This window comes from Neovison vison, chromosome 1 (assembly GCF_020171115.1).
Source record: "Neovison vison isolate M4711 chromosome 1, ASM_NN_V1, whole genome shotgun sequence".
In the NCBI taxonomy this organism is placed as follows: Eukaryota; Metazoa; Chordata; class Mammalia; order Carnivora; family Mustelidae; genus Neogale; species Neogale vison.
Window position 1 is genome coordinate 266,668,620 of NC_058091.1, and position 72,089 is coordinate 266,740,708.

Genomic DNA, 72,089 nt, shown 5'->3' on the forward strand with positions numbered 1-72,089 from the left:
CACACGGACACCGCACAGACACACGCACGTGTACCCACGATTAAATACGTGTACAGAGGGACTCGTTTGGATATGTACAGAGAGAGAGAGACGGAAATCCCGGCCGGCGTCGGGTCCTCCAGGCTCTCAGCATGCTCGGCCCAGCTCTCCACGCTGTACCTGGCACCCATGCCCCTGCCAGAAAAGCAGCTGCCCCTCTCCCCGCCCCCCTCCCCCCGTTTCCCCCCCGAGCCCGCGTCTCCGGGCGCCGACGCCCCCTCCCCCCCTCCGCCCGCCCTCCCCCCACGATGTTTCCTCCCCCGGGGCCCTAAAACTGCCCGGGCGCCAGGGGCATGTTGGTTTTGAAGCCCGGCTGCCCGTTGGCCACGTCGGTCGCGGCCTCGCAGCCACCGTTGCTGGCGCCGCCGTCGTCCCCGGGGCTCTCGGGTTCGGACAGGAGCTTGAAGGTGAAGAGGGGGCCAGAGTCGTGGCGGCCGCGGCGGCCGGGGGGCTCGGGCGCGGGCAGGCTCAGGAGCGCGCCGGGCGCCTTCCACTCCGGGAAGGCGCACAGCTCGACGGACGGCGGCGCGCCGCGGCCCAGGTAGCCCGGACTCGGCGAGGCCGAGGGCAGGGTCCGCTGGCTGCCGCTCAAGCAGCTGCCGCTGTCGTCCAGCGAGTCCTTGCGCGACTGCGAGCGTTCCAGCGAGCCGCCGCGCGTCCACGGCCGGTAGGTGTAGGCGCAGCCGCCCAGGCGACGGCGACGGCGGCGGCGGCGGCGACCGCGGCACTGGCACCCGAGGATGCGCACGAAGGCGCGCTTGAACTCCTTGCTGGAGCACGGGTAGATGATGGGGTTGAGGCAGCTGTTGAAGTAGCCCAGCCAGAACACCACTTTGAACACGGCGTCGGGGGGCTTCAGGGTGGAGAACAGGGAGCCTGCAGCGGGGAGGGGTGGGGTGGGCACAGGGGCAGAAAGACAGACAGCAGTTCGTGAGTAGTCAGGCCCTCCTCTCCCGGCGCTCCGCCTGAACGCCGCGAACGCGCGGCAATCCCGCCGCCTCGCCTCGCCTTTGCCAGGCCACCTTCTCTGCCCCGCGCGTTCGCCTTTCCATCTCTAAGGGAGCGAATGCGACATTCCTTTTTAGGGCCAATCTCCATAACTTTAGCTTCGCCTCTAAAACCTTTCCTGGGCTAGCTAACCAGCCCCTAGGTTTCCATTTCTCTCGACTTGCCAGGACAGCGTTTACCACTTTCTACGCCAGCGATCATCATCATCACCGGCTTTGGCTTAGTTCTTAGGTGGGAAGCATTGTGCTAGGCGCTTAGCTATATTATTTTATTCTACAAAAAGGCCTGGAGGCAGATGCCGATTTATTTCCATAGTAGATATGAGAGGTATTAAAGACCTAAATGTGAAAGGTAAAACTTTAAAGGCAGAAGAAGACAACGTTCTTCTCTGATCTAGGGACGATCTTTTTGATCTAGCAGTGAAAGAAAAATGACTCAACACCGCAAAAAGATATACTACAAGCAAGGACGGGAGAGGATATTTCCAATTTTTAAGACAGTCAGGGGATCAATATTTAGAATATAAAAGATACTCCTGCAAATCAACAAGAAAAAGAGCATTCCCAGTAGAAATGTGGGCAAAGAAAATGAACAGGAAATTTACAAAACAGGAAACCTCAGGGCTAATAAACATAGGTCAAGATGCTCAAAATATTAGGGGTTCAAATAAATTAAAATGAAAACCACAAAGAGATACAACATATCTGTTCAGCCGGCAAAATCAGGAAGCTGGAGAGTGCTAAGTGTAGGCAGGGTTGTGGGGACAGGGGGAGCCTTCTGCATGGCTAGTGCGGGCATAGACTATGAGGCCCTACTCAATAATCTGGCCCTACTTGATGTCCTTAATTATATATACAGACTTCTTCTTCTTCTTCTTCTTCTTCTTCTTCTTCTTCTTCTACTACTACTACGACTACTACTACTACAACTTCTTCTTTTTTTTTTTTTAAGTTTTTATCCATTTATTTGACAGAGAGAGATCACAAGTAGGCAGAGAGGCAGGCAGAGAGAGGGGGAAGCAGGTTCCCTGCTGAGCAGAGAGCCCAATGTGGGGCTCCATCCCAGGACCCTGAGATCATGACCTGAGCCACCCAGGCGCCCCTATATGCAGACTTCTTGACCCAGCAGTTCTGCTCCAGGGCATAGATCTCAAAGAACTTTCACACAGGTCCCTAAGGTGATATTCACAAGTATACTCAGAGCACTGTTGCCTATGGTGACAGAGAGTTGGACAGAACCTAGGTGTCCCTCATTGGGAATTATGGAAAAGTAGAGTAGTATAGATGCCTAGTACAGTGACTGTGTCCCACTTAGAGCCCTGGACAGCATGTCCATATAGCACTAGGGAAAGAGCTTAAAAAATATCATTCTTTATGAACAAATAGGAAACAGAATGAAGATTTACAGCATAATACTATTTAAGTAACACACCAAACAACCACACACATTTTACAAAAACACTTCAAATAATGTCAAACACAAAATAGTTGCCTAAGGGTGAAGGCAGAGGGAAATGGAAATAAAAGGAAATAAATCAATAAAATAAGAGAGAGGGCTTATAATGAGGTGCTATGATGGAGAAACATGATTAACTCACCCTTCGAATTTCAGAGCCAAAAATATTTTATGGCAATATTTAATTAAAAGCAATTTCCATTTTAAATGCAAGGCAACTAGGATTGGAAAGGGTAGATGACTTGCCCCAGGATACTCAGTATGTTTGTAGTATAGCTGGGATTTAAACTAAATTCTGTTTGAATACAAAATATGTTTTTAAAATGCTATTTACAATACCCTTTGTGGAAAAATGAGAAAAATATAAAAAAAGAAAAAAGAAAAAACACATAACCCTGCAATGCAAAGAAATCAAATTTGGTGCCTATACCTTCAGATCTTTTTTTCTGTTCTATACCTATCTTTAAATGTTTTCATAAATGCAATTATACTTTACAGGACTTTCCTTCTTCCTCCCTCCTCTCCCTCCCTCCCTCCTTCCCCTTCCCTCCTTCCTTCCTTCCTTTTTTTGTAATTTCAAACCATGTTCCTGGGCTCCTGGTGCAGGGCTAAGCCAGGCAAGGGTTCAAACTTAGAACGAGGGCTATCCAGGGTTGTCTGGGTGGCTCAGTGGGTTAAGCGTCTGACTGTTGATTTCAGCTCAGGTTGGGATCTCAGGATCCTGAGATCAAGCCCCATGTTGGGCCCCAGGCTCAGCACAGAGTCCGCTTGAGAGTCCCCTCTCCTCCCTCTACCCTGCCTGCTCTAAATAAACTCTGAAAAAAAAGCAAGCAAGCAAACAAGCAAGCAAGCGGGCTATCCATACCTGGCTGTACTGATTTTTTTTTTTTAAGTTTATTTAAGTAATCTCTACACCCAATGTGGGGCTCAAACTCACAACCCCAAGAAGCATGTGCAGTACAGACTGAGCCTGCCACACAACCTGTTATGCTGATTCTTTTCCCAACTCAGGGGGAAATGTGGGAGTGAGCTAGATTCTTGGTTTGGTTTAAAGGAGGCAGATGAGGGCGACACTTCATGGTCTGATTTGTGACAAGGCCGGCACCATCAGGTTTTCGTCCCACCATCCCAGATACTCCGTTGGATTAAGATGCTATATGGAAGGCATCGGCTGAAATGCACATTTGGCATGTGAACACCTAGTCCCCATGACCGGATGGGTTGTCTCTGTCCGTGGGGATGTTCTTGTTTCTGTTACTGAGTCTGAAGGGCTTAGGTATTGGCCTTGACAAATGCAAACCTGGAGAATACATTTTGGGACAAGTGGAGAGAAGGCGGAAGAGCTAGGAAACCGTGTGCGTTACCTTGGAGGGTAAATGCTGATGAGTGTGTATACAGGCGGGCACATCACCCTAATGAGGACACTTAGGGTCCAGGACTGGGGATGCACAGACAGTCATGCAAAAGTGAGGAGACCAAGAGTAGGAGAACTTCCTGAAAACAAACTCATAGCTCTGCTTGCCAACCCCATTGAAGATGATTGTAGAATCGAAGTGCTTAATGGGGACGCTCCTTAGGGACTGGCTCTTTTAAAGGATACATCAACAACGATAATACTAGCAGCTAATATTCTTCAGAACCACTGTTTATATTGTAGGTGTGCTCTGTACAAGTCTTGTGCTAAACCCTTTATACCATCAGCCCATTTAATTATCACAATAATCGTTTGATGAAAGTACTATCATCAGTCCCATTTTATGGATTGGGACACCAACATACAAGAGTAGTAGCTATTTACATTTTTATACACTCATTCTTTTGCTCATTCATTGATTCCACAAATACTGAGTTCCTGTCAAGTGCCAGGGATGAGGCCAAGCTATGGGGATACAGAGATGACTTGGGATGTGGCCTCTGTCCCAGGGCAGCCCACTGACAAGTGGGGAGGCAGGTGTGTTAAAAGGTCATTGCAACGGAACGTACATGGCATCACGATAGCAGCATAAATGATACTCTGTCCCCCTAGACCCATGTGGAATTTCTTTCTGGTTCTTCTTCATCACTACCATATTCGAAGCCCCTTATCAAGGACAAAGATGGCTGGATCTTTGCCTTTATTTTCCTACAAAGTATTCTTCAAGTACTGTAGCTCTGAGAAATATTCAGCCAAAAGTAAAGGGAGGCTGCTGACTTTTTTCATAGCACTTATTTATAGCCATATTGTGATTTGGGCTCCCCGAGCTACTTGTTCCTCTGAGAAGAAGGTCATTCTCTGCCTTCCATTCTTTGCCTGCCTTTATCACTCTTCTGCCAATGCAGGCAATGCGATCCTATGGCTTGAAGACAGGATATGGGATCACTCAAACCTAGTTTTGAATTCCTTTTTTTGTGTGTGTGTACTGGCTGTTTGATTTTAGAAAAGTTAATTGGCCCTCTCAGACTCCATTTTTGCATCCATAAATTGGGGATAGTATCTGTTCCATAGGGTTATTTTGAACACATAAAAATACCCATGTAAAGTACTTGACGCAGGGATAATAAATCATAAATAGTGGCCATTTTCCAAAAATACTTTATATCCTGGCCCAGTCAGGAGCCTTCTCCAGGAACTCTGCTCTGATGAACCCCTCCCAGCTCATATTGACTTCTATCTTTTGTATTCCTCAGAAGGTATACAATCACATCTTATTCTGTTATTTTACTGTTTGCCTGTTCAAGTTGTAAAGCCATCCCAGGGCTGGCTGAGTCCCCGCTCACCACTCAGACTTGAAATTCCTTCTTGGCAAGAACTACCTCTTCATTTCTTTTCTTTCCCTCTCCAGATTTGTATATTCTTATTACAAAAATAACAGATGGAGGGTTGAGTAGAGGGAGCGCAGAGGATTTTTAGGGCAGTGAAACTACTCTGCATGATGTTATGATGGTGGATACATTTGTCCAAGTCCACAGCACGCAGAACACCGAGAGTGAGCCCTAATCTAAGCTACGGACTTTGGGCGACAATGAGGGGTCAGCAGAGTTCATCCACTGTAACAAATGTACCACACTGGGATGGGCTGGTGATGATGGCAGAGGCTGTGCGTGTGGGGGGGCACTGGGCATATGGGAAATCTCAGTACCTTCCTGTCAATTTGGGTGTGACTCTAAAACTGCTTTAAAAAATAGTCTATTAAAAAAAAAACAACAACTCACTTGGAACCCCTGGCCGACTCAGTGGGTAGAGCATTGTGATTGTTGATCTCAGAGTTGTAAGTTTGAGCCCCACCTTGGGTGTAGAGATTACTTAAAATAAAATCTGAAAAAAAATACAGCAACCACCTCACTCACTTAAAATAGTGGTATGTACTGATTTTAAACAATTACATTACAAAAAAATTCTATATAATATAAATTGAAAATTCTTCTCCATTCAGATAGAGGACCAGAATTCACAGTTTTATTTTTATCCTTTTAGATTTTTTTTTTAATGTGGTGATACATGTATTGCATGCCCACCCTGAGCAAAACCTTGGTGACTTCTGATAGGTAGTCTCTTTCCTTACTAGAATTGGACTCGTTAGGATAGAATCCAAGCTCTCTCACCAGCAGCCAAGTGACCTTGGGCAGGTTTCACAGTGTCCCTAAGCCTTAGTTTTCTCAGCAGTAAAATGGGGCTAATAATGATGGTACCATGCCTCTGGGTTACTTTGAGAATTAAGAAGATAAAACATATAAGGTGCTTATTAGCACTCAGGGTACCAGGAGCCTGCTATCCAATCAACTTTGGATTAAGGCTAATTAACAAGATAATTCTTTTTTTTAAAAGATTGATTTATTTATTTTAGAGAGAGAGAGAGAAAGAGAGCATAAGCAGGAGGGGCAGAGAGAGAGGGAGAGAGAATCTGGTGGAGTCTTAGAGCAAACCTGGACTTCGGGCTCAATCTCATGACCCTGAGATCACGACCTGAGCCGAAACCAAGAGTCAGATGCTTAACTGACTGCTCCACCCAAGCACCCCTACCAAATAATTCTTATTCTTGTCAATCACTGATTGGGCTGGAAGTCTAATTACAGGAAATCTCCAGGTGGGTCCTATGTTTGGTAACTTGATGTATCATTCTGAGTAAGTTCTTACCCTTTCTGGGCCCCACTTTCCCTCCTTCAGTTGACAGATTTGATCCGGGTTCTCCCCAGCTTTAAACTTCAGTTTCCAGGAAGCTGGAGATAGAAGCCCTCCCATCCTGGCTGGGATGCACCCTCTTCTCTAGACCCACCACAGAGGGGCAGTGTGTGTCAAGGCCTGGACCAGCGGCCTCTCGGATTCCAGGCATGTTTCTGCCCCTTCTCTCCATCCCTCCCCACAGCTGCACAGAAGCTTCTGGGCTGAGGGGTCTTGTTTGCTACAGTGGCTGGTCCAGATGTGGCCAAGAAGCCGTAGTTAATTAGGGAAGGTGCTGAGCCTTTTTGGTGTGAAAGAGGATCAGTGACAGGGATCTTTTCTCCTGGGCACCCAAACAGACATCTGGGGGGCCCAAAAGCCAAGAGGAGAGGGAAGCAAATATCAACAGGAAATGCGGGTTCCTGGAAGCCTGCTCTCTCCACTTTAGGTCAGGGCTGCATCAGCCTTTTTGACATGGCCACCAGCTCATGGTGCTCGTCCTTGAGGCTGGCTCCACTTCTCTTGCTCATGAAATGCTGTGAGGCTCCTTGCCCTGTATCTTAGAATCCTGGCTTGACAGGGCTGGGACACCTTCCTTAACTGAAGCTCAGTGAGGTAAGGGTCTTGGAGGTCCCTTAGCTGGTGACTAGCAGAATGACTGCCAGAACATGTTCAAGCATCATTTGATTCCACAAACATGGATTGAGGCAGTGTAGATCAGTGGTTAAGGACCTGTTCAGCTGTCATAGGTAGGAAGATCTGGGTTCAAGTGCAAATGCTGGCTTCCCAGCTGTGTGACCTTGGAGAAGCTACTTGTGTTCAGTGAGGCTCAGTTTCCTGAAGAATGGATATCGTGACAGTTCTTTTCCATGGGGAGGAGATGAAGTTAGGCTTGCTAAGTGCAGACATGTCAAAAGCACCCAATAAGCACAGCTATTCTGACGGCTTCAAATGCAGCCACTGCTGCTGTTAAGGCAGCATTACTGCTGCGAAGATGAGGGATGTGGCAACGAGCACAGGATCTGCTGTGCAGAGCGGGTGTGGGGACTCCTACCCTACTGCTCTGGCCCACACAGGCCCAAGGAGGGGCACCGCGTCGTTCTCAAACATGCTGAAATTGTTCACTTGTTTTACTGGGGGAAGACCCTGTCTCAAGTCTGGGGCTCCTTCAGCACACTTCATGCTTTTCATTAGATCAGCTCACTTTTGGTGTCTAAACTAAAAATATTTTAGGAAGCTTTCTGGCACTATTTTTAAATCAGCACCACTTGTTATAAATAGAATGTCATCGTAGAGAAAAATAAGATGAAAAAAATATGATATTAGTATCTCTGGATTGTTCAGACAGTGGTGGGCCCGAGGCCCTCTTTTTTTTTTCCAAAAGGAAGATTAGCTGGGATTGCGGAGTATTAACTACTTGCTAAACGAAGACAAATTCCACTTTGAGGAGCTCAAGGGACTGAAGGAAAAGTGAATAGGGAAAATTTTTCTCACGGGAGAACCCAGCCTGGGGCACGTGGTAGCTGCTGAGTAAATATTTGCTCAATGATGGACTGATGGACTGAGTGTGTGATTCAGTTTCTTGTGCCATCTCTGTTATTTCGAGCTATGTGAGCACACCGGCTCACATCCAGAGTGAATTTGAGTAGCAGTTTAGAAGCAGCCCCGGGAAACGCTGTGGCTCTACCGGATGCCTCCTGGGGGCCTCCTACTGAGGCCTTTTAAGCAGATCCAGTGGGACAACTAGTCGTTGGAACACTTCTAGTGGGTGGGAAGTGTAGGGGCACCTGGAGGTGGGTGGGGGTATGGAGAGCGCAGCAGAAGGTGCCCTGAGCCCGCCCTCCCACGCCACTTGGGTTTTGCCTGCCTGAGGGCAAGGGCGATTTAGAGGGCTTGGGAAACGTAAGGCTCAAAAGCCAAGGCTGAGCAGGATCAGCTCAGGGAGAAGTATTTTTTGGCTGGATGTGGTCCCAGTGGGTCAACCCTTAAAATGCCACTCAGCCAATCAGAGCAGTGAACACAAGGTCTCAACCCTCTGTGAGCCTCCAGTCTTCAAAAGCACGGGTTGTGTTTGTGGAATAGTAGCTACCATTTGACAAGCTCTTACTCTGTGCCAGTCACTGGGTAAATGCTTAACCTTTGTTTGCTTTCTTTCAACCTCCAGGGTTCCCTGCCAGCCCAGCCTGGCTGTGCTGGGAGCAGCACTAGGGGGGCCATTCCACTCGGTAGTCTACAGCACTTTTAGGTGACTTTGGCCAACCTGCATGTGCCCCCGGGAGGCCATGACCATTGCACTCAGGGGAACAGAAGGTAAGTCCCTGCATGTCACAGAGCCATTGGGTGATGGAGTTAGAATTTGAACGCAGGCCACCTTCAGTCACCACCAATATAGTACACGGGGAGACAAAATGTGCATGTGGATGTGGAGATGTCAACAGTGTTTATCCTTGGGTGGTAGACTCATGGGTGAATTTTCCCTCTGTGTGCTTTTCAATGTTTTCCAAAATTTTCTCCACAAACATGAATTACTTTTGTAATTGGGAAAAAATCCAATAAATATTACTCAAAAAATAAGTAAGCCAAAAGATACTGTGTTTATTGGGTCCTTGTTATATGTCAGCCAACTTTCCTAGACTCTATTTCATTTAATTCTCACAACAACCTATGAGCAAAGTGGGATTATTCCTACATTACAGAAAAGAACTGGAGGTATAAGCAGAGGTGGTACTTGCCCAAGGTCTCCCACAGGTAACAGGAAGAAAGAGGTGTGAAATGAGATCTTTTGTTGTTAAGCCCAGGAACCTCCTCTGTTAGTTCCTGGGGTGGCTGTGGGCACCCTGTCCTTATCCCCTTCCTGCAGGGTAGAAAAGGGGAGCCTTTTTTATTCTTATGTATTCCTACATCTATAGGCCTTCATTAAACTTCGGCTGGAGGAATGACCAACAGGTGGCCTTGGAGATGCCCCAACGCATTGGGACCTAATGCAGCATGTACTGGTCCCCCAGGGGCTGGGTGGCTTGTAACATCCCCCCAGGCACTGACATTCTGAGAGTCTAGGATTATAGATTTGACTTATTTGCCAGCATCTGACAAACTGATGACCTTAGGGGAGCCAGTGGGTGATAAAACCATTCTGATCAGCTTGTAAATTGAGTGGAACTCCTTTTCAACATGGCTCTCCTTAGGAGAATTTATCTACATCTACAGCCAAGCCAAGTCTCCCCAGCTGAAACAGTTTGGCGCAATAAAAACTCACAAATTTGAAATAGTTGCTGATTCTTTCAGCACCAGTTTTATAAAGGAGGTTTCCTTGGATTTGAAAATTCCCTTTGAGGTTTTCCATTTTCATTTGCCACTTAACTCTGGAATGAGGTCATAAAGTTGTCCAACAAATACAATATCTTTGGGGCCAACAGACCCACGCTAAGTTTTCAAGCAAACGAGGTGAACAGGAATAGTCACCCAAGCCACTATTTACAATGACCTAGGAACCAGTTATTAGATACCATGTTTACACACATGTGCTCATGCAATCCTTCCCCAGCCTTGCTGTTACTGTATCTCATTTTACAGATGAAGCAACTGAGGTTTAAGAGATGAATAAAGTCACATGTCTAGTAAGGATTAAAATCCAACTCCGAAGTCAGGGTTCTCACTCATTATTTAAGAATGAGAAAAAGAAGCTTCTATTCATTTCCTTAAGCACCAGACAATTCCTTCCTCAACTGGGAACAATCTCTCTCTTAGCCGAATTGTCAAGGCACTTTATCTGAACCCAGAAATGTGGCATTTATCACTTTCTACTTTGAATTACAGCTGCTGAGGGCTATGCCTCATCTCTTCTGATTAGACTGTGAGCTTCTAGAAAAGAGAGTTCGTGTCTGATTTTTTCTTTCCCTAGGGCCTAGCACAATGCCGGACACGTGATAGGCACTCGGCCAACATGTGTTACAGGAATGATATTAGTAGTATGAATAATGCAGTGGAAATATGTTAGCCCCTGGCTACTCAAAGTGAGGTTCATGGATAAATAGCCCCCATGTCATCTAGGTGCATGTTAGAAATGCAGAACCTCAGTGATCCAGTGAATCAGGATCGTTTTTTTTTTTTTAACCAAGTCTTGAAGTGAAAAGCACTGCTTTAGCTCATGTTACAATTTTATTTTTAAAACTGTTTTCCTGGGTATCTTGGGATTTATGCATGAGCAGCGGCTGGGCTGACAGCCACTTCACCATGAGGTTGACACTCTTGCCCCAAACCCTCCAGCGGCTCCTATAGTTTATAGGATAAAGTTCAAACTGCTGAGACTGGAATTAAGGACCTTCTCAACTTGGCTGCAGTGTACTGAATCTTCACAACACAAGTTGACTTTTCTGGCTCCTTTGCTTTTATTCATGCTGTCCACTGGTCTGAGATGCCTTTCGCTCTCCCCTCCCGCTCTCCATCCTTTTCACACCTGGCTCAGATTCCTTCTACACATGACCACAGCCCACAGTGCATGGCTTCCTCAGACATGCAGAAGCAAGAGGAGGGAATAAGCCATCCATGAAGTCCTGCTAAGATCCCGGTGACCCACGTATCTCACCTAATTTCACCTTCACAACAGGCAGGAGGAGAGGGGGTTCTCTAATTCTCCATTCAGATGTGGAAATTGAATCTCCAAGGGAACGGAACTCACTCCAAGGTCACACAGCCATTAAATAGCAAGGCTGGGATTCTGACCCAAATCTGTCTGGTCCAAAGCTGGGCATTGCCTCTGAACTCTTAGAACACCTCTGGGATGGGGGAAGTCTAGAACTGTTTGCTTGTTATTTGTCATGGTGACTTTAAATCTATTGTATCTGGCCAGTAAGATGGCCAGGATCTAGGAACCAAGAGTTTTATGTCACTCTACTCCAGTGGTTCTTAACCTGCTAATGCTGGTTATGCAGATAACTTAGCACGATCTAATTTGAGGGGCTCACAGGACCCACTGAGTCCCATCCCTGGGGACCCACTGTGCCATCACCAGATTAACAGTTTTTGCTATTCACTGCAGATTCCTATCATAACAATTGCTGGACTTTAGCTGAGAGTCTCTTTCCCTTATTTACAAGATCCTCAAGGCCAGGGTCTGTCTTACTTGTCTTGGTTCCTCTGGCACCTAACACTGTACTTGCCTTATAGTGAATGTGTAAAAACATTTGTTGAGCCGATAACCTTCTCTTCCTGTGCCTAGGACAGCTGTAGATTTGAAGGATGTGCTGAGTAAATGATTGTTGAGTGATTCCTTTGCTTATACCATCCTTCCTTTCTTTTCTTTCTTTCTTTAAGTGATAACCACATGCCAACACCCAGTTCAGTTCCCACCTCCTTCCCGGAAACTTACCCAACTGCTGCAGGCCTCCTCTTTATTTCCTGCCAGAACAGAGTCTGCAGCACATAGATTAATATGGGATGCCAATCTTAAAGGATGAGCCCCTTGTCTCCTTAGGCAGCATCAAAGCTTTTTGAAGAGGGGTCTTTGTCCTACACTTTTAGCACAGCACTGGGTATGCAGTCAGTGCCATCAACCACCCACTGATTAACGGGTTGGCACATTTCATCTCCCAGGAAGGAAGCTACTTCCCGGTGTAGGCCCAGAGTGGAGAGCAGAGGGGACGGACTGGTTTCCACAGCACTGAAAGACCCATCTCTGATACCATCATGAACACTGAACGTGTTCCACGCTTCCATGACCTCACTGGAAATAGCAGTTTCCCTGAAGAACACTTTTAGAAACTGCATATCAGTGGGACCTGTGTGAAAGAAGCTGTAAAACTTTATAAAAGGGCATAAAAGGAGACATGTATAAATGGAGAGCCATAGCTTGCTTTAGTACAGGAAGTCTCTATTCAAGAGAACTTTAGTTCTCTCTAAGTTAATCTGTAAATTCTAGACAATCTCATTGAAATGCCAAGATGAGGGGCACCTGGGAGGCTCAGTTGTTAAGCATCTGCCTTCAGCTCAGGTCATGATCCTAGGGTCCCGAGATTGGGCCCTGCATCGGGGGTTCCTGCCCTGTCGGAAGCCTGCTTCTCCCTCTCCCACTCACCCTGCTTGTGCTCCCTCTCTTGCTGTGTCTGTCTCTGTCAAATAAATAAAAACAACAAAACAAAACAAAAGAAAAACACCAAGAGGTGGGTTTTTTTTTTATTTTTGTTTTTGTTTTTTTGAGGGGGAGAGAGTACTAAATGATCCAGATATAGAAGAATATGGAATGTGGAAGAATAACCACATAGCCAGGTCAGTTGAAATAAATAAAGAATGGTGGTATGGGAAGATGGGGAAACCTACTCCCACAGATATTAAAACGTATCATAAAATCACAGGAAGTAAAAAAGTACCAGAGGTGCCTGTGTGGCTCAGTCAGTTCAGTGTCTGGCTTTGGCTGAGGTCATGATCCCAGGGTCCTGGGATCGAGTCCGAATCCATCCAGCTGTCTGCTCAGCGGGGCGTCAGCTTCTAGCTTTCCCTCTGCCCCTCCCTCTGCTCATGCTCTCTCTCTCTCTCAAATAAAATCTTTAAAAAAAATTACCAGAGCAGGAAGTGAAAGAAAAGGCAGATAAATCAATGAAATTATATAGTTTAGAAAGAGAGCCAAATATCTATGAGAATTTTATATGCCATTTCAGTGTTTATGGGAAAGAAGGGATGATTCCCTATGCAGTTTAGGGACACCAGGCTGGCTAGTTAGAAACAATTAAAACTGGATCCCGAATTTATTTATTTATTTATTTATTTTTAAAAAGATTTTATTTATTTATTTGACAGAGAGAGAGAGAGAGCGCACAAGTAGGCAGAGAGACAGGCAGAGAGAGAGGGGGAAGCAGGCTCCCTGCCGAGCAGAGAGCCTGACTGTGGGGCTCAATCCCAGGACCCCGAGATCATGACCTGAGCTGAAGGCAGAGGCTAAACCCCCTGAGCCACCCAGGTGCTTCCCGACTTTATTTCTTAATTAAAATAAACCCAGAAGCATCAAGATTTTAAGTGTAAGAATTATTAAAATATTAGAAGGTATAAGTGAATATTTTTATAATTTTGAAATAGGAAAGAACTTTTTAAGCACGACAAAAGTTGTAAAGAACTTTACATGACAAAAGCATGTAAAGAAGAACATTGATGAGTTTACTTAGACATTTCAATAAGGTTACAAACTTTGAGGGCGCCTGGATGGCTCAGTGGGTTAAGCCGCTGCCTTCGGCTCAGGTCATGATCTCAGGGTCCTGGGATCGAGTCCTGCATCGGGCTCTCTGCTCAGCAGGGAGCCTGCTTCCTCCTCTCTCTCTCTGCCTGCCTCTCTGCCTACTTGTGATCTCTCTCTGTCAAATAAATAAATAAAATCTTTAAAAAAAAAAGGTTACAAACTTTGAAAACAAAGTTAAAGGAAGAATTGAGAGAAATATTTGTAATTGAAGCAGTAGTTAAAGGAGTAATATTTCCAAGACACAAAGCTCTCTTTCAAATTAATCTCAGAAAAAATAACTCCATAGAAAACAAAGCAAATCACTATGGGTATGCAAATAACAAAAATTAGTACAACAGACAGCAAGTAAATTTGTGAAAACAGTAAAATTCCTTTACAAAATAAATAATGTAAATTAAACAGAAGCAAAATATTTCAAGTCTATTAGTTTAGGATATATTAAAATATTGCTTATGGTCAATTTGGCAAAGGTGTGGGAAAACAGACATTTTTGTATATTCTGGGTGGGAGTGTAGATTTTGGGTGGAAAATTGGCATTATCTAAAAAAACTAAAATGAGCATAGCTTTTGATCTAAGTACTCCATGTCCAGAAATTTAGCTTCGAGAAGAACTCTTAAAAGAGAGGAGAGATAAAAGTACAAGGAACTGCTGTAATGGTCCCTCCAAATAGGAAATTACCTAAATTTCTAACAATAGGGGGTTGTGAAATGAGCCGTGTATCATCCCACGATGAAAAATCGCAGATTATTAAAATGGTGAGCCAAGTCTCCAAGGAGTGCTATCCATGACAGAATTAGCCAGAAAGAAGCAAATTTCAGGAAACAATGCCTTCCATGATCTGATTTTTACAAAGAAACTCTGTGTGAATGTGTGTGAGTGTGTGTGTGTGTGTGTGTGTGTGAGGACTGTGCATTAGCACGTCCACAGAAAAGGCAATCTGGGTGAATATACACCAAATTGTTCTCAGTGGTTATTTCTGAAGGATGGGTTTATGGGAAGACTTTCACTTTATATTTAGAATTATTTGTGCAATGAACCAACATTGCTTTTTGTCATGAAAGAGAGACAGCAAGAGAGAAGTGGAAAGGGAAGGGAGGCAGAGAGGGAGGGGAAGGGAGAGAAATTTTGAGCACAGAGAGGAAGAAAAGGGCCAAAGTACACGGGGAGTAGCTGGCAGATCATTTCCTTTCCGGACTCCCATTTCTTCACATCATGCAACCACGGGGCTCCCAGGCCCCCTCCTTCTCAGATTCTAAGCTTTGTATTCACTTGGTTTCAGAGGTGGAATGAAAATGAGGGGAAAATGTACAGACATGCACCTGCAGCTAGAGCGTCTCTGAGCCCAGAACAAACAGGCCGCACACACTTGCTCCTTCCTTCTAAGGCACACGTGAGCCGGCCGCGTGGCGGAGAGGATCGGTGTGTTTGGATGAAAGGCTCCGTGAGAGAACAGGGACAATGACTAGCCTTGGGGAATCAGATGGTGAAATGGCAAGATTGGGCCACTTAGGCCATTAGACTCCGTTCGAGGCCTTTCATCCCTTCCCTCAGCAGCTGTCTGCCGACTTCCCTGCCTTCCTCTGACTCATCCTTCCGTTCTGTCCTTTGGCTGGTGGTAATCAAAACCGTTCCTTATTTCCAAACTGGTCTACAGGCTCAGGTTGGGCCTGGGACCCACGGACAGCCCCGTGTCTCTTTTCCACTTGCATGGTCTTGTCTGGGACCCACTCTTCCCCGCTCCTCAACCACAAAGAGCATGACTGTGCTTCTCCGCTGTCTCTAGGTGATCCTGTCTTTTTGCCAGAGCCCTCTCCTGCCTTGGTGCATCTCGAGAGCTAGGCACATTGCTGGCCCCACGAATTATACTGTATAATAACACGATTAGCCTTTGTTGCTGAATGCATTCACTCTCCGGATTTTTGCAAAAGGGGACTTTATCTTGCTTCTCAATCTTGGTTCAGAGGCACGCCACAGAATGACCCTGAAATTTCAGCCCCTTTTCAGAACTCGAAGGCTCCTTGCTGCTAGGAAACTTTCCAGGTAGAAGTGCCTGAAGGACAGAGAGCTGACTGGGTTTGCTGAGGCCACGTGGGAATGTTTTCTGGGAATTTCCATGAAGACGGGACCAATGGGTTCAATATTTACGGCTTGGGCTGTTTATATATGTGTAGCCTAGATGTCACCTGGGAGCATTCCTGCCCCTTGAAAGTGCGTTGGGATTATTGTGAGTGTCCCTTTTCCTTAACCTTGTCAAGTCCTCAGAATCATCCCTCAAAGTCTCGGGGGGGCTAACTTCATTCCTGTCTCTCCTGCTTCTTGGGCTCCATTTCTCTTGACAGTGTGTTCTGCTAATTTCCCCTCAAAACATGATCCCACCAGAGGAAAATCACCTGGGCCAAGCATCTGAACCACCCTTTAAAGCCGGGCTCCCTGCTCCTGTCCCTGCCTCTCCTGTCTCAGCTCTTCTCCTCCCAGATTGCTCCAAGAGTTCCAGAATCTTTGCTTTTTCTTTTCTTTCCTTTCGTTCTTAAGGTGAACATTTCTCTTCTCTCTTCTAGTTCTTTTGACATTGGCTTTGTGGAGGGCAGTGGGGGAGGGGACAGTTGGGGATGGTGATTGAGGGAGATGGGTTTAATTTTCCACGCTTAGCACCAATTAAGATATTTCCCAAAGACAGTTCTTTTCTTCAGAGAAAATCTAGATTTTTCAGAAAATACAGTTTTCTCCATCTCTTCCCATGTAAATAAATGCTCCGTTCCGTTCGATGTAAATTTGCAGATCGTTGCCCCTGCTTTTCTCCACTTCATAGCAAGTCTTTCCTGAGCACTTCCTCGGTGCCTGGAAGTGGCTGAGAATTTAATCCAGGAGATTAACATTGACTGGGGAAGCAGGGAGTTTTCAATGATGATTTTATTCAGTCCCCCTAAGCCACGAGGTGCCCATTTTAGGAATGAAAAACTATGGCTTTGAGTGATTTAGGAAATTGCTCAAGATTACAGAGTGATGGAGACAGGATTCAGTTCCAGGCCTGACCCCAGAGCAACTGATCTCTCTGCTACCTCGAGGCCGATTCCCACAGACCAGAGACGTTATTTCCCTGGAACGTTTGGTGTGAGGGCGCCTGGAAGGAAACCAGGAGGTGCTGGTTATGTGTAGGCATGGAGAGAGAGAGGTGTGTGGGCGATGGTTCGGGAAGGAGGTGTTATTTGACTTTGCTACTTTCAGAGAGCTTTTCTGCAAAGAACAATTCTCTCCTCACACGTTTTGAGGAGCCAGAAACTGTAAGGGCAAGGAGTTGCATCCCCTTTGTGAGAGGGGTGCACTGAGGTTGCAAAGGCAATAAAGTAAGTGTGTTTTAGAGAGCCTGTAGCGTAAAGGGTGTTTTTGGTCCTTGAGAGGAGGCGCGGCTTCCTGCACAGCGTCCTGATCACAAGGAAGGTGCAGAAGGCATGCTGACGCTCACAAGAGAAACGGACTCCATCTTTATGATAGTTCCAAAGAGAAGAAAGAAGAGGGTGCTGATCCGAATTTAACCACAACAGTGACAACAGCAGTTTCCACCTGGTGAGAACTTAGAGGTTGCAAGCTCCTTATCTAATCCCTGATGTGCATTATTTCATTCAGGATCTGAACAGTTCAAGGGAGCAGGTACAGCTGCTGTCCCCATTTGACAGGTGTTGAAATTGAGGGTTGGAAGAGAAGTCATTTGCTCCCAGTCCCAGAGCTCTGAGATAGTAGAGTTTTTTTTTTTTCAACCCAGGAGTGTTTGTTCTTCTCTCATCTGCTGTTTTGACTTTGTGAGGCAGGCCACCAAGGAGCCGAAGACTAAAAGAACATTTTAAAAAGTGGAGCAGATTCTGTAGGGGAGTGGGGCGTGCAGGGGGAGACAGAAGAGCCATGTTTGGGTGTGAATAGACTAGTTTTCAGATGACTCATCTTCCCTGCCAAATCCAGGAGGAACTGTAATTATTTAGAATTGAAAAGTCATCCTTCAGCCATCTCCTGGCTTCTTAAAAAGTAAGTCAGCCCCAGGGGCCCACAAAGGTAGGGGGAGAAGGGATATTTAAACCACAGATTCTTCCATCCTCTGCAGAGGGGCAATGCCAAGAGCAAAAGCAAGAGACTAGGGCAACGTTTTCATAGGTTTGAGGAAAGATAAGTAGAGCTCAAAAGATGGAATGAAGCTGTAAAACGCAGAACAGCCCCTCTGTTCTCTGCCATCTTTCTGATAAAGGTGTGGCAGTCTTGTGCAAAGTGAGACCCCAAAGCTGGCCGTGGCTGGGCGGCAAAGCCAGGGCAGTTCAGGTTCTAGGTTGAGAGGCTGCCTGCATTCTCTGTGTGCATTTCACCATGGTTTGGCACCCAACCTGTCCATCCAGATGGAGCTAAATCTTCCATGGGGTCACCCAAAAGGGCAATTCACTTAAGGGTGCTAATTCCGTACACCTCCTTCCCTCCAGGCTGTGACAGGATGTTCCCTCCCAATTCTGAAGATGTCACTGAACCTCAATGGATCATTATAAAAAAGGGTCCATTGCTTCCAGAAGCAGGTGTTCTGACCAAGGAACGCTCCCAGAAAAGCCGGCCTGGCAAAGCGGCATTTCCAGCAGATGGACAGGCGAGGCCCTGGCCTTCATGTCCCCTCCCCTCTTGTCCTCATCCACTGCTTGTGACGGGAGCTAGTGGGTAGGGTTGGTGGAGGTTTGACTGATCTGGGACGAGGCTCTCCAAACCATAAAGGAGCAGATGTGGGGGGAGATCATGACAAACAGCAGCCTGTGAAGAAGAAGCCCATTTGGCAGCCGGTCCCTCGCTTGTTCTTTGGAGGCCACCAAAGTGCCTGGTGGAGGCCAGCCGGGCCTGGCCCGCCCTTCTGCTCAGAGCTCTTGCTGCTTCGCTAGAGGACAGCACGACCTCAGGAGGGAGTCGACCTAGGGATCTAGTATCAGTCCACTAGTCCACTAGTAAGCACAGCGGTTCATAAAGGTGTCTGTGACTCCCTGTCAAATCAGTGGTTATTTGGTGGGCATGTGGGCGTTTTCTGTGTAACTGCTTCTAAATTCTGTCCGATTCTCAAAGGGTTCCATGAACCAAAAAAAAAAGGGGGGGGATAAGAACCCTTGATTTAAAGAAAATCGATGTCTCTGTCAGGAACTGGGTTGCACGCATGCTCTGAAGAGTGCAGATCAGCTACAGGGAGTCTGGGCTGCATGTCTCTAATGAACAGTGGAAGTTAATATTGCCCTGTGTTGGTGACAAGGGGAGTGGATAGGTGTTTCAATTCTGACGGTGGGAGTATTAACTGGGATGTGCCTGCTGGAGGGCAGTTGGGGAGTATGATGCCGAGACTTTACAATTTTATGTATTTAATTACCCTCAAATTATAATTCTAGAAATTGATCTTAATGATTAAGGGCTCAGCCTCTGGAGTCATTGTCTATGTCACTGTGGGCAAGTTCCTTAAGCTCTCTGGACCTCAGTTTCCTCATCTGTAAAACGGAGGCAATGTTATTTATCCGTCTAGATAGATATACACACAAAACACTTAGTACAATGCCTGAGACACAATAAATATCAGTGATTATTATTTAGATATAAGGATTTTATTGTCACATTATTTATCGTAACTGAAAATTAGAAATAACCCCAAATAGCCAACATAAGTGACTCATTTCATGAACTATACAACTCAATCAGTAAAGATTAAATTAGTGAGTATCACTGAAAAAATGTTCATAGTATATCGGAAGACAAAGCAGCTTACAAAACAGTATGTATTATGCCCACAGAAAAGTGGCTGAAAAATATGCATTAAATATTTCAATGATTATGTTGGAAGAGTGGCTTTTTATTGTCTTCTTTTTGGTTTTTTATGTCTTTTAAATTTTCTACAGTGAACATTATAACTTTTTGCAATAAGGACAAAACTAACCTCAATAAAAAGAACTTTTTAAAAAAAAAAGATCTTATTTGAGAGAGAGAGAGAACAAGTGGTGGACTGGGGCAGAGGGAGAGAGAGAAGCAGATTCCCTGCTGGGAAGGAAGCCCAATGCGGGGCTCGATCCCAGGACCCTGGGATCATGATCTGAGCCAAGGCAAACGTTTAACCAACTGAGCCACCCAGGCACTCCCGAAAGTAACTTAAAAAAAAATGATGACTAATCTGAGTTGGGAGACTGTGATCTTGAGTAGTCATTCCTGTGAGGGTTCCTTTCTACAGGTCTGAAATGAAAAGTTGTACCTTCTTTCTTTCTTGAGAGAGGGGCACCTCAAATGGCAGGGGGAGGGTAAGCATGCTTTGTGAGGGGTGACACCTGGTGCTTGGAACCAGAGCAGCTCTCACAAAACAATCTGCCTTGTCATGCAGGACCCCTCCGCCTAGCTCTCTGGACTTTGAAAGCCTGCGTCTGGCTCTGGGCTAAAGTCCTGTTATGATTAACTCTGGGGGACTTGGCATGGATTGAGGATGAAAGGTAGAGTGACTTTCAGCTACGAAAATTAGTCTGCAGTCAGGATCCCAAGTTTAATCTCTGTGAAACCGATGGGCAAGTGTGGCCATGCTTACTAATTAGGCAACAGCAATGTAAATTGATCAAATCAATTCCCTTCGTGACGCAAAGCCTAAGAACCCAGAGACAGCTGGAGCTTGGAAGAGCTTCCAGAAAGCCAGAGAACATGAATCCCTTTCCCAGAGATGTTAACATGGTTAATCTAGATTGCTTTGCTAATTGTCGGCTCCCTGTTTAATAATGGATGATACGGTGACGCAATGTGGCTCCCTCATCCCTGTCCCTCCTGTGGCCAGGCTCTGGGTTGGGCCTTGTAAATTGCGCTCATTCATTTCTTTCCTGGATTTACACCAAGCATTAAACTTGATCAGGCTTAAAGAGCCCTTGCTTTCTGGAAAGAAGCAAAGTAATAGCCAGCTATTTCATTTACGAATAGCTTCACTGTTAATTTGAAAGTCAATGTTTTAAAAAAGAATGTAAAAAGGAAGCCATTAGAAGAAATGAGGCTTATTTCAGCAACCAAGTGTTGAGACCGGCATTTTCCATTTATTTAGTACAGATCAAAGGAAGAAAAGAAAGAGAGAGGCTGTTGTGGTGAAATGAAATGAGCGTGGAGTACAGGAACAGACAGAAAAGCTCAGCTCTTGTCACTTTCCAGCCCTGAGAACATGGCCAATTATTTTACTTTCCTGAGCCTCGGTTTTCTTATTCATACAACGGAGACAATGGCGCCATCTTCAAAGGGTTAGGCACGTTAAATAAGAGAACCGTGCTTGGTGCCTGGGATATAATGAGTGCTCAGTAAATACTTGTTTTCTGTCCCGTCCTGTCCCCTGAACGAAGCCCTGAGATCACGTCTTCATTTTGTAGGACAGACTCATGTATCCTAGGCCTGCTGTCTGTGCTGCTGGACTTCCAGACTGTTCTTTTTGACGAGGCAACTGGCGGTCTTTCCAGAATTCGAACCACGTTGATTCTGAAGAGGGGGCTTAACAGAATGTGGGACTGGAAATTTGGGTCATGTTTGAAAAAACCATATTCAGTATTATACTTTAACATTTTATGTAAAACCCTGTTGTGTTCATAATACACAACACAAAATATGAAGTGTGAATCTTGGCTGGTGGTATGTGGATCTCTAATTGCAGAGGGTGTGCGACTTTTGGTTTAGATAAAGGGAGTCATGGGTAAAGCAAGACTAAGAAAATTGTCATTCTGGCAAAACACACTTGGAATGCCAGCCGCTGACTGGAAGGGAACATGTGGGGAGCCCCTGGGTGAGGGTGTGGATAATCTTGTCTTACTTGTTCTGGTGCTGTTTACACAGATGTGGTCACTTTGTGAAAGCAGGTAGGGTGCTACCCTTATGACTGGTGAGCTTTTCTGTGGTATGTCACACTTCGCTAAAAAATTTAAGGAAAAGTAAGTGATATAGCCTCGGCACTCATTCAGTTGAGATGGGACAAGGCCTAAAGATGTCTCAAGTCAACTACTGAGGAAAGTGGGAAATTCTCTGTAAATCATAGATGCTGCTTGCTCTTAGATCACCTAGGTTTTTTCTTTTCTTTTCTTTCTTTCTTTCTTTTTTTTTTTTTTAAAGAATTGTTTATTCATTTAAAAAAGAAGAGAGAGCACACCCGTGTGCTGGGGAAAAGGGAAGAAGGAGAGGAAGAGAGAGGATCCTGAAGCAGACTCCCTGCTGATTGTGGAGCCTGTTGTGGGGCTCAATCTCAGGACTCTGATATCATGACCTGAGCCAAAACCAAGAGTCGGCTGCTTAACTGACTGAGCCATTGCCATGCCCCTGGTCTAGATTTCTATGTGTGAGAACAGAGTACAGTCCCAAGCTGCCTTGACCTCTCTCCTGGACCCTGCTCCAGCCTCCCCCGTGGCCTCCCTGCCTCCACTCTTGAGCCTCTACAATCAATTCCCTGTTTATCCACAGAAATCTTTAAAAAACATAAACCTGATCATATTACTTCCCTTTCCAAAATACTCCAGTGACTTTCTATTGCATGTAGTGAAAACTCTGAGCTCTTTTCTTTTTTTAAAGATTTGATTTATTTGAGAGTGAGCAATCATGAACAGGGGAGAGGGACAGAGGAAGAGGGAGAAGCAGACTCCGCAGACTCCCCACTGAGCAAGAAGCCTGACTCAGGACTCTATCCCAGGACTCTGGGATTGTGACCTGAGTCAAATGCAGATGCTTAACTGACTGAGCCACCCCGGTGCCCCATGAGCTCTTTATCATGACCTACAAGACCTTATAAAATGTCCATGCTATCCTTCTATCAGGCATCCCCTACGACTTCTCTCCTCCTGTCTCTCTTCACCCCCGCATTCTGGCTGCCATCATTCCTGCTCAACCATGCCAAACACATTTTTACGTCAGGGCCTCTGCATTTCTTTTTCATTTCTTATCCCTGCTGCCCACAGGGCTTCCCCCTTGATCCCTGCCAGGCTGGGCTCCTTCTGATCTCACTCAGCTTTCCATCCAGGGCCTTCACCAGCCTGCTGCCAGCCCTCCCAGTGTTCTCGGACTTTCTCACGGTCTTCACTGCCCTGTCCTTTTCTAGCACACCACCTCATTTTATTTCCTCCAGGGTATTTGCAGTGACTCGATATCATGTGGTTCCTTTTTTTTTGTTTGTTTGTTTGTTTTGTTAAAGATTTTATTTATTTATTTGACAGAGATCACAAGTATGCAGAGAGGCAGGCAGAGGGCGGGGCGGGGGTGGGGGGGAGAAGGCTCCCCACTGAGCAGAGAGCCTGATGCGGGTCTCCATCCCAGGACCCAGAGATCACAACCCGAGCCGAAGGCAGAGGCTTAACCCACTGAGCCACCCGGGTGCCCCCCATATGGTTCCTTTGTATGTGTACTATTTGTCCATGTACACCCCCCAAGGCTGGGACCCTCATGAAGGTGGGGACTTTGCTGTCCTGATCTACCCTACTTACAAGTGCCTGACACAGAGTAGGTACTTGATAGACTCTGGCTGTGATCGTGAAAAGCCTCTTAATCTCTGATCTTCAATTTCCAAACCTGTAAAACTAGGCTACTGATAAGCCTCTCCTCCCATTCCTAGGGTTGTTGTAAAGGTGATAGGAGATAAAGCACGTGAAGGGTTTAGCACAGGGCTTGGTACAACGTACGAATGGTGGCTGCTGCGCAGGGGTGCTAACTGCGAGGCTTTGTTAATCTTATAGCCGCTAGAGGCCTCTGATTGATTTATCATGAGCAAACAATCATCTTTTGTTAGGGGCACTTGGACGAAATTGTAATAAGGCATGTTGATAGACCAGCTTTCCCAACATTGTTCTGATGCTTCTTTGGCTGTTAGTGATTCTCTGTGTGCTGTGCAAATATTGACTGATGAATAGAGACTTTGTGCTACTTTGATGATACTTCAAAAGACAGGGCAGATGGAACTTGTATCTAGAAGAATGAGCAGCACGCAGGACCCCTGTCTACGGTCAGATACGTGAGAAATGAAAACACAGGAGCACAACACTCAGGCCAGGAGACAGTGGCTGGTGAGAAAGCAGATTGCCAGGGGGCTCTCCACAGGACAAATGGGGCATCCCAAGGAAACTGGTCTCTTTTGAAATGTTCTGTAAAAACAAACCACCACCAAAAAACCTGTTCAAAATGTTCAGAGGGAACAGGACCTCTGTGCCTTAAGAAATTCACAAAGGTCAGATGCTGATGTAAATAAATGGGCAGATCTTGGGTGAAGAACCTCAGTGAATGACAAAAGCAATTGAATTTGCAAGGAAGAGAGAACCCAGAAAAATAAAATCGGGTAGCAAAAGTCAGAGAGAGAGGGAGGGAGAATGAATGAAAATGAGAGCCATTTGTGGTAGGAAGTCAGCCACCCAGGTCATAATATAGTGATTGGAAGAAAATCATCACAGAATTTTAGCTGCAAAATGAGAAAGTGTCCCATTGTGTTCTTTTTCATTTTATCCTTTTTTCCTCTTATGATCCAGGGAAGAAAAGGTGGGAAAAAATGGGGGAAACGGCAAATGAAAAGCAAATCTCTTCTTTTCCCCAACCCCTGAAAAAAATCCCCTAAGTAGGTCGCATGCAGCATCCTCAGTCATCTCTGTGGGGGCCCAGGCTCCAGGAAGCATGAAAGAATTTCAAGGCATTGCCTAGATAGATCTGGTTAGTGAGAGATGATGACAGGTGACACCGAGAGGAAGTCATCCAACTAACAACTTTTAATCAGATTGGAGCAGGGAGTCGGGGACCTTTAGGTCTGGGGCTCTTTCATCAGGGAAACCAGAGGGAGTAGCTCTGTGTGGGTATTTTGAGGGCAAAGCAAAGTTTAAAAGCATTTTGTTCTCCCCAGGCAGAATAGAAGAGCTCAATTAACAAAGTATTTGATTATACTTAGGTGGTGTTTTTCTTTTCTTTTCTTTTTTTTTTTTTTAAAGATTTTATTTATTTATTTGACAGAGAGAAATCACAAGTAGATGGAGAGGCAGGCAGAGAGAGAGAGAGGGAAGCAGGTTTCCTGCTGAGCAGAGAGCCCGATGCGGGACTCGATCCCAGGACCCTGAGACCTGAGCCGAAGGCAGCGGCTTAACCCACTGAGCCACCCAGGCGCCCTTAGGTGGTGTTTTTCTTTGAAACTTCCTCTTTATTATATTTCTCTCCCTCCCCACCCCGAGATGATCTAATTTATACTTCTGTTTCAATAAAGAGGGCTTTAAAATTGTTAGCTCCACACGTAATAATGAATGCTTTTTCTCTGTAAAAATTAAGAACATAATTTGACCATTTTGACCATTTTCTGGTCAATTTTGACCATTACCTTTAATTCTGAGCTCTTCCTTCAGAGGAAGTTCTTGTTATCTTTTTGGTGCATAACCTTCCAGTTTTTCTTTCTTTCCTTTTTTTTTTTTTTTCCTATGTGCTTCATACATATACACTCATAGAAAATAGAATGTTTGGAATTTTTATATTTTTTGGGTAACAGTTCATACTATATGCAATACTATGAAACTTTCTTCCCTCTTCACTGAGCAATTTCTTAATTAGTCTACACATTTAATTCATTCTTTCTGACTCTTGTGTCAAAGTCCCCTGTACAGATATGTCAGGGTAAATTTCCTCACTTGCCGTATTATACCTGGATGTGTAGGTTGTTTTTCAATAAGAATATATATTTTTTAAATAGCTTTTTTCTTCTCTCTCTCTCTCTCTCTCGCATGAGCAGGGGAGGGGCAGAGGGAGAAGGGGAGAGAGAATCTTGAGTGGGTTCCACACACACTGTGGAGACTAACATGGGGCTCGATCTCATGACCCTAAGATCTCATAGACCTGAGCCAAAATCAAGAGTCAGAGGCTTAACTGACTGTACCACCCAGGCACCCCATTTTTATTGAGACATATCACATGTCATAAAATTCACCATCTTAAAGTGTACAATTAGTGGTTTTTAGTGTGTTCAGGGAATTGAACAAGCATCACCACTATCTAATTCCAGAACATTTTCCTCACTCTCGAAAGAAACCCAGTACTCATTAGCAATCACTACTATCCCTCCTCCCCTCAGCCTCTAGCAACCACTAATTTACTTTTTTTTCTCTCTGTGGATTTGCCTGTTCTGGACATTTCATTTGGTGGAGTCATACAATATAGGACCTTTTTGCTTGGCTTTCCTTCTCATATCCCTTTCAAGCCCCCCCCCTTTTTTTTTTCACCTAGTAATATCCCATTGTATGTATATATGGAATTTGTTTATCCATTTTTCAGTTGTCGGACATTTGGTTTATTTCTACTTTGGGGCTATTATGAACAATGCTTCTGTAAACAGTTGTGCACAAATTTTTGGGTGAACGTATTTTCAGTTCTCTTGGGTGCATATCAGGAGTGGGACTGCGGGTCATAAGGCAGCTCTGGGTTTAACTGAGGAACTGCCAACTATTTTCCAAAGTTGCCACATCATTTTACATTGCCATGAATATATATATTTTTAAACAAAAAAGAGCATATTCATGGGGTAAATGGATGAGTTGATTGACTTGAGACATCGTCAACCACATGTGCAGCAAGCTGAGAAACACACTAACTCAGAGCTGTCTGGTAGAACTTCCTGTAATGGTGACCATATTCCAAATATGCGTGGTCCCATGTGGCAGCCACCAGACACATGTGGCTACTGAACTCTTAAAATGTGACTACTCTGACTGGGGAATGTAATTTTTAATTTTATTTAATTTTAACAAATTCAAATTTGATTTGCCCCATGTGGCCAGGGGCTACTGTATTGGTCAGCAGAATGCTTAATCTCTCCTATCTGTAAAAACTCACAGTTCCCAAAATAGTTGCCTTAATTTACCCAGAAAGCGACGTGCCTCCTGGTCTGCACTGCACAGCTCTGAACTAGCTACTGTCACGGACATCACAGGGAATAATTCGGAGACTATGATGCCTTAAATTCTAACTGTACCACATTGAAATTCAGGTAACTCCCAACTTTTTCAGGGATGTGTTTGGGAAATTGGTACTTTGTGTATCTCCTTTATGCTTTCAACTCACTCAATTTATTTATATATATATTTTATTGTTCTATTTTATTATTATTATTTTTTTTAGCTCACTCAGTTTAAAGAACTGGCTTTGTTGTTTTGTTTCTTACTACAAAAGGAATACATATTCACTGTAGAGAAGCATGAGGGGAAAGAAAAATTACCACAGGCAACTCCTGTTAATATCTTGGGGGGCGTGTGTGTGTGTGTGTGTATGTGTGTGTCTACACAATTTGCTTTTACTTCAGCTTTGGGGACAGGGAACAGAAGTGCCACTGGAACCAGTCTTCTTCCTCAGAGTTACTGGGAGAAGACTTCATTCACACACTGAGTTCAGTGACACTGCGTGTCAGGCCTGTGCTCCGTGGAGTCAAGAGTCTGTTGGGGGAAGCTGAACATCAAAAACCCATTCTAGCCCAGGGTGACCAGGTGCTGATGGTGGGGAGAGAGAGAACAAAGAAAGTCCAGGAGAGGAGGAGCCTCTGCCTGGGGAGTTGTGGAAGTCTGCAAAGGGGTAGTGACACTGAGCCAGACATTTGAACTGGAAGAATTTATGACACAGGGAGAGAAGGAGAGGGGTGTTGCAGGTAGAGGGCACAGTGATCAGGGAAGGGAGACTGCTCCTGTTCGGTTGGAGGGGGTAATAGTATGGCTCACGTGCAGCTTATCTGCTTTGGTGTTATCGAATTCTCCTATTTGCCTGACGAGATAAGTAAAATATCATTCCCCTTTCATATAGGCAGAGAGTGGAAGTTGAGGGGAACTAAGTAATTCGCCCAAGGTTGCACAGCTCGTGAGGGGCAGAGCTGGGATTCTGGCTTGTTGAGCACAAAGCTCAGTCTTGAGACATGAGGTAGGCCGGAGCCCCGTCATGAAGAGACTTTTCTGCCACGTGCAGGAGCTGAGAAGTTACCTCGCAGGGGGTTCAGCAGGATCCTGGCGTGACTGGATTTGTGTTTGAGTGAGATCATTGAGGCTGTAATGCAAAGACAGCTTTGGAGAGACCTCCACCCACTCTGTAAACAGGTCCGCAGTTCAGCTGGGATTGAATCCCTCTCGAGACACACACACACACACACACACACACACACACAGCTTCAGTGATAGGAGCTTCTGAGAATCCAGCACTTGTCTCTGTCCTCCTTCACAGTAAAAATCTGTAGCAGCAGCCTGAGTTCTGTGTCTATTCCAGACCATGGTTGGGGGCACGGGACCCAGCTCCTTGCCAGAGGACCTTGAACAAATCATTTCCCAGTTTCCTCTTCTGCAAAATGAAATTGCTGGAATTTCTGTGTTTAAATGCCCTTTCCATCTTTAAAACTGGCTGCTAAAAACAGTGGTACCTATTAAGGGATTTCACTGTGGCTATACACCATGATTTTTGGAGAGTGGCTGTCCCCAGATTTTAGAGCCTCTTAGTGTTTCCTGCGCGAGGCCAGAGATCTGGCTTTCTAGGCATCAATGAAGAAATAACAGAATCTTTTTTGTTTGCAGACTAGGCCAATGGAAGCAAATAACCTAATTAGGACATCACAAGCTGCTTGCCCAGTTAAAGCTAATTTAATTAAGGTCTTATTAGTTGTTATAACTACTTTTTAATGAAGGCTTATTACATTCAACTACGCAGATCCCAAGCAATTGTATTAAATGTTGGCAAATGACCCATTAGTCTTCAATTTCACTTCTTTTTTGCATGGTTCCTACCTAACCTGATATTCAGATGCCTATGGTTGATTTTTTTCTTCAAAGCCACATGCAATGTTGAAGGCATATTTCCCTTTTTTACCTGATTTCCCATTTCTCTGGGATTCCCTGCACACCGGAGTTGTATTGGAGTGATACGAAGGATGAAGAAAGGCTCACCAGTGGCCTCCCATATTTCCTAATATTTCCACCATTAATCACTCCCAAATGGCACAATTTTGAGGACTACGGACCCTCTCCTTAAAATGCCAATGGTACGGTGGAAACACAGAAAAAATGATTATTATGAATAAATTAACATCTTACCAAAGATTAGCTCATAATATTAGCTAATCAGCCAGTAAATGATACTCAAGAAAATCAATCCGGGGAGTGAGTAGTTTTGATAATTGTAGGTGTGTAGAGCAAGATGGGGAAAAAATCAAGAGTTACTTTCTCTTGTGCACCAGGCACTGGGCTAGATACTTCCACATTTATTATCCCTATTTAATCCTCTTAAGACCTTAATATGAATGCATTATCATAACTGAGCTACAGACAAGAAGCAGGAGCACAGAGAGGTTGAGCCAGCATCAAAGTTGCACGGATAGTAAGGGAGAGAGTGGGGATTTGAAGTCCCAGGAGAGCAGGCAAAGGCTTGGAGAGGGTATCAGTGTGGGGAGCAGTACCAGGACACTTGGGATTAAATTCAGCCCTTGGGGGTGGAGTGGTATTATCTGTGGGCAGGTAAACCCCAGGACAAGTGACTGAGTGAAACTAAAAACAAACCTGGCAGGGCTCACCCTCTGACACTGGTGGGTCTGATGTGCTTGTGTTGTCTCCCTCCATCATCAGTGGGCAATGTGCTGGCATTAAGAGCATGGGATTGGGCTCAGTGACGCCAACAGAGAGGCCAGTTCCAGCTCTCTTCTGTAGCTATGAACCTGGGCAAGCAGTTTAAGCTGTCTCAGCCACAATTTTCTCATCTGGACAAAAGGATACTGGTGTCTTCCTCATATTCTTGTTGTGAAAGTAACAGGCCATGTGTCAAGCAACCAGCCCAAGGAAAGTGCCAGTAAGGAGCAGCTTATCCACTTCTAAACTGATGAGCTGTGTGGTTTTAAAATTTGGCGGGAGGGCCATAGGCAATAGGAAACAGATCTCTGGAGAAGGGGGGAGGCAGTCTTATTAGGTTCACGGTTCTTAAACTTGAGTGCACACCAGAATCACCTGTGGGGCTCAGGAGACCCATCCCCACCCCCCATCCCATCACCTGGGCTGCAACTCCAGTCTTGGAATCAGTAGGTATGGGGTGGGGACCAAGAACTGTCACCTCTAACATGTTCCTGGGCAACGCTGGTGCTGCTGGATTGAGGACCACCTTGGAGACTCACTGGATAAGGTCACTCACAGAGGTTGCTCTCTGACTACCACAGAGGGTCGCTCCAGTCCCTGGGATGGCCATGGGCATCATATTCTGAGTCCTCCAGAGTCTGGGATGAAGCAGAGAAGCAGAGATCTTCCCTCGTTTTTACCTTGGTTTTGAGCTTTTTTGAGCCATTGGGAGCCAGTCCTTGCAAACAGGGGCCAAAAATGTTCACTTAATTATGATGCCTTATTTATTTTTTGCCGTGCTGTTCTCTGAGCCTGCTTAGGTTGAAGGGATATTGTGGTTTAAATGAATCAGTTTGGTGGTGGAATGTGCTGATATAATTTGTTCTTCACAGAGAACAAGGAGGGGTTAGGTTCTAAGTAACAACTTCTAATTCAACTATTAGCCTCAAAATTTACATTTTTCAAGTTTTTCACTGGCTTAAAGGACAGATATTCTCAGACATGCAGAAGCAACAGTACTTGCCTTCCACCATTCTTTTTACCAAGAAGGGTCATCTCACTGGATACCAGTGAGATAATGTATGTGAAAGTGTCCAGCATAATGTCTTGTAAATAAAAAAAAATATGATTTGCTATGTTCATTAAACAAATGTTTTTTGAACCCTTATAAAATGGTGATAGCATGCTTTTATATGAATGTTTCTTTGCTTTGGCACTACTGACATCTTGGGCCACATAGTTGTCTGTCCTGTGCAGCATAGGACATTAAGCAGTATCCCTGGCCTCTTCCACTAGATGCCAGTAACACACTGTAGTTGTGACAATCAAAAATGTCTCCTGACATTGCCAAATGTCCCATGGGAGGCAAAGAGGGGAATCATCTTTTGTAAAGAACCATTGCTTTACATGAGCAATCTTATTTTATCCTCACAAGGGCCCAGTGGAGAACCTGTTATTTGTCTCATTTTAGAGTAGAAAGGAGGAACAGAGAGGTCAAGCAATTTGCCAAAGTCCACACAGCTGGTAAAGGAGCAGGATCAGAATTTGAGTTCAGGACTGACATAATCCAGAGTCTCTGTCTTGAACACTCTTCTTGCTTCTTAGAGTTCACTTTAAGAAAGTGTGGGGAGGAGAGTCTATTTAATCACATGCATTTATCCTGGTGGTTGCTTTTGAGGAGAGAGGTGAACCCAGGAGAGGGGTGGGGGCATTTAGATGTATTTGTAACATTTCATTTCTTCAAAGAAGAAAAAAGATGCATAGCCAATTCAGCAACATGTTAACATTTGTGAAGTCTGGGTGGGAAGAGTCATCGGTCTCTTAAATTATTTTTTGTACTTTTTGGAAAAAATGAAATAGCTCATAATTAAATACCAAAGTAATTTTAAAAAGAGCAAAACGAGGAGAAATGCAAATATGTTCTGATATTTTCTGAGCATGCGACCATCACAGTTGGCACTCCGTTTACTCAGGTTTTATTCTTTTCCTCTTTCTTAACAGAGGGATCCCCCAGCCTTCTAATGTGAAGGAATCAATCATATTTTTATTTCCCCAAAAGGCATAGCTCCTTTGCAGAATTGTGCATAATCATGAAAGTACTGACAGGACCTTATTAAATATCTCCTCCAAAGTGGATACTGTGTTAGAGCCTTCACGTATGTTAGTGACTCATGTTTATGCAATGTTTACTAGTGTTTGGTGCCCCCGCTGAGTCCTTTTCGTCCTTCCTTTCTTGTTGCTTGCTTACAATCCTAAGATGATTTTGGTCACATTTTACAGATGAATTAATTGAGGCTTAGAGAGATGAACTGCACAGCCAGGACTCCAGACCTGGATTTGTCTGATTTCAATGTCCTTGTTCTTTCTAGTACCTTGCTGCTACTCAAACAGGAGTTACCAAGGACCACAAGGCTGTCCCAGAGAAGGAAAGGTGCCAGCCCTCCCCACTGGATGAGGGGGTAAGATGGCAGCAACAGGAGACAGGTGGCAGGAAAGGTTTTCCTGGTCAGTTCTGAGAATCCCTGGCTGGTCCCAGGAACCTGGCTTAGCTTCTCCTTGATCTTTGGCCCAGTGGCAGTGGGTCAAAGTTCGTCCCATCCCTGCCCTGTCCCAGATGCTGGTTCCAACACTTCTAGATTTAGTACAGTCTGAAAATAACCCTGCCTCTCCTTCCAGATCAACAGTTCAAGGTCAGTATTAAATTTCACCCCTGGCTGACCAGGGCCCATTGACTGCTTCTCAAAAAGCCTCCTCTCCCAGCCGAGTCTGCTCAACAGGCCATCTCCTTGCTTCTTGAGCAGTGCTCAACTCAATTTTCAGTTCATGAGGCTGGCATCTTCCACAATCAATTTGAATTTTGCAACTAAAATGTGGTGCACTTGCCACGCTCACGTCTAAATATAGACTGTCCACTGCATTCCCTGGATCTGCACAGGCCGTCATGGTCGGGGGGGGCGGGGGCGGGGAGCCGGGGCAAGTTCAGATGCCCAGAGAAATCCTTCCTTATTAACTCATCCTCCAAGGGCCTCAAGCTCAAGTGTTTTCTTCAAGGGTGGGGGACACCGCGTTTTCTTTTATATTGTTATAGATTTAAATCAGGAGGCCTGGAACCTCGAGCCACTGAGGTGGACAGTGGTGGGCCTGGCAGCCTTGTGAAAAATCAAACCCGTTTATGCACCGTGGGTGACTGCTTTTTCTTCTCACATCCTGGGTAAAATAACACACATTCCAAGGCTGCTGCCTGCTCTAGCTCCCCTGATGGATGGGGTGTTGCATCCCAAGAGGGCAGATTGCTAGCCCTGAACTTGGGAAGCTGACACCAAATTTGTTGGAAGGATGTGAAGCTTTCAAGCCATCTTACCATCTCTGAGGGGAAGCTGACTTGTCATGCGAGAATGCCTGAAACTTCTCCATTGGCAGTGAGAAGCTATCAATGTGAAAAGCAGTTCCTTCGCTATGCTGAAACAACTTAGTGGGAGTGCAAATTGCGACACCCTTTCCAGAGGTTGTTTGATGATATATGTTTGATGCCTTTTACCTGAATCTACCTTTTTGATCTAACCATTCAAAGTGGCCTTTATCCTAAGGAAATCCTAAAGAGCAGGTGCAAAAAGATCCTAAAGGAAAAATGGATATAGAAGAATATTTGTCACAGCTGAAAACTCAAAATAAAGGTACATCAAGAGAGGGTGGATTATTCCAAACATATAAAAAGATGCTTAGCCTCATTTTCACTAAATTTCCCTTATCAAGGCAGCAGAGGTCAAGAAGCTTGCTAACACACTGTTGGCAAATGCGTGGGCACTCTCAAATACCGGTTATGGAAATGCAAATTGGCATAACCTCTATGGAGGATGATTTGGCAATATTTATAAGAATGTAAAAATTTACTCAGAATAGTCTACTTCCAGGATTTTGTCTTATAGATGGTGTAGGAAATAATGAAGTGTGTACAAGAATATTTACTACGGTGGTGTTTGTGATAACGAAAATTATGAAACAACTTAAATACCCTTCCATAGAGGCCCACTGGTGGGGTGGGGGAGGGTGTGGGGAAGCACAATGGAATAGTATGCAGCTATTGAAAAGGATGAGGTTGCTGTACTTACATTGAAGTACTTATATAGGAAGATCTCCAAGATACATTATTTGGTGGAAAAAACCCAAAGTGCAAAGTAGTGTTTTTAGTATGTGATTGCCATTAAAAAGAACATATAAATATATCTCATAGATTATCTCTGAATGGCTATGCGGGAAATTGACAACAGCTGCCTCCAGGGACAAGAAGCAGATGGCTGGGGGCCACTGAAGCGAGAGGGACACATATACTTCTCCCTCTACACTTTGTGAATGTGATACCCTGTGTATGTCTCACCTCCTTACATAAATGAGTTGTCATAAGTGGGTTGGTTAAACACATTATGGTACCTTCCATTATGGAATGCAATGCAGCATTAAAAATGTGAAAAATAAAAAAATGAAAAGATTCAGATTTATTGAAATGGAAGAAGTCAACACTGATGCTTAGTGATAAAAGCACTAGGTGATTCAGTTTGTATGTACACACACACACACACTCATATAGAAAATTCTGGGAAGTTGATTATATAGAGAAGGATTATGGATGACCTTTGCTTTCTTTTTTATATCTTGATGTTGTGTCTAAATTATTTTTCATTATCAAGAGTGACAAAATTCTTCTCATTTTGAAAAAGAACATACAAAACCAAAAAACAACAAACAACTTGACAACATAGTTTTGAACTGGGGCAGCGGGCAGGGCTGTATCCAACAAAGAAAGGGGACAAAGAATTTTTAAGTGTTCCACTTAAAAATTATTTTCCACTCAAAAATTATGTGGTGATCACATAATAGTATATACATACACACCTATATACACATATACATATATGTTTATCAAAAATATTAAATGTATATAAAGTAAAATTAGATTAAAAATGATGCAATTTTTTCTTTTTGGCCATTGATTTTTTTTTTCTCTTAAGATCATAAAAAAATGACTAGCTCATCCCAACTCTATTGAAACTCAATTTATATTCTATTGCATTTTCTTAATCACAAACAGAATATGTGCTTGTTGTAACACATGAAATAATAAAAAAGTATATAAAAAAGTTAATAATGCACTCTTCTTTCCTTCATTCTATCCCTGCAGGTGATGGAATTAATGGCTTTGAAAAATGAGATTACATGTTCCTCTACAAGTTACTTTTATAACTTAAATATCATGAACAATCTTCCTAAATAATAGATTAGTAGACATAGACCTAACCTATTTGTGTTTTTTTTTAAACTTTATTTATTTATTTTAGAGAGAGTGAGAGAGCGTGAGTGTGAGTTGGGGGAAGGGCACACCACAGGGAGATGGAAAAGGAGAGAAGCAGACTCCCAGCTGAGCCAGAAAGGAGCTTGCTTGATCTCACCACCCTGAGATCACGACCTCAGCAGAAATGAAAAGTAAACGCTTAACCAGGTGCCCCTAACCTATTTGTTTTAATGACACTTTACATTTTACTATATTTTAAATTTCTTATTTATGTAAAATTAAACATAATCAGACCAACCCTAAAATATCAAACATTCCTTGCTGCAGTGGTTCCATTTCTAGGAATTTATCCTGAATATGTGGGCACAGACAAATATACAAAAATATTCATTGCAACAGTGTTTGTAGTAGGAAAAGGCCAAACATAACCGAAGTGTCAATCAATGAGGAAATTGGTAAGTACAACAGGATACTCCGTAAAATTGATTATGATACAGCCATGGAAAGGAAGGCAGTAACTCTATACATTGACACAGAACTATGTGCAAGACACCATGTCGAATGTAAAACATAATCTGCACTATCTGATAGTTTTTACAAAATGATACATTTGTAAAGGTAAACAGCGGACGCCTGGGTGGCTCAGTTGGTTCAGCGTCTGCCGTTGGCTCAGGTCATGATCCTGAAGTCCTGCAATCCAGTCCTGAATCAGGCTCCCTGCTCACCAGGGAGTCTGCTTCTCCCTCTGACCCACCCCCCCTTTCATATTCTCACTCTCTCATTCTCTCTCTCCCAAATAAATAAAATCTGAAGAAAAAAAAAAGTTAGCTGATAAAAAGTTGCTACAAGTAGTTCTGCAAATAGTTACAAAGCACAATGACATTGTCCAAGTTCCCTGTGGTCCTAAGACTTCATTGTTTGAAAGAAAAATGTATAGAGAACTTTATATCTTGAAGTACATCTTTATAATGTCTTGTGGCAGGGTTCTTACTCTGGGGCTATGAGGTGGGGTCTGTGAACTTGGACGGGAAAAATCACTCTTTAAAAAATTTTTAAACTAACCTTTGGCTGAAAGTTAGCATTTTCTTCAGGAGGAATGTGGGCAGCAAACCATAGTAGAATTAGCAGGATTTGTCACCAGTAGAAATCAGATTTATGATATCATATTACATTTGTTGCAGATATCTTGAAATATTTGCACTTGTCACTACTTCAAAATTATAGTGGTTATTTATTTAACTTGCTGCTAGATCTTGTTTATTTAATATGTTAATAAAGAAGAACATTTTTTATTCTATCATAAATTTGTTTTTTTTCAACATTGGAATAACCATTTCAACATACTTTTTTTTTTTTTTTTTTTTGGCAATCCTGTCTCTTACTTTTTTTTTTTGTGTATGGTGAGAAGGGGCTTCACCCGGTTGCCAAAGGAGCCCAGGGAGCAAGAAAGCCCAAGAACCCTTGTGTTAAGGTAACTTCTGAAAGGCTGGGGACAAGAAGTCACAAATGGCTGCTGTGAGGGTGTACTTGCAAGGAGGGGCAAGAGGGGCCCTACCACGTTCTCTCGATGCCAGGGGGCAATTTATGGCCTGAATATATAAACTGGAGATATAATTTTGTTGTTGTTGTTCTAGTTGGTGGAACGAACTTCCCCCCACCAGCTGCCTCCCTGGATTCCTGCCCGGCTGTGCCGGTGGTGTGAGCCCTGGGGCCCATGCCTGCGAATGACAGTAAGCCCGGCTTGCCCTTGGTCCCATTTTAACCTCCTTCTGGGGCAAAGCCAGGGTGCTGAGCTCAGCTTCTGAGCAATGCACGTCAGCCTGGTAAGAAGCTCTATCTTAAAGAAGAATTTAAAAAATCATGCGAAGCCAAGGCCCAATGCATCCCACCTTCAGGAGAGCAAGACACTGGGAGCAGATACCCTTGGAAAAACTTAAGTGGGGATCCATGAGGAATGGTCGCCTTGTGTTAGAACATGCTGTTTCTGAACATTTTGGCCTGAACGGTTCCTTGATGCGAACTTACAGCACAATTTGTGTGCTCACAGCAGCGGGGTGCTTGATGGTTCAAAGGGGGCTCAGATGTGCCGCTGTTGGGCGTGGTCAGACATACTCTTGACGGAGTCCGAGGAACACTGGCCTGCCAGTGAGCGCTCTGCCCTGGCTTGACTCACACTCCGTCCTGCCAGGAGTGGGAATGATGGATGGAGTGAAGCTGCCCCTCCCCCTACAGGGAGTCCAGCCTTAGGAGTCCTTCAGACACAGCTCACTCTCCCCTCTGCTCCCCAGATCTTATTATCTCAGCCTACCCTTTCTCTTGTCTCTGCATTCTAGAGACATGTGTCCTTCAGGTCACACCACTTCTCTTGGGTGAGATGGATCCATTCCTTCATTTACTAAGCGTTTAAGGTCTATCCAGCCATGGTTCCAGATCCTGCCTCCAACACTGGTGTAACTAGGGTAAGTGAGCTGAATGAAGATCTAAAAATCCCAAATCAACATTTACAGTAATGCCTCTTGCCCACCAAGGAGAGACACGTGAAGTTTCATCTTTCCTCCTGAAATTGTTGCTCACTTCATTCTCATTCTTTCTCTTTCACCAGATGGTTGAAGCTGGGGGTGCCCGATTCTCTCTTCTCACCCACCTCCGGCTCCTCAGTGATCTTGAGGCAATGTGGCACGCTCCTCTGCAGACACTCTTACTCTGGGGTTTCAAATAGGGAGGTACTTGTATCATTCAAAGTTTGAGTGATAAATTTATTTTGAGAATAGGAGGGGGTTATGATAATCATCATCATCATCATGTTTTGGTAGCAGACATAATGGAGGCTGGGTTGTCTGCACACGTCATTGTAAGCAATGCTGTACTACTGGACAAGCAGACCCAGTAAATCTTTAGAGCTTTAGCAAACCTGGGACATCTCCACTTTTTTGGGATATAATTGGATATCAAAGAAATCAAAGTAGTCTTCATGTAATAAGCCAGAATGTAGTGAGGCTAACATTTATTTTTAAGGCCCATATGTGTGTGTACATGTATGTGTTTTAATTCAGAATTACAGATGGAGGTGGGAGAAGCATTCACTTCTCATTACCTTGGACCTCCCTAAAGGTCTTAACCTGGCCCTGCTATCAAGTCCCCAGAACTGTTTCCTCCTCCACTCCTTCTACAGGGACCAGGTCTGGCCATATCCCTCCAAGAGGTGAGAGGAACTTGACAAGGGCCAGTAATGTGAGGGGAAATGTGGTTGATTGGACAAGGTCTCCCCCCGGAGTGGGTGGAATGGTAACTTTTAATAAAGAATGAAGACGCTGTCCAATTTTCCAGCTCCAGCCTGGGTCCGCTCTGGTCTTCACATAGCCCATCTTTCTTCCCTGGCCCCATGACAAGGTTCATACTGGCATTTGGTTTTACAAGAAACAGTCATGATAGTCTCCTTTCAATGTGCCTCTGCTCATTTCTAGGAACGAGAGACGTCATTTAACGCCTCTAAGCCCGTTTCCTTATTTATAAAATGGGCATGACCCTAATACCTGTCTGATGGGAGAACGGTAGATAAGGCCTGGAATGCACCGTATGAATCATATAGCTGCAGTTGGTATTTTTACTGAGAGTCTACTGGGTACACATCTTCAGGTAAGGAGGAGGAGATGAGTCAAACTTGGATCTATCCTCCAGAGGTTGGCAGCCCGAGAGCACTGCCAACGATTTACACATCACCCTGATCTCTATGGACAGGTGTAGCGGGCATCATAAACACAGGGTAGAGGGAGGGACTGCTGCCAGGAAAGGCATGGAGACCAAGGAAGCTTCCATGAGAGAGGTGTCTGCAGAACCGGGGTTTTATGGGTAAGCAGCGTTGGGATATTCAGAGGGTACAGAAAGAGCATTTCTAGTAGAGAGAAATAGTCGGAGCAAATGCACAGGGGAAGGAAGATACAAGATGTATTTGGGAGATGACGACTAATTCTATTCGAGTTACAGTACGCTCCTAATTCTCCCTCTAAACTCATAGTGCTGTTGATTTTTTCATTCACTTAGCTTTTGTGAACACCTGTGTTAGGCAGGGAGGAAAGATGTGGTTACTGCTTATAAGACCGTCATAGTCTGTAGAGGAGACAGGTAAATTGACCAGTCATCCCTGCTGTCTGGGTGTGGGTGAAGGGCTCCTGCCTAGCCTCAGCGTTCCTCTCTCTCTCTTTTTAAGACTTATTTATTTTATGGGGGGATAGAGAGAGAGAGGGGGAGAGAGAAAAGCAGACTCCCTGTTGAACACAGAGCCCCACGTGGGGCTCCATCCCAGGACCACAAGATCATGACCTGAGCAAAAATCAAGAGTTGTTCACTTAACCAGTTAAGCCACCCAGGTACCCTAGGCACCCGTCTGTTTATGGGAACTCCAAGGAGCTGGGAGGGACCCCAGGAATTTTCTTTATAGCTGTATGGTTTTGTAAAGTTTTCAAAAGTAAGATCTATTAAGTGCAATTGATTAGGGCCTCTGTCTTGTTCCAGGCTGACCTCCCTCTATTGTATTTCCCGTTACATGGGTGTTGGTGAAGGGGCCATGAGCATTTTTGGGAGCTATTAAGAATTGAGATACAGTGCTCGCTTCGGCAGCACATATACTAAAAAAAAAAAAAAAAAAAAAAAAAAAAGAGTTGAGATATATTTCATTTGGGTTTTATCATATATGTGTATGTGTGTATGTGTGTGTGTGTACATATACATATATGTATATATATGTGTGTATATATATACACATATATATATATGTAGTTTGCAGATTTTTCTTTCTGTATAGCTTGATCCTCACTAGCCAGTTACTGCAAGGTGGAAAAATGGCTTCTAGAAATACTCTCTTGCTCATGATGCTGACTCTCCTAACTCACCTGGACTTGAGACATTAAGAGATAGGGCCAGAGGCTAAGTCGTGATATAAGTCCTATAGTGCTGGGACCACATGTATGTGGGTGACCGAGGTGAATCATGGTCTGAAATATATTCAGCCAGAAACTAAAATTAACTGTGAAAAAGTCTTCCGAGTTTTATGTTTTCCTAAATTTGATAAAAATCTTTTTTAAAAAAAATTGTTAATTTATTTGAGATAGAAAGAGCAGTAGGAGGAGCATAGTGAGAGGGAAAAGCAGAATCCGTGTTGAGTGTGGAGTCAGACGCAGGCCTCGATCTCACGACCCCAAGACCATGACATGAGCCTAAATCAAGAATCAGATGCTCAACTGACTGAGCCACCCAGGTGCTCCCAAATTTTATAAAAGTCTTAAAAAAGTACGCGAAATTACCAATCATAAGTCAGGACTCTGCAAAATGTCTGAAGTATCCATAATAAAAGAGGAATTTTGAGTTCTCGTGGTAGGGGAAAGACCCAATTACTTTTATATGTATGTTCTCGCCAGGACATGATGCCTCTTGGTTGCTGAATGATAGGCTGCCACGTTCCCTCCCTTTCCTCCTTTTCTGAGTAGGCTCTGGTTTCCCCCAACTCCTTTTCAGGGTTCCACAAATCAGAGCTCAGAGCTTCACACTTAGGGTACACCCAGTGATAACCCTTTGGCCTTATCTGGTTCCCTCGATGTGAATCCAGATTCTATCCCTCATCACCTGGGTGGCCTGAGGTAAATCACTCAACCTCTCTGAGCTTCAGTTTCCTTATCTGTAAAATGGGGACAATAACCGCGGGAGAGGAGTCAGTGAGAGAACGTCCAGAAGCAACCCCCAGCCCTGTGTAGCACAGTGAGCCTGGCACATGGCAAGACCTCATAAATGGGATCTATTAGTATTATTATTATCTGACATGATCTGGGAGCACAGTGACTGCGGAAACATGCTGCAGATACCCGAGAAAGCAATTTCCCAGTGTGGCCCAGCAGACATCAGTTATTTTTATGAGCCACATACACGCTCAGGTAAAGGCATTTCCTGCATTACAGATCGGAACGAGCCCATCTGTGACGGGGCTGCAGCTACACCCACACCCGCTGGCATTTCTGTGGCCTGAATCCAGCAGGATTCAGTGCCTCCACAAATGGCCCCCTCTCCTGTTGTGGCCTTCGCATATCATCCCTCCCCCTCCTGCCCTTCTGCCCCAGTCCTTTGAATGTCACTGCAAAGCGGAAGCTCGTTATCTGTCCCCTCCCTCCCTTGTGCCCTCCTTCCCTCCTTTGCTTCTTGCTTTCTCCCCCGAATATTTATTGTGTCTCGCCACCGTGGTATCTTCCATGATGCTAGGAGTTGAAAAGACTCACAATAAAATTGCAAAAACATCTTTGGTGGGGATAGACACAGGGCTACATCTTTTTTTTTTTTTTTTTTTTTCCCAAATAGGACATTAAACACACGTACACACAGGACTATCATCACTACTGATTACCATCATTCCATCAAAGAAATGCTATTTCAGTGTCTCAAAATAGAAAGGACATAGTCTTTAGCATAAGAGGACAGTCGTTTATATCGAATACATTTGGAAAAACACAGGCTTTTCCTCATGGCTTTCCTCATTTTGTCGCAAGCCAGTAAAAATGTTACTTCCATGGGCACCAAACCCCAGACAAATGTTCAGAAAGCTCTGTAGTAACAGTAAGAACGATATAACAAATGCTTACAGAGTGCTCGATGTGGAGCCTGATAGACTGTACCATTTACTAGCTGTGTGACCCGGGATCAGTTACCAAACCTCTCTGATTTCTTGTTCTCTCAGCTATAAATGCAGGGATGATGACGCTGGCTCTGCAGAAGGCCTTTTGAGGACGGCGAGCAAGACATAGCGTTCAGCAGTGAGCAGTGGACCCAGGTCACTGAAGAGACGCTCCTGCTGCGCTCATTCTCTTCTTCTTGTCCGGGGAAGCTCTAGTTGAAAGAATTCACCTTCCTTCCTCCCAGCCTTCTGCCTTCCACCATGTGGACTAGCCCAGGGGACTGGGCAGGATTGGAGGTGCTTCCAGCCACACTGGGGGGAGCATAAGCAAGTGTTCTTGGCTCTCCGTGGGGTGCTCATTCCAGGATTTCCCAGCCATAGAGTCGACTGGTGCTAGGCCCTTGCATAGGAAGCACCTGGGAAATAGCTAGAAATCAGGATTCTCCACTCCCTCATAAGAAATTCCGATACAATAGGTCTGTGGTGGAGCCCGGGAATCTATGCTTCTGGGAAGAGCCCTCTGCCAGATGTTTCTGATGAACAGCTGGTTAGTTGTCAGTCACAGTGCCCAGCTTTTGGGTTGGGACATTCTATCTACTTGCAAGAGTGTCTGGCAGATCACTCCTAGCATGCCGTCCTATGAACCCTGATGAATAGGATCTGAGGAAGGTTCTGGAAGGAATCCTCTTGGCTGTGTTTTGTTGGCCTCCCAACAAATGATACCTGCCTCGCCCAGAATCTTCAGAGTTATTCCAGACACCTTTCTTGTTCTCACGAACCCTCCTAAATCATATAACCAAACCATCCCCAAGTCCCTGAATGTCTCCATTCCTCTCCGCCTTCACTGCCCCCAGCCAAGTCTGAATTACTTTCAGCTCCCCCGGGGCGCGTGAACTCTAAATGGCCATGCCCCAGACTCGTGCTCCATAGAGAGGCCCGGTTCATCGTCTCAAGACATAACTCGGATGGTATCTTCTGTTTGCTTCAAATGTTGCAGTAGTGACCAGTGTAGCTTAAGATAAAAATCTTAAGTCCTTGTTGTGGCCTCAAATCCCTGCACGGCCTGGCCTCTGCCCACACCTGCAGCCCTGACCTGCCCTTGTCCTTCCCTACCCTCCCGCCTCGTTACTTCCTCATCCGTTCCAGCCTCGGGACTCTCGGGCAGGCCCGTCCTTCCATCCGGACCCTCTCTTTCTACCTGCCGCCTTCACTGAGTTAGCTCCTCCACGGCTTGTCACTCAGGGACTCCTGTGATGTGCTGACTCTGGTAATTTACATCTAACAGCATCTCAGCCCTTTACTTTCAAGTCGTTTGTTGCAGTTTGTGGGCATGCGTTTTTCAAATGATCTGTGTTTCCCACTAGAACTAAATCTTATGAGGACATAGAACATAGCTGTTTTGCTCACTCTGTCTTTAGTACAATACCTGGACACAGCAGGCATCCCATCAATACATGCTTATTCAATGAATGAATGAATGATTGAATGAATGATTCAAGATGCAGGGTTAGATTCTCAGATGGAGGGCAAGGCTCCACTTTTTCCCCTAGCAGGGGTGATAAAAGGCCCAGCGTCAGGAGACCCACATCCTACACAGTGTTGGAAGTGCGGAGCAAATCTAGCCCTGAGCAAGACTGGGATGACCTTCCCTGACATTTTCTGGGTGAGTCTTTTTGCAGGAGTGAGCGGGGAGTGGAAGAAAGACAGGGCTTTGTAACAGAAGTACAATACCCAGCTTTTGACAAGGTGGCTTTGGAGTTTTGGAGCACATTTGGAGGAGAGCAGATTGGGACTGGGGAGGAAGAAGGCCAGACATCTCCTAGCTGCAGTCAGTGGAACAGGTATGTGCCTGTCCTAACAGACCGGACCCTGTTTCAACCCTTGGCTCTGTCATCTACTTACTGTGTGACCTGAGGCAAGAAGACTAACCTCTCTGAGCTCCTGCATATTCATCTTTAGAGAGGGAGTAATTACTCTCCCCTGTCAGGGTAGCTGTGAGGATTAATGAGATCATGTCTGTGAAGAGCCTAGAAGAACGTCTGGCACATAGTACCTGCTTCATAAAAATATGACCTCACGAAGCTGTAAATATCGTGCAGGCAGAGGCCATGTAGCACATAGTAGTTGCGTTAGGAAGTCTTTATTAATGATTTCATAAATGGCCGAATGTATTTTCCTTCAGAAGGACTTTCCTTTTTCTCTGTATAAAAATTTCTTCCTCATTCAGACTAATTGCTTTCCTTGCAGACACCTCAAATCCCCGTGTTTCAAAATCTCAGAGCTGAAGGGTTAGTGTGTGTATGTTTGTGGGGGTGGCTCTGCTCTGAGTCATCTCTGAGACCCTCGCCCTCCCCTCTGCAGAAATTCATCAGTTCCAATCTGAATGAGAGGACTAGAGAAACAAATCAATGCAGAGAGGGATTCCTATTTGGTCCCAGTACTAGAAGAACACAACCGTTTCTTTGAAATTGACCTTCATCTATTTGGAGGGGAAAGCAGTTAGTTCAATAATGGCTTCCTGGTGCCTTTCAGCATTTTAAAAGACAGAAGAAAGATCTGGAGCGAGGCAAGGTTCCAGTGTTTTCTAAACAACCGCACTAAACCCGGCTACCAGTTGGCTGCCCAGCACTTCCTGCCACCCGCAGCGCCCCCTCCCCCCTACTCCAATCCATCCCTTCAATGCAGTGCACATCCCTGAGTAGCCCAGCCATTTCTTGAGTGGCTCCTGACCAGGAAGACTCCTGACCAGGTCTTCCCCAGGTGGGTGGCAGCTAGACTTCATTCTAATGCCCAGCGGCTGAAGAGTCCTTGGACATCTTGCATATGGCCCCTTGAGTAGAAATGCTGCTGTATTATATTCCAATTATTTCCTGTCCCTCCATGGCCCAATTCCAGGGACTGAATAAAGAGGTCCTTTGATGGAGTCCATCCCTGCTCCCAAGTAAGTGAGAGCTGGTCCCTGGCCTGACTTGGTCTGAGGCCATAGGGGAAGGGTGGGGAGGAGGTAGGCAGGGTATTACAGGTGGGGAGAGCTCCACAGGAGATGAGGGGCCCAGCCCTACAGGCATCCCAGCCCTGCTCCCAAAAATAAAAACAAGGGAGGAAGGAAAACAAATGGGGCCCCTGCCCAGGACTCTGCAGAGGGCATGGCTATTTTCCCTCCTTCCCAGGAGGGATCCCAACCCTTCTCTCCCACAGAGAAGACAAACACAGCTATGGAAATCTCATGCTATCCAAGCACCTGGAAGTCTCTTGCTAATTGGAAGTTCCTTCTACCTTCACTTCCCTGTTTGCCAATGACTATCTCCCCCTAGATCTGCTTTCTCTCCTGTTGAGTGAAAAGCATTTCATGGAAAATTTCAAATCTGGAACCTTGTTCAGATTCCAAAAGAGTTACTGTTCTACATCATGCTCCCATTGTTTGGGTGTTATTTGAACTCCGGGGAAGTAGAAACCCATACCACCATTTTACTGGGATGGTCTTCCTAAATTATTAAGAACATGCTAATTAAGCACCTTCTCTGTTTGAAGCTCTTGAGTACCTTTCAAAGTCCATCCCAAACCCAAGGCCGAGTCCATATTTCTTACCTGCCCAGGCTTGGGCAGCCAAGGGAGAGGATGCAGACAGAGTAGCTTAAGGATAGCACCTTGGGAGATCTTTGGGAGTCAGTGGCAGTGGTGTTCAGGAAGGTTTCATGGCAAGGAGAGGAGAAACAAGCTCTGAGAGCAGACCATGGAAACCAAGGACCTGAGATGTTAGGGGGTTATGGTCTCAGAAAGTCATGAACAGAAAGGGAGGAAAAGTGGAGCTAGGGTGCTGGAGAAGAAACTGAGGGTGAGTTTGGAGAGCAGGACCCACAGAGAAGCCACATCTTCCTGCACCAGCGGATGCCTGCAGAAGCGCTAAGCTCTGCAGCATTTAACTTGTGTCCAGGAGGCTGGAACCCGAAGGGAGCTGAGAGATCCTCCGCCAGTGATTCTCAAAGCCTGGTCTGTGGACCACCTCTTCAGAATCACCTGGTAGGTGGTTAAACATGAGGGTTATTGGGACCCATCTGATTTACTGAATCAGATTGTCTGTGGATTATGTCTAAGAGGCTGAATGTTTATCAAGTTCCACAGATGATTGTGATCTTTGTTAAAGTTTGAGAGCCCTTGATTTAGTCCAACCCTTCTGTTCCCTGGAAGTGAGATCTGAAGTCTAGAGAGGTAAAGCAACAAGCTTGGGTTAACAGAGCTTACTGATAGCAAAGCTCATGTGAGAACTCTATTGCACTTGACTCCTGGGGCAGTGCTCTTTCCATTTCAGCATGCTGGCAGCTTCTTCACCTATTCGGGTCTGTTTCCATCACCCCCTAAAGTGAAAGCTTGCACCTTTGATCCATTCCCTGCATCCTGCAGGGGTCTTCTCCTTCCTGAGGATGCTCTGGTCATAGCCTCTGCAGGCTGGGGGGCAGAGGCAGAAGGAAGAAAGGAGAAAGACTCAGTTCTGAGAGTCTAATAACAGTTGTGGGGTTGAAAAGTGAGTTGAGCAGGAGAAACACACTTACGGCTGAGGGGTGATTGGGATTTAGTTTGTAGTACAAAGCTAACTTTCACTGAGCTTTTGCTATGCACCAGACACTGCATTAAGTCCTTTCCATGCATTAGTGCAAACCCCATGGAGCAAACAGTAATTAGCCCTATTTTGCAGATGGAGAAACTGAGGCTCACAGACCAGCGGTCATTTGCCCAAGGCCCATGCTAACGCATGACCAAATCACTTCCACATACCACCATGATCTTTATATAGTCCAAAGCAGTGTGAACTGTTACCCACTTTAACCCAACAGGCCTACAAAAGGACCCCAAGACCTTGGGAAAAAAAGAAAGCTTCTCTGCAGTGAGATGTGACCACTCTTGGGGGGCACGTACAGCTTCAAATGCTTCCCATGTAACACACTAAAAATATTTCCAAAAGGCATTAATTTGCAAGCCTGCCTCAGAAATGACAACATGGAGTGTAGGTTAAATACCTTTTTTCTTTAACTGTTTAAAATGGAAACTCCAGATGTCAATTTGCTTTCCTTCCATTTGCCCTTTTCTGGTGAAGGAAGTGTGTCTACAGAATTTTAGTTATTTGAGGGATTTGGTTAGGTTGCATTCTAACGGAGCCCTGGGTGTGATTGCAGGCATATATGGTCCATGGCAAGTAGCAGCCGTTACCTCTTCTGCTATCATGGCACATGACTTTGCAATGATCACCTCCCTCCATTCATTTTCTGGAGTGTCCCCCAGGGATGGAAGAGGAAACCACAGCAGATCAGTGCCTTAGAGAAAGGACAAGTGTTTCCCAAGCCATGTGGACAGCATGTCACGGTACCCTCCTCTAGGTTTACCTCCTAGCCAGACCGTATCTTCATAGGAAAAATCAGGAAGCTTTTTGAACAACTTTGACCACTAAACAAAAGAAGATGGACATATTTGTATAGGAGAGGATGAACTCAATTTCATCCCAGCAGGATTTGGTGCCTGGCAGCCTAAGGTGAGGGACCCCTGTAAATTCAAATCCGGCTATTCCAGGAATCACCAGAGTTAGGAACATTTTTAGGTAAAAATTGAAAACATGTGACCCTCTGTCTTCCTTCTCTTTTAAATCTCAAGCTTTAGCTCACTCAAGGGCTGATTGGGGTGGTGCAGCTGTTAAAATGTTCTTATTAACTCATAACGAAGGGAATGCATTGAGGTGAGAGCAAGCGGTGAACGGAGCCAGGGGAGGACGCAGCCTCTGCAAAGCTCACGGGGAGCATGGGTCTCTGCAAGAGCCCTGGAAATGCTGAATGAAAACTGCCTTTCTGCGTACGAGCTGCCTGCCTGCTTCCCAAATGCCGCGTCTGCGGTAACTACAAACTATTTTGTATGCTGCATTAGCGACGCTGCCTTAACCGGCACATCATTACTACTGAGATAACGCTGGTGCGATGTTCAAGTCCAGTGTCCTTTTTAATTATTAAACTGACGCCGTTGAATGAGTCATTCCACATACCAGATTTTCCTCCTGTGGTTCTATTTCAAGTGACTAGCCCCTTTCTTAGCGTGTTCCACTAACACCTGAGTTGGTTCTTAGCCAGCTTCCCAGTCTGCAAAGCCTTTGCAGAACAAACAGTATTCTCCAATCGCCAAACACACACAGACCGCATAAAAAACAAAACCCACAAAAAAACTTTACGGTAAGCTCACCCGTAAACCCGAGATCTGAAAACACCCGGTTCCCCTCCGCCAGTCCCCAACTTACCAAGTGGTAGAGCGATGAAGAAGGGTAGCCAGCACAAGATGAACATACCGACCACAATGCCCAAGGTCTTGGCTGCCTTCTTTTCCCTGGAGAACTTAAAAAGTTTGACAGCTATGGAACTCCTGGGGTTGTGGCCCTTGGCCTTGGTACTGCTGAGGGTGTCCTCATGAAAGTTCTTGGAGTGGATTCTCAGAGTCAGCTCCTTGGAGTTGGACATCTCTTTCATGACTCCGGCCTCCAGGTTCTTGGTGGTCCTCTTGGCAACGATGTAGACCCGACAGTACATGACCAGAATGACCGCCAGAGGGATGTAAAAGGAGCCCAGGGAAGAGAAGAGGGCATAGAAGGGTTCTTCGGTGACCCCGCATTCCTTGTCATCGTTGGGCGCCGGCTCCTTCCACCCAAGGAGAGGCCCGATGGAGATGACCGTGGACAAGACCCAGACGCTGAGAAGCGCCAAGATGGCCTTCCTGCGGGTGACGAGCGTGGGGTACTGCAGGGAGTAGCGCACCCCAATGTAGCGATCGATGGAGATGGCGCACAGGCTCAGAATGGAAGCGGTGCAGCACAGGACATCCACGGCGGCCCAGATGTCACAGAAGATCCGACCCAGCACCCAGTAGCCGAGCACCTCCAGGGCCGCGGAGAAAGGCAGCACGGTGAAGCTCAGCAGTAGGTCGGCAACGGCCAGGTTGACGATGAAATAGTTGGTGGGCGTCCGCAGGTGACGGTTGCAGGCCACCGACAAGATGACGACGATGTTGCCCACGATGGCAAAGAGGATGAAGGCGCCCAGCACCAGGCCCACGGAGATGGCCCTGGTGATGTCCAGCTGAGGCAGTGTGGAGTTGCTCGAGGTCTGGTTGGGGCCAGTGAAGTTGGCATTTTTCAACTCTCCCCAGTGGGCAGGTGCTGATGTGTTGTGGCCGGTGTCCAGGTCGGGATTCATTTTAGAGTCGGCCCTCCATAGCCTGGGGTGAGCGGGCTGGAAGGGCTGCGGCCAAGCTCCTCAGCTGCCCTGCAACTTTGCTTCGCCCGCGGTCTTCTTCCCAGCGGCGCCCTCCCGGCGAGGAGTCATCTCCCCCGGGCAGCCCAGCCCCGCGGCGCGTCTCCTGCCTGCCTGCCTGCACCGAGCCGCCCGCTCGCCGGCTGTCAGAGGGAGGCGGCGAGAGAGGGGCCGAGGCGGCGGCTCCAAGTTTAATGGTCCACGTCAGGCGCGCGGGGCCGGGCGGGCGGGGAGCGGCGGGGGAGGGGCGGCGGGCAGGGGGCGCCCGGCTCGGCCCGGCCCGCGGCGGGTGTGCGGGCAGCGGCGGCCAGCCCGGTCAGCGCCGAGGAGGGTCTGCTGGCGACGAGCCGCCTCTGGGCTCACTGCACGGCGGTGACATCAGGCGGGGGAGCCCGGCGCCCTGACTCCGCGCGGCACTAGGGGGCAATGCGGGTCCAGCGAAGGCGCCCGCAGCCCCGACGTCGCCACCTGGGCAGCCCCGGGGCCGGACGCGGGCCCCCACCCCCACCCCCACCTCACTCGTTGCCCCCCCCAACCCCCCAACGCGGCCCTCGGGCTGGGGAGGGGGAGGAGCGACGTGAGCGTGAGGACCCCCGTCCCCGACCCTGAGATGGCCCGCTGGGATTGTTGCCCCTTCTAGTCTCCCTTCAGTCTCAAAAGTGGCGTAGGGTGCTTGCCGCTAATGGGGGGGGCGTCTGGAGTCTGGGCGCCCTAAATCTGGCCGCCCAGATTTAGGGGGATGTGCAACTTGTGTGGCACCTAGAAGAAGGATTGCAAGGTTAGGCAGGTGAGAGGGGTTTGAGTAAGATCTGAGACACTCCGCCTCCCCCCCCCCCCCCCGCCCCCCAGCTCCCTGTGAAACCTCTCTGGTCTTGTGATAAAGTCCAGGGGCTTCTCTTCATTCATTCGTTTATTCACTCCCTCACTCCCTCACTCCTTCAACAAATTGTTAACGAGTCCCCACTGTCTGCGCTGGGGGCATAGCAATTGAACCAAGGAGACAAAGATCCCTGCCCTCCAGGAGCTTACACTCTACTGGGAGGAGACAGACAAGAAACAAATAAATAAACAAATTGTGAGGTGTGTCTGATGCGGACAGGTGTAATAGAAAATAAAGCAAGGAGGGGAACGTGGGATGGTGTGTGTTGTGGGGAGGAGTACTGGAAATTTTAAAGGGGTTCTCACGATGTCACTGGAGTGATGTTTGAGTCAAGACCTGAAGAAATGAGAGACGAGCTAGAGTGGGCTCTCTGGAGGTGAGGCTGGTGGTGGTGGCAGAGGGAGAGACTGCCAGGCATCTGGGGAAGGGACTTGTGACATCTGGATTATTAATTTTTTTTTTTTCCGTTTCTGTCTGATGTTCCCGTTGGACATTCAGTTATAGGGATGCATTCCCAAAGGTGAGCATATGGTACTTAGGAGTGAAGATACTGGCTGAGGGAGAGCCTTATGCTGGTTGACATTTATTCAACACTTGTCATGTCATAAACAGCGTACTAAGTACATTCCGCATTTTCTCATAATCCTAAGAAGGAAGGGCTATTCTCATCATCATTTCCATTTTGTGGATGGGACAAGGTACAGCGAAGGTTAACTCTTTGCCCAAGTTCACACAGCCATAATGGAGAGAAGCTAGGACTTGATCCAAATAAAGGTCTATCTAGAGTTGAGCACCCAGCAGCTGTGTCACACTTTTCACCTGGAAGCACTGCAGGGGTGGATTTTTTCCCACCAGATTCATTGAGATATAACTTACATATAACCTTGGTGAGTGTAAGGTATACCATGTGCTGATTTGATGTATATTGTAAAATGATTACCATTGTAGTGTTAGCAAACACCTTCATCATGTCACATAAATATAATTTCTTTCCTTTCTTTTTAAAATCTACTCTCTTAGCAACTTTCAAGTATATAATACAATATTATTAATTATAATCACCATGCTGTACATTAGATCCCCAGAACTTACTCATCTTACAACTGAAAGTTTGTATTTGATCAGCATCTTCCCATTCCACTGTCCCCAACCCCTGGCAATTACCCCTCAACCCTGTTTCTGTGAGATTGGCTTTTTGATTACACATATAAGTGATATCATATAGTATTTCTTTCTCTCTATCTTACTTCACTTAGCATAATGCCCTCAAGTTTCATCCATGTTGTAGCTGTGGCAGGATTTCCTTCTTTCTCTTGGCTGAATAATATTCCATTGTGTATGTATACTGTAACTTTTTTTTTAATCTATCCACCATTTGATGGACATTTAGGTTCTATCCATATCTTGGCTCTTGTGAATAATGTTGTAATGAACACGAAAGTACAGATATCTTTTTGAGATTATATTTTCATTGGCTCTGGCTATATAACCAGAAGTGGAATTATTGGATCATATGGTAGTTGTATTTTTAATTTTGGGGGAACCTCCATACTGTGTTCCAAAGTGACTCTAGCAATTTATATTTGAGGAAGGGAGTGGATTGATTATTACAGAGGGAGCTGTCTTCCAGGTAGTAAAATTTTGGGACCTGAGTCGCTACTTTTAAGAGAGAACTCACATTGATTGAGCTTCTACGGAGAACCAAGCATTTACTTATTGTCTTTTATTCTTCACAACAATGCTTTGAGAGGGTGGTAACCATAGTCCATTGACACAATAGAAACCCTGTGGTTCTAAGAGGGTTAGTACATTGCTGAGGTCATGTGGCTAGCAGAATTGTGATAAAGCAATGTAGGGACAGCTGTAGATTGAAAGGTAAAGCTTGATGCCTTCTTTTCCTCTCGACCAGAAGCCCACATCTAGGGCTTCCCACTGTTTGCCCTTGATAATCACTTTAACTTGATATTCAGAGGTGGGGAAACAGGAAGTCACTCAGGTTGATTTCCATTTGAACTCCTCAACCTAGAGGTAGGTTCTTAACCTCTTTTTTATTAGAAAAACTTATAATACAAAATATGAATACATTTAATATATAATACAAAATATAAATGCATGGTTATCACACACCTATGTTTTAATCTAAGACTTTAAACTTCTCCCACCAAATTGCAGAGATCCCCAAATGCACAAAATACACAATTTCAAGGGTTCCTTGATATTAAGAAATGTGTGGTCGAGGCAGCCCTGAAAACGGATTTTTTTCCCCTATTTCAATTAAATTTGCTCAAGTTGTATCTGAAGAATCTAAAATAACAGAGTCACAGGTTTATAGTGATTTAGCTCTTCAAGAGCTATCAGAACTTTCACTTGCCCATTTTTGCGTTTTGGAGGTGGTCTAGGAGGGAAGTGGTAAACTCCTATAGATAGTCATGTGTAGAATTGGTTATCAAACTCTTTTTCCCCAGACCACAGAGCAGTGCTCCTTCCTCTACCCAGAGGGAAGCCACACATGATAGCCACTCATGACTTGGTTCAGGTATCTGAATGTGGAAGAGATTATTGAGCCAGATCAAAAGGTCCAAAATCCATGTAGATTTCAGACATATTGTCATTTACTGGTGTCTTTCACAAAGGCAGAACAAACATCCCACTGTAAGGGAAATAGGTATTAGCCTTAATAGCAGCCATGTACCAGGACCCCACTAAGCAACCTTTGCTAATGGTCCTTTCCTTGCTGCTCCTCTCCTCCCTTCACTGGAGATGCCTCTTAACCCCTCTGGCTGATATTTGACCCATGGAATTGACCATTTGTTTAGGTGTCATGAGGATACAGACGATATTTCATTTTCTCGGTACTTCCTGGGGCAAAGCCAAGCATAGAGCTCTGACTCACTCGAGGCTTGGGGAAGAAGAACCTTTTCATTATCCATCTGATTACATTAGAAACCTCTGATGTTGCAAGCTCCCATTTCTTTGAGCCCTCTAGGAGAAGCTGTCACTGAATTTGACCTGCAGGGAGACCAAGGCAATGGGAGGTTCTGAGATCAGCTTAGAGGCTTGATGGGAGGAGGTCTCTCACCTGTGACCATGCAGTTTTGCAAGGTATTCCCTCTTTAGCTCTCTCGACCAGCCACAGACATCTAGATGTAAGATGTAAGATCTAGATGTAAGGCATCATGCTAGGTGCTGTGGGTAAATCGGAGATGAACTAAATCAAGCAAGTGATGAACTAACACCGAGTCAGGTGCTATGGGAGAGGATGACGATGGTAAAGCACCCTTCAGAGATTACCTACTATGTGCCAGGCACTGTGCTATGTACCCCACGTGAGTTTACTCAAATGTTTACAACACCGCGAGGTAAGAATTGTCCCCATGTTACAAACAAGGAAACTGAAGTCCAGAGAGTTCACTGAGTAGCTGAGTAAGCAGCATTGGTATTCGAAGCATTGTTGTCTGGCTCCAAAGTTCGCATCCTTCTCTCTGCACCAGACTGAGATTTAAAAAAAAAAAAAAAAAAAAAAAAGTGGCAGAAGCTTCAGTGTTAGCCCTGAAGGAAACTACAGCAGAAAACAGAATGTGATCAGGGTCCTGAGCAAAGCAGAGGTCAGGAAGGGGACGGCAAGGCAGAGCTGTCCAGGAGAGAGGGCTCTGCAGAGGGACTCCTTGGGTGAGGCTCCCTTGCCTTCCTGGCCAGCACTTGGTCTGCCAAGGATTTGAGAGCTGACTTGGGTTCTAATCCTGCTTCCTTCGTTTTTGTGTGTGTGTTTTTTTTTTAAAGATTTTATTTATTTGACAGAGAGAGTGCAAGAGAGCACAAGCAAGGGGAGCAACAGAGAGAAAAGGAGAAACAGGGGCCCTGCTGAGCAGGGAGCCCAAAGACATGGAGCTTGATCCCAGGACCCCAGGATCATGACCTGAGCCAAAGGCAGATGCTTAACCGACAGAGCCACCCAGGTGCCCCTGCTTCCCTCATTTAATAGCTGTTAATGTGACCTTGGGCAAGATGATAAAGTGAACTCCAGCATCAAACAGACCTGGGTTTAGTCCCAGTTCCACTAATTTATTAGCTGGGCAAGTCAGTTACTCAATCTCAGCCCCAGTTTCTTTGTCTGTGAAATGAAGATTATGATAGTCTCTAACTCAGATTGGGCTGAGGTAAGGATTCAATGTGATAATGTATAAAGTGCCTAGGACAGGGTAATAGTAATAGTATCAGCCAAGAGTTATTAAGTGCATACTAGGTGCTAGGCATTTTGTCCCAAATGACTTATACGCATGATCTGATTTAATCCTCATAATACTATTGTGAGGTAGATGCTATTATGACTGACATTTTATAGATGAGGAAACTGAGTCTCAGAATGGTTGCCCAAGGCTGCCGGGCTAGCAGGTGACAGAGCAATGCACCCAGAGAATGAGGCTAAACATGAAAAAGGAGTGAGGCATCTGCGTCATGAGGTAGACTGTGGTCTCCAGGACGTGAAGGAGACTCTTTGCCCTTGGTGGAGCCCAGATGGGAGAGATGAGAAGCCCCCTTTCTCCTGGGCAGGGGACGCCGGCTACAGCAGAGGCATTTCCTCTGCCTCTGAAGGCAGCAGGACTGAGAGATTTCAGCTCCCTCTGGGCCAAGCCGTCCTCTCTGGTAATTATAATTTGTCAATCTTTAGTGCGGGTTCCCCGGCCCAGAACTTCCGGTAGCACAGCATTTCCCGGGAAGGTAGAGAGAGATCCTTAGCAGTCCTTTTTGCAGCCAGCTGGTGAAGATTAATTGCCAAGTCATCCAGGGGCTGAATTCATATCATGTGCTCACGGAGAGCCCGGGAACCCTGAATTGGGGGCTGGGGGGCCAGGGCCCAGGGTGCCAGAATATGGAGTGTGAAAACCTGCTAACTCTGAAACAGAAGAACTGGTCCCTTCTTCTTTATGCCCCAGCAGCAACTCTGGTGGGACAAGGTAAACAGGTTGCCAGCACCAGCCCACAGTGTTCCAGATGTGAGGGTCCGGGGGAGTGTGTGCTGTTTTCTCAAATGATTCTGGCTCTCCCTTTATGGCTGTGGGCTTTGCCCATCACTTTGTCCAGGAATCCATGGTGGTCCCAAGATTTCTCTAGAATGAGCCTATAGGTGGTGATCTGGTTTGAAGGTGGGTGGAAGCTGTGTTGGCACTGTGCTCTCCATGAGACCGACACCATTGTCCGTAACAAAGACCAAGGGGAGGGAGCTGTTGGAGGTTTGACTGGGGCTAAAGCTCTCCCAAGATGGCCGTGTATTGCCACTGCCAGGATTTACTTCCCAGCGACATTTGTTAAAACCATCAAAGGTTAATGCACAAAATCACACACAAAAAATTATGGCAATGGACTCCTTACAGCTGACTTTCAAGTCACTGGCTCCTCTGGGCTCTTCTGCTGTGGTCAAGATCACCCACTTCTGAGATGTCAGAGTCAGAAGGACCCTAGAGATCATCTAGTTCAGGGGTCAGCAGACTAAAGCTGGTGAGACAAACCCAGTTTGTGTCTGGTTTTGTAAATAAAGTTTTATTGGAACACAGCCACGCTCATTCACTTATGTTTTTATTGTGGGTACTTTTCATGCTACAGTGACAGAGCTGGGTAGCTGCAGTAGGACGGTCTGTCCTGCAAAACCTAAAATATTTACTCTCTGACCCTTTATAGAAAATGTTTATTGACCCCTGATGTAGTTCAATATTGTTATTTTACATGTGGGAACACAAAGGCCCAGAAAGTAGAAGGGATTTGTTTAAGGCAGACCCAGGTTAGTAGTCCAGAGATTTGAGCCCAGCCCCATGACTGTTTTTTTGCCACTGTTTTTTTGTTTGTTGTTCTGTGTTGTTTTTTGCCTCTGTTTGTGCAGCCTGGCACAGGCTCTGAGTTTGAATCCCAGAGACAGTTGATGAGATGTGCGACCTTGGGCGAGCTATGTAACCTCTTTTAGTCTCCATTTTTTTCCTACCTGAGACCTGCGGATAATCCGTCCTATTTCTGGAGATAAAGCCCATACGAGGTGGTTGTGAGAATTTGTGAGAATTAAAGGAGCTGTAGTCTGTAACACTTAGGATGGGACCTGGCTCATAAAAACCACAATAAAAATGTGCTATTATTACTGATGTCCTCTGTGATCTTACGTGTATTAATCTTACCCTCCCACCTCCACGTTTCATAAAGAAAAGGACTATCCCTTATCAAGGGTTCTTTAACTTTTTGGGTCCTAGACCTTGTTGAGGTTCTACTGAGAGCTGTGGACACATTGCTTTACTCCACACTTTTCCTGAATTCCTTGTTGAGCTTCCTCAGTACCAAGTTCCTGGGAGGGCCCCTGGAGCAATTGATCTCCAGCCTGTTACTTCTTATTTTTGTTTGTTGAGCCTGTCTCCTGCTAACTCTATCTCGGTGTAAACTCTTTCACTCTTGGGCAAAAGAAGGAATCCAGTGTTTTCCCTTTCATCATGGAGCAATGCTTGAACTGAGTAAGGTGAGTGGATCCTGGCCTTATCCTATCTTCCCGGAGCTCACGATCTAAGATGAGTAATGGGAACGTGCATCTGAGGATGCATAGAGAATTGTGTCTGACATTGAACATGAATGTGAGTTAAATAAGGAAACAAATAAATACATGACATAGGTCTCAAATTTCTCCATCCCTCCTCTTCTTCCTCTTTTGTGCTCTCTGAACCAAACCAACCAACCTTTTTTGGGGGCTTTTCACTTGCGATGGCCACTAAGTTCAGAAAGGTCTAAAGGAAGTGGTGGGAACCTTTTTCCTTGGGGGCATCTAAAAATTGTATCTGGTATTAGAGCCCAGCTTTGGAGAGGACAGACCTTGCCCCTGGGGAACAAGGCAAGGAAGTGATGTCAGAGGACGATTTCTGCCTTCTCATTTCCATTCCTTGACAGAGATGACAGCGTAGGGCCTTGGGGTGAGGGTGGGCATGCTTGGGAAAGGAGTGTGGCATCCCCATGGGTCCTGCGGGCATGGCAGAGGAGGGAGGAGTGTGAGAAAGAGGCAGTTTTCTTTGCCTATCTCTGCCATGCACTGAAGAATGCTGGGACAGGAAATGCCCAGCGTTTCTCAGCTATTTATTGGACGCCAACCCGACAAATTTGGAAGGTTGCCTCAGGAGTCCTGAAAAGATGAAGGGAGAAGGAGGAGGAGACTTGTTTTTTGTTTTTCTTTTTTCTTTGCCTTTTGTGGGACTTTCCTGGTAAGTGGTTGTGGGTAGGGAACACGGGGAAGATTTTGTGGAATGTTCTAGACAGAAGCACCTGATATAATAGTTATTAGCCACATGGTATGAATTGCACGTTTCTTGGCAGGGCTTCCAAATATCTCCAGCCCTTTGCAGTGCTCTCCATTTAAAGGTAAGAATTGCTTTCTTCCCATGGCCCTATTTTAATTAACTATGAGTACAGTGCTGCACCAAGAATGTGCCAAGCTAATTCACAGGCATCATCTTATTTAATTCTCCAAACAGAACTTTTGGGGAAGATGTTGGCTCCAATTTACCTATGAGAAAACTGAGGACAAGAGATGTCAATAAACTTGCTTAAGTTTGCCCGGAGATGGGATTAGAGCAGAAGCAGTTTGACTCAAAGTTGATGCTTTTCATCTCCCAGATAACCCAAATTTGGCTGCAGGCTGACCTCACTGCTAAACAAAATTACAGGAATTTCTGGGCAAACCTCAGTGGGCTGGTGACAGAGAACTACAGAGGCAGAAGTCAGTTTGGACTGTGTGCTACCACATGATACAAAGTTCCTATGAGTCCTGTGGAATTGGATCCAAGGACTACATCTCTCCTGCTAACCTCTCCTTGGGAGCTCAAGTAAGCTCAGGCTCGAGTTTCAATTCTTCTAAGCGGAAGGGTGGAAGACCTGATCCAATAATTTTCTGTAAGGACTTCAAAGGTTGTGTTATTGATTCCATGATGGCAACCAACTGTTAGATTGAGAGAGAGAGAGAGAGAGAGAGAGAGAGAGAACACACAAGTCCATATCTAGACTCCAAAGAGCATGAGAGATGCGAGCAGGACCTCAGGAAGTGGCTTATTAAACATCGGATCAAATTCTGGTTCCTGCCACTTCCTAGTTTTGTGAACTTGGGCAAAGTTATTTCATTTATTTAAGCTCCCAACTATTTATCTGTAAAATGGGGATTTTAATAGTATTTACCCCATCAAGTTTTATAAGGATTAAATGAGGCTTTGGCACCTAGAAAGCTCTCAGTAAATATTAGTTATTGTTGATATTTTGTATCATCTTGAAAACACACACCAGGTTTCTCAGTATATGGAATTTTTAGGTATAGATTTTCCTAGCTGATCTCTCAGTGATACTTTCAATCCTTCATTTGCCAATGGATGCAACTGTTTCCTTTTTTTTTTTTTTTCTTCTGATACAAATAGCCCTGAACAAATAGTGGCTGGAAAAATAACAATAGTATGAACAACAGTAGCTATCACTTGCTGAGAAATTACTGTGTGCTGGGCTTGCCTTATTGGCTTTACATACTCCATCTTATTTTAACACAAGACTCCTATCAGGCAGGGGGAAATATCTATCTGGCCTTTGAGAGGCAACTTCTGAAAGTGACTCCATCACACCCAGAGCCAAGGGCTTACTGGAAGTATTTCTTTATGCAGAGAACTCCTAGGGATAATGGAGACCAAGCCAGAGTGGGTACTGATAGGCTTTAGGAGTGGGGTGTGGTAGGCTGTTGGTCCCATGAGCTTGCTGTGCAGAGGGAAGGGAACCAGCTCGTTCCAGCAGGCAGGGCCACAAGCTCTCGGCTTGTAATTCTTGGCCACTGGTACAATTAGTGTCAATAGGAATTTTCCCTGTGTATCAGACTGAAGAGTCTCATAGGCTATAAACCATCACAGCAAAGGCAGGGAAGGAAGGGGGACCTGTACGAATCTCCACCTGCCCCTGATACTGTTGAAAGGACCAGATCCATGAGAAGGGGCAGAAGAGAAGGTGGGAAAAGGGCAGGGAACAAACTCCAGTGAATACAGATCTTCAATTAAATTCCAGAGTTTGAATGAAGCTGTGAAAGGAAAAAAAATGTATTCAGTCTAGAGCTGTTTTCTCTCAAGTTAAGCTGGAGAACTTATCCCTAAAAGAGCTGGACCGGCTCCATGTATAAAAGTTCAGTTGTTTATTGTCACCTGAAAACTTAAGAATGTTTTTTTCCTCAGTCTAGGGGACTGCTCACTTTACCCCTTCCTGGTGCTGCTCTGTTGGAAGCCTAGGAATTGAGAAAGGAAGAAGTATGGAGCCACTGAGCAGGCAAAGGTTTGCTTAGATAGCCAGTGATGCTTTACTGGGCCTGAGTCACCTAGAGTGAGATCCAGTAGGTCTGAAGTGAGGTCCAAGATGAATAAACAACATTTTTTCCCTTCAAGGATCTTTATGGGGAGGTGGGTCATACACTAGCCTTTAATAACAGTGTGGCAATAAATAACACTTCAAGACTCTTCAGTATCTAGTCATTTGTCATGCAAATGATGATAACCACAAGTGTTCTGAGTTTCAATTAGACTGTGTGTGTAATGCACTTTGTATTGGGTCTGATGAAGAGTAGGTCTACTCAGTAATGTCAATTCTTCCTTCTAAGGGAAGGAAGTCTTTTCCACGGCTGAGTAGGTTAGCTGGTCTCTGCTGAGGAGGGCTGCTCTCTTTAGGGCTCTGGGGAGTATATTCAACTTGTGAAGACATTTTTTCCAACTCCGTAAATGTACCCATTTGCATTCAGAATGGATATCTACTTAGAAACAATTATTCTCTTTGTGTTCAAGCTGGTCCCCTTAACCCAGCTGATTTGCTTACTGGGTATATACAGAAGTAGGGAGGCATTCAGATGCAAAGCTGGAAGGGCTTGGAGAGGTTGTGTGACCCTTCCCTCATTTCACAGATGGGGAAACCAAGGCCAAACAAATGATGAGACCATGTCACTCAGAGCTAGAACCAGTACTGAGTTCTCTGATGTCTAGCCCAAAACTCTTAATAAGAAATATACTTAATATAACTAGATATTATTTGCATTATTTAATCACAAAAGAAGGCAATAGATTTTTTAAAAAGTTATCAGAGTAAATTGTTCCTCTGGTAAAGCTACGGACAGATACAGAGAGAACATCATTGTAAATGTTTTGGCAAGTGGTTTCTAGACTTTACACTCACACAATCAAATACACGGGCAAAAATATGCACACATACACACGCCCACACAAACATGCATGCACGCACACACATACGGGTGCGTCTTGTTTGGGCTCCCAGCCTCTGTTCGACTTCCTTTTTGCAAGCTGTGTCCTCTGAGTTCCCCACCTCCCAGACTCTGACTAAGCCTCCCCTGTGGCTCTAGGGTTGGAGACCCCGACCCCATCAGAGCCAGTGGAGCTCAAGGACACTTTGGGCAAGGGATTTAAAGATAAGGGGATGAAAGTTGGAGTTAGGTGTGAGGTGTTCCAGATGTCATGTGACCCCTGTTCGGGAGCCTTTCTAGGTGTGGACATAAATGGAACTCAGTGATGTTATCTGCCCTCACAGATTCCCACAGGAGTCACAGAATAATTCCCATGCATTAGGATAGCTAGTTGGCTGTTACCAGTGGATCCAATTCTCAGTAGGACTTTTGAAGGAGTCATTTGATCTCTCTGGGCTCAGTTTCTGCCTCTGTGAAATGGGATAATACTTGGGAGACTGCAGGGAGGATAATATATACCACTAGTACTACCAGTAGCAATAATAATGATTAAATTTACAGCTGCCTCTATTAATTGTTTGCTGTGGTCAGGACTTATGCCAAGCAGTTTAATATATTGTTTCATTTAATCTTCACACCCACAGAGAATGGAAGGGGATCTGCTGTGTGAGATTGCTTGTGTAACCGTGAAGGACTGAGATGCGGGATCAGATTCCAGCTGTCCTGATTCCTGTCACAGTAATTTTGCTGGCTGATCCCTTTTGTTTCTTTGAACATTGGTAGGGGGATCTCAGAGCTTTTCCAGGCCTCTTGGCTGGGGGCCACTTCTGCCCTCTGCAGGGGACAGGACATTGGTTCCAGACTAGAGACTGGGAAGTGCCCGCTGGGCTGATGCTGAGAGGGCTGGGACACTGGCCAGAGCCCTCTCTGTCTGCAGCATCCCTCCTCCTGGCGGTGCCCCAGTGTTCCCTAGGTAACCACAGGGGACACAGCCCAGATTTATGGCCCTGCCGTTCCTGAGCAAGTACCTGACATGTTCTGTCCGAAAGCAATGGTGTCTGGCTCCCAGATGACTCATCGGGAGGGGAACAGACATGTGTGGGTGGTGCAGAAGGAAGGAAAACCCCCACTCTCACCTCCCACAGGCAGAGAGCCCAAGGGGAATTGCTCCATCACACAGACTGTTTAAAAGAAAAATATTCAAGGCTCCCATTTTATAGATGGGGACATTGAGGTCCTATTCCCTCTGTTCTTTTATTTATTTCATGAATGTTGATTGAGCTTGGTGCCAGACTATGGTAGATCGTGCGGGGAACACAAACATGGAAAAAGCATAGACTCTGTCATTCACGATGCTATTGACTAAGCAAGGGGTATACGATGTGGAATGGGGAACTGTCATCAGGGTGGGATGTTCCAGTGTGGAAGGGCCTCAAGAGTTAGCCTGCCAGTCACTGGCATTTAAATAGTTCACGTGTTCTTTGGGCTGGGGCCAAGGGACTTTGCCCATGTGTTTGCAGGTGGGCTGGGACTGCCTCCCTACCATCTATCAGAGCCAAGGCACCCGCGGCAGCTCTCCACCTGGCTGCATAGAGGTCCCAAAGAGAAACCAGTGTGTCTCTCTCACCACTGGCTCCCCCACACTTTTCAAGAGGGACTCTGGCTACATATACCCTGACCAGCTGCAGTGCTTTAAGAACAGAACATATTCTGCATGCTATTCTAAGAACAAAGTGTCAGTGTCAAAAATCATGTTGCCAGTCAAAAAAAAAAAAGAGCAGGTTCAATTTCAGTCCATTCTTTTAGCATTTACTAGATGCTAAGGAAAGCTGGGAGGAACATGAAAGCCCTCAAGAAACTTCTAGAAAAGTTTTGAGATTTTTCCATTTGGCTGATTTTAAGGCAGTTGAATGTTACAGAGCTGAAATTATATTTTACGGCCGGTTCATCAGTTCACACTGGTATTTAGCATGTCTTTATTCACTTTTAAAGTATTGTACCTATCGGAATTCTATTCAGCCTATCTGGCTGGTGCTGGAGGCAGGAGACTGCTGAGAAGTCTCCTCACCTCCTCACAGGTGAGCACTCTGTTCTAAGGCAGAAGGGAGAAAAACAAGATTTGACTGGGTTATTGTAGAGAGTGAACCATCTCTGATCTCCACTCTTTGGGAGCTTGTTGGAACAGCACACACAGTTTACATAGTAAATAAATCCACATTAATGTGCTTCCTTAAAAATAATGTCAGTACATCCAAATGTAGGTTTTCTCCTTCTGAGTAGTAACCTCAACAGGCAATACACTTGTTTCAATTATCCAATTAAAACTATTTTTTTGGGGGGGTGTGCCTGGATGGCTCAAGTGGGTTAAGCCTCTGCCTTCAGCTCAGGTCATGATCCCGGGGTCCTGCTCAGTGGGGAGCCTGCTTCCCCCTCTCTCTGCCTGCCTCTCTGCCTACTTGTGATCTCTGTCTGTCAAATAAATAAATAAAATCTTAAGAAAAAACAAAAACAAAAACTATTTTTTCTCCTCTCTCAATATTGTTCTCAAACCAGTGCACATTCCTGTGTCCATCATGGCCGAGTCAAGCACTCATTATCCGAGAGCAGATGTGATTTCTAGAATTGATAGTCCTAAGAAGTTACCTAGCCCTGTGCTGTTTTATAAGGCTGGGAGCTGACCCTTCATCCTCCAGGCTACAGTTCTCAGGCTCCCTTGCCATCTCCCTTACTTCCAGCTGGGTTTGGTCAGTAGGGGGCATGGCAGCAGGGAGAGAAATAGGAGAAGTTAGGACATCTCTCTCTCTCTGTCTTTCTCAGGGGCTATTCCTAGTAAAGTTTAGTTATTTCTATGGCTCCCGCTCCACCAGACAGATCCATAGTATAAATATATAAATACATATGTATATATATATTATAAACACACATATATCAATGGTTTTCTATATGCCAGCATGAACTTGCTTTAAGATATAACAGAAAAAAGATCTCAATCACAATAGCAACTGAATGTGTAATACCCAGGAAAAACTGTAACAAGAAACGTATAGGACAGCCATGGAGAAAATGACAAAACTGCAGTGAGCACCATGAAAGAGGGGCTGAATAAATGGAAAGATATATTATGCTTCTAGAAGTATTATAATAATGTCAATGTCCCACAGTTTAATCTATTAATTTAAGGCAATTACATAAAAAAGATATCAATGAGATTTGGAGGGAACTTAATAAATGATTCCAAAGTGCTTTTGGAAGAATAAATGCTCAAGAATAGCCAAGAAAATTTGGAAAAAGGAAAGTTATGTGTGGAGAATTGCCCTACTAGATTAAAATGCTTGACAATGTGACTGGCAGAGGGTTAGGCTGGCAGCTAAAACCAGGTCCAACTCTGTGTGAAAATTAATATATAATAGAGGTGACATTTCCATTTTTCACAAATGGTGTCAAATTTGAATATATGGAAAAAAACATAAAGTTAGAGCCTTACTTCTCACCTTAAATAAATTATACACCCCAGACAAATTAGAGATTTAAATGTAAATATCTAAATCATAAAAATATTAGAAGAAAGTATAGGTACATGTTTTTATCTCTTTAGGGTTAGGAAAATTGTTTTTAACAATCAACACCAGAAGTCATAAAAGAAAAGTATGAATACAAACAAAATTGTGAAATTTATAACAAAACTTCCTACATTATCAAGTTAAAACACAAAAGATGTTTTAAAAACATGTTCAATTTGTATGAATCGTAGATAATAATATTCTAGGTTATTTAAAAAAACCCTTATGGATCAACTACGAAAAGATGAATAACATCCAAAGAAAAAATGTGAAAAGATCATGAATCGATAAATCTTAAATAAACTACATGGATGATCAATAACCATATACAAATTTGTGTAGCAATAAATGTAAATTACACAATAACAATGTGTAGTTTTTACCTATTGGGCAGATAGTAAGGAATAAAACTAAGTCTGAAAAGCCTGGAAAGGCTGAGGGAAAATTGAACGTTTCATACAGTGTTGGTAGGCGTGTAAATTGACACATTTCTCAAGGGTGTTCAACAACAGTTCTCAAAAGACTTGAACACGTGCATTTTTTAAGATAGTAATTCCACTTCTTGGAATTTGCCTGAAGGTAACAAGCAAAGAAATGCACAAAGATCTGTTTATCTCAGTTTTTGATATGAAATCAAATTGACACACACACACTCACTCCTCGTTAGAAGCACCCTCAATGTCCACTAATAGGGAATTGCTTAAAGCTTTCCGAGAAGGCAATGTAGCCATTTAAAGGACAGTGATGGAAAGTCATGATGTAGTATATATTTAATGAATAGTCTTTCCAGAAAATATTGAAAGTGAAAAAAACCAGGATGCCAACCTGTATGAATAGTTAGAGTCCGCTTTTACAATCCATATAAAAGTGTTAGATAATTTAGAAAGAGGTGGTAAACACAGATACAAATATATTAGCTGGGATTATATCTGAGTAGGTGGAAGGCATACAGGGGGTTTCATAATCTCCTGTATTTCCTAAAGGCTTTTCCCCCTCCTTTTAAAAACAATAGGCATGAAATCAACTGTCCTCCTTTCCTAAAAAAAAAAATTTTTTTTTTGGAAGGACAGAGTCAGATCCAAATCTGGAATCAAGATGGGAGGCTTTTTTATTTAGAGCTCCATTAAAGACCTGTACTTACCCATTTTCCACAAACTTTTTGGCCCATTCTTTTTCCTCTAACTAGAAATACCCTTTCCAAGCTACCTTCCCCCTAATAATCCCAATCTTCCCCACCTATTAAAGCTCCACTCAGCCTTTGGGGGTTGGGTAAATCTCTGTAGGAACTCCCCCACCCCCCACCTGGCAGCCAGCTTTGCTTTTTCCTTCCTCAGTTCTCCCCACCACACCTCCAACACGGCTCCAGCAAGGTCCACACCTGAAGCTGGGTCCCTTCCCACCCCCAACACTTTGTAGGAGAATCAAAGTAGAGTTTTATGGGCTGGGATGAAGGTGGGAAAACCCTTCCTGACAGATTGGAAAGCATCAACGTGAAGGGAATGCAAATGCTTACAACCCTGAAAGCCCAAATGCAAGAATTAGGGAGGGGACAAAATCTGGCCAGCGGACAGACTTAAACTGCAACCAGATATCACACCTATCAGGCCCCTGTGTTTGTAAGGACCCTTTGTTCTAGCTGATAGAAAACCAGCTGCAACTAGCTTAGTTAGTTGAGTATAAGAAACAGTTCAAAACCTGGCATGTTATCTGGGCTTCAGTAGCCAATGGAACAAAGGGTTTGAGACCCTTTGGATAAATCCTCATATATCATATCTCATCTTCATTTCTTTCCACAGGATAAAACTTCTTTTCCTCTGATCCACAGGATGAGAAACACAACCACAAAAAAATTCTCATTTTTACATCTTAGAATGTAGGGAGCCACAAAAAGCCTGGCTCCTTTCCACCTTGTCCCCAAACTCCCACAGAAGGGCTCAAACAAGTCTGCTTGGGTCAGGGGCTCACCTCTGGGCCAATTGGCTGTTGCTGGACGATAAGTTCTATGATTGGCCATTGACCTTTGCCAGGGGAGGGGAGGTGTCACATTCTGCTGGGGTGACTTCTGTGGTGACCATATAGATGAAGGAAGGGACAGTTCTTAGGAAAGAGGTTCTTCACAGGTATTCACCAGAGCACATAAGGATCCAAAATGGGATGGAGGAGAGAAAAGCCGGGAGGGTTTGCCTAAAAAACCACATAATGCTTGAAAACTTTCTTAAGAGCCAGCAGGAGTACAATGTTTGGATGGATTGGGCATCTGCCTTACTTTTTTTCTTTTAAATTATAAGTGCTCTGAGGCCCTGGATGGTTTTTGTGGTTGTTTCTCATCTCCCAGTGCTTGTCATAACCCCTTACATCTAATGGGTGGTCAGTGAAGTTTTGTTGTAATTTTGATCTACTGTATTCTCATTGGGGGTTTTGCAAACTGTATCTGTATGACTTCAAAAAAGAGTACTGGAAGTGTTTTTGACATTAAGAAGTAACTCCACAGCCTTTCTCTCCAGTTAACTGCTTTGATGAGAGCACTCACTTGGAAGGGGAGAACTTGGTAAGCATGGTAATAACTTGTTTTATTTCCCCAGTCCCATTGTGTGTGTGTGCTGTGCGTGGGAGAGGCATGTAGATGGAATTCAGAATGCATACTGAGCATCTCAGAGTGTCATGCAGATGTCCCATTTCTGTTGGACTCTTGTCAGTGATACCAAGACTAGTTTTGGCCAAAGTTAGCAAAATTCACTTTTTAGAGTCCTAAATTGAGACATTTTCAGCTAGCATTCTTATAGTGGGAGATCCATACCAGGCTACTTATGCACAAAGAATTTATTGATTCATGTCAGAGAATGGCTGGCTTCAGGTGAACCTTAATGTAGAACTCAAAGAGTACCAGAACACAATTTCTCTCTCTCTTTTTTTAAATTTGCTCTTTCTAGGAGTCTATTTTTTTTTTTTAAGATTTATTTATTTATTTGACAGGCAGATATCTTTTTTTTTTTTAATTTCTTTTCAGCGTAACAGTATTCATTGTTTTTGTACCACACCCAGTGCTCCATGCAATAACGTGCCCTCCTTAATACCCACCACCTGGCTCCCCCAACCTCCCACCCCCTGCCCCTTCAAAACCCTCAGGTTGTTTTTCAGAGTCCATAGTCTCTCATGGTTCACCTCCCCTTCCAATTTCCCTCAACTCCCTTCTCCTCTCCATCTCCCCATGTCCTCCATGTTATTTGTTATGCTCCACAAATAAGTGAAACCATATGATAATTGACTCTCTCTGCTTGACTTATTTCACTCAGCATAATCTCTTCCAGTCCTGTCCATGTTGCTACAAAAGTTGGGTATTCATTCTTTCTGATGGAGCCATAATACTCCATAGAGTATATGGACCACATCTTCCTTATCCATTCATCTGTTGAAGGGCATCTTGGCTCTTTTCACAGTTTGGAGACTGTGGCCATTGCTGCTATAAACATTGGGAGTACAGATGGCCCTTCTTTTCACTAGATCTGTATCTTTGGGGTAAATACCCAGTAGTGCAATTGCAGGGTCATAAGGAAGTTCTATTTTTAATTTCTTGAGGAATCTCCATACTGTTCTCCAAAGTGGTTGCACCAACTTGCATTCCCACCAACAGTGTAAGAGGGTTCCCCTTTCTCCACATCCTCTCCAACACACGTTGTTTCCTGTCTTGCTAATTTTGGCCATTCTGACTGGTGTAAGGTGATATCTCAATGTGGTTTTATTTTGAATCTCCCTAATGGCTAGTGATGATGAACATTTTCTCATGTGTCTGATAGCCATTTGTATGTCTTCATTGGAGAAGTGTCTGTTCATATCTTCTGCCCATTTTTTTTCTAAGATTTTTATTTATTTATTGGACAGAGAGATCACAAGTAGGCAGAGAGGCAGGCAGAGAGAGAGGAGGAAGTAGGCTCCCTGCTGAGCAGAGATTCCGATGTGGGGCTCAATCCCAGCACCCTGGGATCATGACCTGGGCTGAAGGCAGAGGCTTAACCCACTGAGCCACCCAGGTGCCCCATCTTCTGCCCATTTTTTGATATGATTATCTGTTTGTGTGTGTTGAGTTTGAGAAGTTCTTTATAAATCCTGGATATCAACCTTTTGTCTGTGCTGTCATTTGCAAATATCTTCTCCCATTCCATGGGTTGCCTCTTTTTTTTGCTGTGCAAAAGTTTTTGATCTTGATGAAGTCCCAAAAGTTCATTGTCACTTTTGTTTCCTTTGCTTTTGGAGACATATCTTGAAAGAAGTTGCTGTGGCTGATATCAAAGAGGTTACTGCCTATGTTTTCTTCTAGGATTCTGATGGATTCCTGTTTCACGTTGAGGTCTTTTACCCATTTTGAGTTTATCTTTGTGTACGGTGTGAGAGAATGGTCGAGTTTCATTCTTCTACATATAGCTGTCCAATTTTCCCAGCACATGTATTGAAGAGACTGTCTTTTTTCCACTGTATATTTTATCCTGTTTTGTCGAAGATTATTTGACCATAGAGTCGAGGGTCCATATCTGGGCTCTCTACTCTGTTCCACTGGTCTATGTGTCTGTTTTTATGCCAGTACCATGCTGTCTTGGTGATCACAGCTTTGTAGTAAAGCTTGAAATCAGGTAACGTGATGCCGCCAGTTTTATTTTTGGTTTTCAACATTTCCTTAGCGATTCGGGGTCTCTTTTGATTCCATACAAATTTTTGGATTATCTGCTCCAGCTCTTTGAAAAATACCGGTGGAATTTTGATCGGAATGGCATTAAAAGTATAGATTGCTCTAGGCAGTATAGACATTTTAACAATGTTTATTCTTCCGATTCAAGAGCACGGAACCGTCTTCCATCTTTTTGTGTCTTCTTCAATTTCTATCATGAGTGTTCTGTGGTTCCTCGAGTATAGATCCTTTATCTCTTTGGTTAGGTTTATTCCCAGGTATCTTATGGTTTTTGGTGCTATAGCAAATGGAATCAATTCTCTAATTTCCCTTTCTGTATTTTCATTGTTAGTGTATAAGAAAGCCACTAATTTCTGTACATTGACTTTGTTGACAGGCAGATATGACAAGCAGGCAGAGAGTGAGAAATAAGCAGGATCCCCACCAAGCAGAGAGCCCAACATGGGGCTTGATCCCAGGACCCCGGGATCATGATCTGAGCCAAAGGCAAAGGCTTTAACCCACTGAGCCACCCAGGTGCCCCTAGGGGTCTATTTTTATTTTTTAAGTTTTATTTATTTATTTTAGAGAGAAAGAATGAGGGTGGGGGTTAGAAGGAAAGGGAGAGAATATCAAGCAGATTCTCCACTGATCATGGAGCCCAACTCGGGGTTTGATCCCATGGCCCTGAGATCATGACCTGAACTGAAATCAAGAGAAAGACATTCAACCAACAGGCCACCCAGGTACTTCAAGGGTCTTTTTTTTTTTTTTTTTAATTAACCTATAATGTATTATTTGTTTCAAGGGTACAGGTCTGTGATTCATCAGTCTTACTCAATTCACAGCACTCACTATAGCACATACCCTCTGCAATGTCCATCACACTGTCACCTGATCCCTCCCACACCCCTCCCCTTCAGCAGTCCTCAGTTTGTTTCCTGAAATTAAGAGTCTTTTGTGGTTTGTCTTCCTCTCTGGTTTCATCTTGTTTCATTTTTCCCTCCCTTCTCCTATGATCCCCTGTCTTACTTCTTGAATTCCTCGTATCAGAGAGATCATATGAGATCATTTCTCTGATTGACTTATTTCACTTAGTATAATACCCTCTAGTGCTAGCCACGTCATTGCAAATGGTAAGATTTCATTTTTGATGCCTGCATAGTATTCCATTGTGTATATATCCCACATCTTCTTTATCCATTCATTTGTTGATGGACATCTAGGTTCTTTCCATCATTTGGCTATTGTAGACATTGCTGCTATAAACATTCAGGAGCACGTGCCCCTTCGGATCACTACTTTTGTATTTTTGGGGTAAATATCCAGTAGTGCAGTAGTGGGTCATAGGGTAGCTTTATTTTCAACTTTTTGAGGAACCTCCATACTGTTCAAGAGTGGCTGCACCAGCTTCCATTCCCACCAACAGTGTAGGAAGGTTCCCCTTTCTCCACATTCTTACCAACACCTGTCATTTCCTGACTTGTTAATTTTAGCCATTCTGACTGGTGTGAGGTGGAATCTCACTGTGATTTTGATTTGCATTTCTCTGATGCCAAGTGATGCTGAGCACTTATTTGTGTGTCTGTTGGCCATTTGGATGTCTTTGCAGAAATGTCTGTTCATGTCTTCTTCCCATTTCTTAATTGGATTATTTGTTCTCTGGGTTTTGAATTTGATAAGTTCTTTATAGATTTTGGATACTAGCCTTTTATCTGGTACATCATTTTCAAATATCTTCTCCCATTCTGTTGGTTGTCTTTGGATTTTGTTGACTGTTTCCTTTGCTGTGCAAAAACTTTTGATCTTGATGAAATCCCAATAGTTCATTTTTGCCTTTGCTTCCCTTACCTTTGGTGACGTTTCTAGGAAGAAGTTGCTGCATCTGAGGTCAAAGAGATTGTTGCCTGTGTCTCCTCAAGGATTTTGATGGATTCGTCTTACACTGAGGTCTTTCATCCATTTTGAGTCTATTTTTGTGTGTGGTCTAAGGAAATTGTCCAATTTCATTCTTCTGCATATGGCTGTCCAATTTTCCCAACACCATTTGTTGAAGAAACTGTCTTTTCCATTGGACATTCTTTCTTGCTTCATCAAATATTAGTTGACCATAGAGTTGAGGGTCCATTTCTGGGCTCTCTATTCTGTGCCATTGATCTATGTGTCCATTTTTGTGCCAGTACCATACTGTCTTGATGATAACAGCTTTGTAATAGAGCTTGAAATCTGGAATTATGATGCCACAAACTTTGGTTTTCTTTTTCAACATTCCTCTGGCTATTTTGGGTCTTTTCTGGTTCCATATAAATTTTAGGATTATTTGTTCAATTTCCTTGAAAAAAATTGATGGCATTTTGATAGGGATTGCATTAAACATGTAGATTGCTTTAGGTAGCATAGACATTTTCACAGTATTTGTTCTTCTATTCCATGAGCATGGAACATTTTTCCATTTCTTTGTGTCTTCCTCGATTTCTTTCATGAGTACTGTATAGTTTTCTGAGTATAGATTCTTTGCCTTTTTGGTTAGATTTATTCCTAGGAATCTTATGGTTTTGGGTATAATTGTCAATGGGATCGACTCCTTAATTTCTTTTTCTTCTGTCTTGTTGTTAATGTATAGAAATGCAACTGATTCCTGTGCATTGATTTTATATCCTGACCCTTTACTGAGTTTCTGTATGAGTTCTAACAGTTTTGGAGTGGAGTCTTCTGGGTTTTCCACATAAAGTATCATATCATCTGCAAAGAGTCATAGTTTGACTTCTTCTTTGCTGATTCGGATACCTTTTATTTCTTTTTGTTATCTGATTGTTGAGGCTAGGACTTGCAGTATTATGTTGAATAGCAGTGGTGATAGTGGACAGCCCTGCCATGTTCCTGATGTTAGGGGAAAGACTCTCAGTTTTTCCCCATTGAAAATTATGTTTCTTGTGGGTTTTTAATAGATGGCTTTTATGATATTGAGGTATGTACCCTCTGACCCTACACTATGAAGAGTTTTGGTCAAGAAAGGATGCTGTACTTTGTCAAATGCTTTTTCAGCATTTATTGAGAGTACCGTATGGTTCTTGTTCTTTCTTTTATTAATGTATTGTATCACATTGTGATACAATTTGTGATTTCTTTGTGGATGTTGAACCAACCTTGTAGCCCAGGAATAAATCCCACTTGGTCATGGTGAATATTTCTTTTATTAGTTTTTTTAAAAAAGATTTTATTTATTTGACACAGAGAGAGAGAGAGAGAGAGAGAGAGAGAGAAAGAGATCACAAGTAGGCAGAGAGGCAGGCAGAGAGGGGAGAAGCAGGCTCCTTGTTGAGCAGAGAGCCCGATGCAGGTTATGATCCCAGGACCCTGAGATCATGACCTGAGCCGAAGGCGGAGGCTTAACCCTCTGAGCCATCCAGGCACCCTGAACAATCCTTTTAATGTAACGTTGGATCCTATTGGTCAGTATTTTGGTAAGAATTTTTGTATCCATGTTGATCGGGGATATTAGTCTGTAATTCTCCTTTTCAGTGGGGTCTTTGTCTGGTTTTGGGGCCAAGGTAATGCTGGCCTCATTAAATGAGTTTGGAAGTCTTCCTTCCATGTCTATTTTTTTGGAACAGTTACAGGAGAATAGTTATTAATTCTTCTTTAAATGTTTGGTAGAGTTCCCCTGGGAAGCCCTCTGGCCATAGGCTCTTGTGTTTTGGGAGATTTTGGATGACTGCTTCAATCTCCTTACTGGTTATGGGTCTGTTTAGGTTTTCTGTTTCTTCCTGGTTCAGTTTCGGTGGTTTATATGTCTCTAGGAATGCATTCATTTCTTCCAGATTGTCAAATTTGCTGGTGTATAGTTGCTCATAATATGTTCTTATAATTGTTTGTATTTCTTTGGTGTTGGTTGCGATCTCTCCTCTTTCATTCATGATTTTATTAGTTTGGGTCATTTCTCTTTTCTTTTTGATAAGTCTGGCAGGGGTTTATCAATCTTATTAATTCTTTCAAAGAACCAGCTCCTAGTTTCATTGATTTGTTCTACTGTTCTTTCAGTTTCTCTTTCATTGATTTCTGCTCTGATTTTTGTTATTTCTCTTCTCCTGCTGGCTTCAGGCTTTATTT

The 72,089-nt window shown here is 44.5% G+C and overlaps 1 protein-coding gene across 1 annotated transcript; it reads right to left on the minus strand.

The window, feature by feature from the left end:
* Nucleotides 1-289: 289 nt before the first annotated feature.
* ADRA1B (adrenoceptor alpha 1B) lies at nt 290-48,887 on the minus strand. Its single transcript, XM_044230386.1, has 2 exons — nt 47,649-48,887; nt 290-915 (listed from the first exon to the last, which is right to left on the minus strand). Exons 1-2 carry the CDS (start codon nt 48,595-48,597, stop codon nt 308-310), a joined length of 1,557 nt encoding a protein of 518 aa, XP_044086321.1. The 5' UTR covers nt 48,598-48,887; the 3' UTR covers nt 290-307.
* Between the last annotated feature and the right edge of the window lie 23,202 nt (nt 48,888-72,089).

Bases quoted from the DNA above. Each gene is read 5' to 3' on its own strand.
- ADRA1B (XM_044230386.1), bottom strand. From the start codon at position 48,597: ATGAATCCCGACCTGGACACCGGCCACAACACATCAGCACCTGCCCAC. The intron at 916-47,648 runs GTAAGTTGGGGA...TCCCCGCTGCAG, and splicing joins CTTCATCGCTCTACCACTTG to GCTCCCTGTTCTCCACCCTG.